General features: G+C 54.4%; 2 protein-coding genes and 5 long non-coding RNA genes across 7 annotated transcripts; 1 reads left to right on the top strand and 6 right to left on the bottom strand.

Moving 5' to 3' along the window:
- Positions 1 to 351: 351 nt before the first annotated feature.
- LOC139669221 (uncharacterized) lies at positions 352 to 3,085 on the bottom strand. Its single transcript, XR_011697204.1, has 3 exons — positions 2,794 to 3,085; positions 2,577 to 2,641; positions 352 to 2,410 (listed from the first exon to the last, which is right to left on the bottom strand). It is a non-coding gene; the product is annotated as an uncharacterized lncRNA (long non-coding RNA).
- Positions 3,086 to 3,990: 905 nt separating this feature from the next.
- Positions 3,991 to 4,769, bottom strand: LOC139669222 (uncharacterized). Its single transcript, XR_011697205.1, has 3 exons — positions 4,732 to 4,769; positions 4,515 to 4,579; positions 3,991 to 4,348 (listed from the first exon to the last, which is right to left on the bottom strand). It is a non-coding gene; the product is annotated as an uncharacterized lncRNA (long non-coding RNA).
- Positions 4,770 to 5,956: 1,187 nt separating this feature from the next.
- LOC139669223 (uncharacterized) lies at positions 5,957 to 6,994 on the bottom strand. Its single transcript, XR_011697206.1, has 3 exons — positions 6,673 to 6,994; positions 6,456 to 6,520; positions 5,957 to 6,289 (listed from the first exon to the last, which is right to left on the bottom strand). It is a non-coding gene; the product is annotated as an uncharacterized lncRNA (long non-coding RNA).
- A 2,511-nt stretch (positions 6,995 to 9,505) lies between these two features.
- On the top strand, positions 9,506 to 14,625 carry LOC139669191 (uncharacterized). The gene is made up of 5 exons (XM_071549638.1): positions 9,506 to 9,683; positions 10,285 to 10,688; positions 11,329 to 11,426; positions 11,637 to 11,722; positions 13,981 to 14,625. Exons 1-5 carry the CDS (start codon positions 9,506 to 9,508, stop codon positions 14,361 to 14,363), a joined length of 1,149 nt encoding a protein of 382 aa, XP_071405739.1. The 3' UTR covers positions 14,364 to 14,625.
- An 8,221-nt stretch (positions 14,626 to 22,846) lies between these two features.
- Positions 22,847 to 24,772, bottom strand: LOC139669224 (uncharacterized). The gene is made up of 3 exons (XR_011697207.1): positions 23,588 to 24,772; positions 23,371 to 23,435; positions 22,847 to 23,204 (listed from the first exon to the last, which is right to left on the bottom strand). It is a non-coding gene; the product is annotated as an uncharacterized lncRNA (long non-coding RNA).
- Positions 24,773 to 24,784: 12 nt separating this feature from the next.
- Positions 24,785 to 26,612, bottom strand: LOC139669225 (uncharacterized). Its single transcript, XR_011697208.1, has 3 exons — positions 25,526 to 26,612; positions 25,309 to 25,373; positions 24,785 to 25,142 (listed from the first exon to the last, which is right to left on the bottom strand). It is a non-coding gene; the product is annotated as an uncharacterized lncRNA (long non-coding RNA).
- Positions 26,613 to 46,537: 19,925 nt separating this feature from the next.
- On the bottom strand, positions 46,538 to 54,999 carry LOC139669192 (PAX3- and PAX7-binding protein 1-like). The gene is made up of 8 exons (XM_071549639.1): positions 54,818 to 54,999; positions 51,535 to 51,584; positions 49,956 to 50,101; positions 49,688 to 49,809; positions 49,034 to 49,110; positions 48,710 to 48,776; positions 48,313 to 48,459; positions 46,538 to 46,612 (listed from the first exon to the last, which is right to left on the bottom strand). Exons 1-8 carry the CDS (start codon positions 54,860 to 54,862, stop codon positions 46,538 to 46,540), a joined length of 729 nt encoding a protein of 242 aa, XP_071405740.1. The 5' UTR covers positions 54,863 to 54,999.
- Between the last annotated feature and the right edge of the window lie 13,414 nt (positions 55,000 to 68,413).

Genomic DNA, 68,413 nt, shown 5'->3' on the forward strand with positions numbered 1-68,413 from the left:
GCTTCCCGAGTTGCAGCCCCAACAACTCCTTCACCAGATGAGTTTATTGAAACAACTTTTCAGAGCAGGCATTTCTGAGCGTACTCCATCAATCCCAAGAGTTCAGAAAAAACACTGTCCGCTGTCCAAAGGAACTGTGCATGTTACAAAGGGGATGTTTTTACATCCTCATTTATACCACCCCACAAACATAAATGGCATTCCTTATGCAAATTGCTATAACTACCCTAAAAAAAGTAGGGCACACGTGGAAACAGCTCTTTACCCGAGGCTGCTACAGCTGCCCCATGCCTTGGACCCCAAGATCGAGTCACTAGTGTAAAGATGAACGAATCAACAGATTTTCTACAGTTTTCTTCTTTATTGACCTTGAAATTCTATGCTTTTTTGAAAACAATATTCTTACACGGTATTTAGTGGAGAGTGCAGCCTTTGACTATTTACTACAATATAAATGCTTCAAGATTCTTTTCGCCCTCATTGTTCTTGACATCTGTAGCCACGCTAATGTAAGGCATGACAGCAGAAAACCAACCAAAAAAACCTCAAAAAAGAACCCAGCAGAAAACCCTCTAAACCAAATCCCTACACAGAGTGGATTTAATCAACTAACAAAAGAAAAGAAGATCCAGAGTTCAGGGGGAAACCATTACTAGAAAATCGCAGGTATTTGGAAATTAGGAAGTGCTGCCATGAACACGTGCACCATCAGCACACGTTGTCATTGTAAAGAATTCAGCATTGAGTTTGGAGTTCCCTTTTGAAAAACAGTCTCCTGAGTTGATATTCTGAACGCAAACCACTTTTTACCTGCTCCACTTGGAGTGCAGCCCAGCTGCTTCTTAAAGGTCAGGTTCCATTCCAATGTGCGTACTCTTGAGCTCACAAAATTTTCACACAGTTGAATGTTTTACCAGTCCTTTGGAGCGAGATGATCATTTTATTGTCAAAATAAGTAACCTTGATGAAAGCCAATTGCAACAGTACATCTTTATACCCAGTGTGAAAGCAACGTGATGTTATAAATAATTGCATACAATGTATTACACAGAAGAAGTTATACACATTCCAGGTAACCATGGAGCAATTGACAGCAGTAGAGGACTACTGAGCATGGGCAAAAAGTATTTTTCAGAACAGGATTTGTGGAAACTTAAAGGAAAAAGTAGCCTCTGGAAAGATGACAATCTTTGCATAACATTTTTGTTTTAAATGAAGTCAATGATTTTTATTTTTCAGATGCTCCTTATAAGAACACAATTTCTATTTAAACAAACAAAGGCTCTAAACTTAAGACACTCTACATATGTACATAATTTACACATCAGGAATGGTTTTCTTATTTGCTTGAGTCTCTCAGTGCTCCACTTCTTCTCTGCAGAGCACAGCTGCACTCTGCCAGCCCCAGAGACCCGGGGACCGCCAGGAACTTACAGTGTCCTAGAGAAACCCCCAAGAAGCCCCAACATCCTCAGGGACCCAGTGACACAGAACAGGAGTCCAAGAGAAACCAAGGGACCAAGGCTACAGGTGGGCCACCGAGAGGCTTTGCTGCCTCCTCGGAAAGAAGGGCTGAGGCTAGCCTCTGCTCTCTGGCCAGCCTCGAAGCCCCTCCACAAGCCAGGCCAAGTCTGAGAGCATTGCCTTCTGCTGCTGTGCAGTACGGATGGCACCCCACAGCTTGCTACACAGAGCCCCTCTTTCCCTCCTGGGAAGCCTAAGCTACGCTACCTGCTTTTCTAGGGGGACCAAGGGACACGCTCGCTCTCTCACTCACACCGACAAAGACAAGACAGAGACACAAAGGGGCAACGTCCCAGGAGAGGGAGCAAGCTCTGAGCAGCAACCTGTGGCGAGCCATTCCTGACGCCCAGCAGCGGGAGAACACGGCCTCAGACTCGCGCTGGCCTGCCCAGACACCTCAAGCGCCTGACTACGCAGGGCGGCTTCAAAGCTGGACAATGAACACAGGCTGTGACATGCCCAGGCTACAGGGGGGTCACCGTGGCCAGCAGCCGCCACCAGGCTCAAGGTGCCAAGGCAAAGAAAAAAAAGCCCTGCTGCTTACACGGTGGGCTGCGGTCCGGAGAACTGCATTCGCCTATCAGGTGAGGCCAAGCGGACTCTCACCCTCCTTCCAAGGTCGCCCCCTCTCTACGGGCAGCCAAAGGAGAACCGTGGCAAAAGGCCAATAACACCGTACCCCGTTTACATGGAGAGTTGCCCAGCAAAAAGCCAACCAGAAGGTGCCCACCGCACTCCTACGTGTATGCCTGTCTCGGTGATGGCCGGGAGAGTTTGCCAGAAGAGCATTTCTTCTGCTCCCTCTTGACCTCGACGCTGCTGATCCTCTTCTGAACTCTTTTGCCTCGCCGTCCCGCGCTCCTGGCTCTGCTTTCTTCTCGGATGGCTTCCGTCAAGCAAAGAGAATAACACAGTTGAGTCCGAGAAGCTCCAACTCCTTCAAGTCAGTGAAACGGGCACCCAGAGCGAGCTCCCCAAGCCACCATCACCTGCCCACTCCCACCACACCCCCCCACGGCTCCACACAACGCTCCAACTTCCACTGGTGCCACCTCCGCGTTTTCCCACGTCAGCACTGCCGTCCGCACGATGCCGCCGCTCTCTTCTCCCATGGTTTCTGCAAAGGAAGGAGGACACAGGCAGGTGTGAGAAACACCAGCTCCTCCGTAGGAAGTAAACCGGGACCCTACATCCCCAGAGGGAGACCTCCAAGTCACTCCAAACCCACCCACAGAGCCCCCCACTGACACAAACCTCTCCAAACCTCACCTTGAGTGGTCACGGCGACGCCCCGTCTGCTGCTGGGAGCCAGGCCCTCTGGGCAAAGGAAGCTGGGCATACAAAGCACTGGCCAACGAGGCTTCACCTCTGACTACAGAGGGCTCGAGACGCTGCTAGTCTGCAAAGTGCCCGGGACTCCAGGGCACTGGCCCAGACTTACGGGCGGCCCTGGGCCCAAAGGCCTGCGGAGGCTCCTTCTCTCCGCCTCGAGGGCACCCAGACCCGCTCCCCGCTAACGGGGCGGTCGCCCCGCACAGCCTGCCAGCTGAGGGAGCACCGAGGCTCCCAGACCCGCACCCCGATTACGGGCAGGTGCACACCCAGGGAGCCACAGGACTCGGCTTCCCCCTGCACTAATAGCAATAAGATTCCAGTACCAGGAAAAACAGCTAACGGCCTAAGGCCTGGGGGCCTTCCTTCACGGACAGGGAGCTGCACACCTCCCGGCCCTGGACCTCGGAACGGCCAGGGCCAGGAATACCCACCTGATTACAGGGGCTCCCTCCAACCGCCCGCCGAGCACTGGGGTCGTACAAAGCCCCGCTTACAAGGCTGCCCCTTCTAGGCTCGGCACCCCCAACAATGCCCTCCACGGCCTAAGGTCGCGAGGACAGGGCCCCAGCCCTGAAGGCAGGGCGGGCACATGCTGGCACATCACCAGCAGCACTGGCACAGACCCAGGCCCTGGCTACAGGCGGGTCACCGAGAGGCTTTGCTGCCTCAACGGAAAGAAGGGCCGAGGCTGGGCCGTGTCTCCGTCTGTGGGTTTTGAGGGCACGCCCCGGTTGTTGCACACAGCCCCTCTTTCCCTCCTGGGAAGCCTAAGCTACGCTACCTGCTTTTCTAGGGGGACCAAGGGACACGCTCGCTCTCTCACTCACACCGACAAAGACAAGACAGAGACACAAAGGGGCAGCGTCCCAGGAGAGGGAGCAAGCTCTGAGCAGCAACCTGCGGCGAGCCGTCCCTACCTCCCACAAGCAGGAGACAACGGCCTCAGACTCGCCCTGGCCTGCACAGAGGCCTCAAGGGCCTGACTACGCTCAAGGGCTTCCCGGCTGGCCAAAGAACAGCGGCTGTGACGCGGCCCAGCTACAGGGGGTCACAGTGGCCAGCAGCCGTCAGCAGGCACAAAGGAGCCAAGGCAAAAAAAAAAGCCCTGCCCTGTTTACAGGGTGGGCTGGGGTCGGGAGACCTGCATTCTCCTATCGGGTGTGGCCAAGGGGACTCTCCCTCTTCCTTACAGGGTTGTCCCCCTCTTTCTGGGCAGCCAAAGGAGAACCGTGGCAAAAGGCCAACACTACCAAAGGAAAGACCCAGCCCTGTTTACGGGGGGGGGGGTCACCCAGCGCAAAGCCAGCGGGGGCACCGTGAAGGTGCCCGACGCACTCCTACGTGTATGCCTGACCCCGTGATGGCAAAGAGGTTCATTTGCCCAGAAGGCCTTTCTTGTGCTCCCTCTTGACCTCGACGCTGCTGATCCTCTTCTGAACTCTTTTGCCTCGCCGTCCCACGCTCCTGGCTCTGCTTTCTTCTCGGATGGCTTCCGTCAAGCAAAGAGAATAACACAGTTGAGTCCGAGAAGCTCCAACTCCTTCAAGTCAGTGAAACGGGCACCCAGAGCGAGCTCCCCAAGCCACCACCACCTGCCCGCTCCCACCACACCCCCCTACGGCTCCACACAACGCTCCAACTTCCACTGGTGCCACCTCCGCGTTTTCCCACATCAGCACTGCCGTCCGCACAATGCCGCCGCTCTCTTCTCCCATGGTTTCTGCAAAGGAAGGAGGACACAGGCAGGTGTGAGAAACACCAGCTCCTCCGTAGGAAGTAAACCGGGACCCTACATCTCCAGAGGGAGACCTCCAAGTCACTCCAAACCCACCCACAGAGCCCCCCACTGACACAAACCTCTCCAAACCTCACCTTGAGTGGTCACAGCGACGCCCCGTCTGCTGCTGGGAGCCAGGCCCTCTGGGCAAAGGAAGCTGGGCATACAAAGCACTGGCCAACGAGGCTGCACCTCTGACTACAGAGGGCTCGAGACTCTGCTAGTCTGCAAAGTGCCCAGGACTCCAGGGCACTGGCCCAGACTTACGGGCGGCCCTGGGCCCAAAGGCCTGCGGAGGCTCCTTCTCTCCGCCTCGAGGGCACCCAGACCCGCTCCCCGCTAACGGGGCGGTCGCCCCGCACAGCCTGCCAGCTGAGGGAGCACCGAGGCTGCCAGACCCGCACCCCGATTACGGTCGGGTGCACACCCAGGGAGCCACAGGACTCTGCTTCCCCCTGCACTAATAGCAATAAGATTCCAGTACCAGGAAAAACAGCTAACGGCCTAAGGCCTGGGGGCCTTCCTCCACGGACAGGGAGCTGCACACCTCCCGGCCCTGGACCTCGGAACGGCCAGGGCCAGGAATACCCACCTGATTACAGGGACTCCCTTCAACCGCCCGCCGAGCACTGGGGTCGTACAAAGCCCCGCTTACAAGGCTGCCCCTTCTAGGCTCAGCACCCCCAACAAAGCCCTCCACGGCCTAAGGTCGCGAGGACAGGGCCCCAGCCCTGAAGACAGGGCGGGCACATGCTGGCACATCACCAGCAGCACTGGCACAGACCCAGGCCCTGGCTACAGGCGGGTCACCGAGAGGCTTTGCTGCCTCAACGGAAAGAAGGGCCGAGGCTGGGCCGTGTCTCCGGCTGTGGGTTTTGAGGGCACGCCCCGGTTGTTGCACACAGCCCCTCTTTCCCTCCTGGGAAGCCTAAGCTACGCTACTTGCTTTTCTAGGGGGACCAAGGGACACGCTCGCTCTCTCACTCACACCGACAAAGACAAGACAGAGACACAAAGGGGCAACGTCCCAGGAGAGGGAGCAAGCTCTGAGCAGCAACCTGCGGCGAGCCATCCCTACCGCCCACAAGCAGGAGACAACGGCCTCAGACTCGCCCTGGCCTGCACAGAGGCCTCAAGGGCCTGACTACACTGAAGGGCTTCCCGGCTGGCCAAAGAACAGCGGCTGTGACGCGGCCCAGCTACAGGGGGTCACAGTGGCCAGCAGCCGTCAGCAGGCACAAAGGAGCCAAGGCAAAAAAAAAAGCCCTGCCCTGTTTACAGGGTGGGCAGGGGTCGGGTGACCTGCATTCTCCTATCGGGTGTGGCCAAGGGGACTCTCCCTCTTCCTTACAGGGTTGTCCCCCTCTTTCTGGGCAGCCAAAGGAGAACCGTGGCAAAAGGCCAACACTACCAAAGGAAAGACCCAGCCCTGTTTACGGGGGGGGGGGGGGTCACCCAGCGCAAAGCCAGCGGGGGCACCGTGAAGGTGCCCGACGCACTCCTACGTGTATGCCTGACCCCGTGATGGCAAAGAGGTTCATTTGCCCAGAAGGCCTTTCTTGTGCTCCCTCTTGACCTCGACGCTGCTGATCCTCTTCTGAACTCTTTTGCCTCGCCGTCCCGCGCTCCTGGCTCTGCTTTCTTCTCGGATGGCTTCCGTCAAGCAAAGAGAATAACACAGTTGAGTCCGAGAAGCTCCAACTCCTTCAAGTCAGTGAAACGGGCACCCAGAGCGAGCTCCCCAAGCCACCATCACCTGCCCGCTCCCACCACACCCCCCCACGGCTCCACACAACGCTCCAACTTCCACTGGTGCCACCTCCGCGTTTTCCCACGTCAGCACTGCCGTCCGCACGATGCCGCCGCTCTCTTCTCCCATGGTTTCTGCAAAGGAAGGAGGACACAGGCAGGTGTGAGAAACACCAGCTCCTCCGTAGGAAGTAAACCGGGACCCTACATCCCCAGAGGGAGACCTCCAAGTCACTCCAAACCCACCCACAGAGCCCCCCACTGACACAAACCTCTCCAAACCTCACCTTGAGTGGTCACGGCGACGCCCTGTCTGCTGCTGGGAGCCAGGCCCTCTGGGCAAAGGAAGCTGGGCATACAAAGCACTGGCCAACGAGGCTGCACCTCTGACTACAGAGGGCTCGAGACGCTGCTAGTCTGCAAAGTGCCCGGGACTCCAGGGCACTGGCCCAGACTTACGGGCGGCCCTGGGTCCAAAGGCCTGCGGAGGCTCCTTCTCTCCGCCTCGGGGGAACCCAGACACCCTCCCCCCTAACGGTGCTCCGTTGGCTGCCCGAAGAGAGAGGGCAACCCTGGAAAGAGGGTGAGACTCCCATTCTTCACCCCCGATGGGAAATGGAGCTCTCCCAACCCCAGCCCACCCTGAAAACAGGGCACGGCTTTCTTTATTGCCTTGCCACCTTTTGTGGCTGCTGGCGCCTGTCGTCCACTGTGACGCCCTGTAGCTGGGCCATGTCATGTGCTCTGCTCGTTGGCAGCTGTGAAGCCCCTCCACATTGCCAGGCCCTCGTGGCCTCTGCACAAGCCAGGCCGTGTCTAAGGCGGCCACCTGCTGCTGTGCAGTACGGATGGCACCCCACAGCTTCCTACAAAGAGCCCCTCTTTCCCTCCTGGGAAGCCTAAGCTACGCTACCTGCTTTTCTAGGGGGACCAAGGGACACGCTCGCTCTCTCACTCACACCGACAAAGACAAGACAGAAACACAAAGGGGCAACGTCCCAGGAGAGGGAGCAAGCTCTGAGCAGCAACCTGCGGCGAGCCATTCCTGACGCCCAGCAGCGGGAGAACACGGCCTCAGACTTGCCCTGGCCTGCCCAGACACTTCAAGCCCCTGACTACGCAGGGCGGCTTCAAGGCTGGACAACGAACACAGGCTGTGACATGCCCAGGCTACAGGGGGGTCACCGTGGCCAGCAGCCGCCACCAGGCACTAAGGCACCAAGGGAAACAAAGAAGCCCTGCTCCGCTGACACGGTGGCCTGCGGTCAGGATACCTCCATTTGCCCCTGGGATGTGGAGAAGGGCTCTCTCACTCTCCTTACAGTGTTTCCCGCTCTCCCTGGGCAGCCAAAGGAGAACCGTGGCAAAAGGCTAAAAACACCAAAGGAAAGACCCAGCCCTGTTTACGGGGGGGTCGCCCAGTGAAAGCCAGCGGGGCACCCTGAAGGTTCCTGCTGCACTTCAACATGTGTGTCTGTCCCGATGACGGCAGGGACAGTTGTTTGCCCAGAAGGCCTGTCTTGTGCTCCCTCTTGACCTCGATGCTGCTGATCCTCCTCTGCACTCTTTCCTCGATGTCCATCTCCATCTGTTTCTCGACAGCTTCTGCAAGATAAAGAGAAGAGGGTTAGCCCTGAGGTCCCTCTATTAACCTCTACTCCTGTACAAGGACTTAAGTCTTGGAGCAGTACTTGTTTTCATTATATATTGTCTCCTGAACCCACACCAAAATTTTAATGTGATTCATCCTCTTTTCTTTTGTTTTCCTCCCTTTTCAGCCTTCTAACCCGTTTGCTGCTTGAAAAATCTGTGGCTGGACTCGGCATGAAGTACTTATTACCATTCTTTTTCTCTTCTTACAGGAAAATTACGTCCAAGATCCTTTGTTAAACTTTGACTCCATGATTGGAAAGAACGTAAAACAGTATTCCTAATTTATGGAGTCATTCCCTAGGATGGTGAATTTTCTTTTCAGAAAAATCTGTCTCCTTCACCCCATCAGCAAGTTTAGTTTCTACAACTAAAAGAACTGCACACATCCAGAATGCTAGTTTAGCACAGCCTGCTTAAATGTCCATTCTTTCTCCTACCTAAATTGTCTTGCCAACTTGCAGATGCCTGCTATGAAAATGCTACCAATGTCTTCCCTGAAGTACTTCTGATTTTGTCTTTAAATAGGATGGCCCCACGCTTATATCCCTCCAAGATGTTTATTCTGTCCCTAATAGTTATGCCAGATTGCTCTGAAAAATGTTTATTTTGTCCCCCATAGGCACCCTCTTTTTTTGCTTTTCCCTCAGAATTGTCACGAAACACCCTGCTGCGCTCTGATGCTGTCGTCCAACACTCCCTAGTCTCTAACAACCCAAAATTAGCCCCAGGGCGACTCTACAAGCTTTTATCGGAGCTTTTCAAAGCACCTTTCGCCTGCCCTGCCTCAGGGCTGAGGGGAGCGGCGGGGAAAGGGCACAGCTACGGCACGGCCGAGCCTCCCCCACCGCCCTCACGGCACCTGTCGCTGTCCGTGTAGCCCTCACAGCCCCCCAGGAGCATGGGGGACACCCCTTCTCCCTCCCGGAGCGGCGGGGACCCGCCTGTGCCTCCCGGAGCGGCGGGCGGGACCCGCCTCTGCCCCCCGCCCCTGCCCCGAGCGGCGGGAGGGGTGGGGGCGGGAATCCGCGGCTCCCTCACGCACTCACCGGGGACGACTCTTAACACTTTACCTCGCCTTTTCCCCTCAAAACATGTCCCAGCTCTGCCCCCACGGTTCCCTTGGCTTTACATCGCTTTGAGGCTGTGCCATACCTGACCTCTCCCCTCAGTAACGCCACAGACACCTCACTGCTCTCCGACACGACCGCTCTGCGCCCCGTGCCCCCCGCATCGGCGTAAAATGGCGCCTCGCCTCTCCTTTCCTTGAGCCCCTCACGGTGGGCGGGGCAGCGCAGCTGAGGGGAGGGGCGGGAAAAGCCCCTGCTGGAGAGGCGGGAAATACGTGACGGGGGGGGGGGGGGGGCAGGATCCCGTGCCAGGAGGCGGAACGTACGTGCGAGAGAAGCGGCGCGGCCGTGACAGACCCACCCTGGCTGACCCAGTCCGGCTGGTGCCGCCCCTCAGACCATGGCGGGACCAGCAGAGCCCTCCAGGGCTGCTGCCCCCTCCGCGGCGACACGCGGGGCACCACGCAGGGTGCTGGAGTGCGCTGCAGTTCCCGGCCGTGTCCGCCAGGCGGCGTCGGCGAGGGAGAGGGGGCGGCCGAGGGCGGGATTCGAACCGGCGCTTCGGCAGAGGGAGCTCGGTCGCTACTGCGCACGCGCGGAGTACAGAGCGCCGTCGCTACTGCGCACGCGCGGAGTACGGAACTTCGTCGCTACTGCGCACGCGCGGAGTACAAGTCGCAGTCGCTACTGCGCACGCGCGGAGTACAGGCCGCAGTCGCTACTGCGCACGCGCCGAGTACAGAGCGCCGTCGCTACTGCGCACGCGCGGAGTACGGAACGTCGTCGCTACTGCGCACGCGCGGAGTACAGGTCGCAGTCGCTACTGCGCACGCGCGGAGTACAGGCCGCAGTCGCTACTGCGCACGCGCGGAGTACAGAGCGCCGTCGCTACTGCGCACGCGCGGAGTACGGAACTTCGTCGCTACTGCGCACGCGCGGAGTACAGGTCGCAGTCGCTACTGCGCATGCGCGGAGTACAGGCCGCAGTCGCTACTGCGCACGCGCGGAGTACGGAACTTTGTCCCTACTGCGCACGCGCGGAGTACGGAACTTTGTCGCTACTGCGCACGCGCGGAGTACAGAGCGCCGTCACTACTGCGCACGCGCGGAGTACAGCGCGCTGTCGCTACTGCGCATGCGCGGAGTACAGCGCGCTGTCGCTACTGCGCACGCGCGGAGTACGGCGCTTCGTCGCTACTGCGCACGCGCGGAGTACGGCGCTTCGTCGCTACTGCGCACGCGCGGAGTACCGAGCGGTGTCGCTACTGCGCATGCGCGGAGTACGGAACTTTGTCGCTACTGCGCACGCGCGGAGTACAGCGCGCTTCGTCGCTACTGCGCACGCGCGGAGTACCCAGCGCCGTCGCTACTGCGCAGGCGCGGAGTACGAAGCGCTGTCGGCAGTGCTGCGTCTCCTCCTCGATGCCACATCCCGTGTTCGTTCATGGCGCTGTTTTCCCGCACCTGCCGCAGCCGGTGCCGCGGGAGCGCGCGGGGAACATCCCGCCGCCGGTGCGGCTGCTGCAGAGGCGTTCCTGGAGCGCGGCGCCGGCACCATCGCCCGCAGCGCCGCCGCCAAGATCGTGAGTGCCGGGGCCGCGGGGCAGGGGCTGGGCTGGGCTGGGCCTCAGTGGCACTCCATGCACGGACAAATACTCTGCATGCAGCTCGGTGGGTGCTTTCCCGTCCTGGGGGTGAGGTGAATCCTGGGCTCCTGTGCTTTTGTCAGCCGAGATGGAAAATTCCTGCACTTGGTTTTGGCAAGTGGCAGTTTCCCAGAATTTTCTTGCCTTGTTTGCTTCCTGTGGAACATGCGGACCAGCAGAACTCTCAGGGCTTGTGTTCAGAACAGGCTTGAGGAGAGTGAGTGAGTGGAGTGAGTGAGTGGAGTGAGTGAGGGAGTGAGGGAGTGAGTGAGTGGACGGAGTGAGGGAGTGAGTGGAGTGGGTGAGTGAGTGAGGGAGTGAGGGAGTGAATGAGTGAGTGGAGTGAGTGGAGTGAGGGAGTGAGTGAGTGAGGGAGTGAGTGTAGTGAGTGGAGTGAGTGAGTGAGTGAGAAGGAGCCACAACGTGTCTTCCTTGTCCTGCACTGCAGGATCAGAATCCTGGTTTAGGTTAGGGATGCTTTTGCACTGGTGTGTGTCTTCGATGGTCAGAGCCAACTTTCTGCTGGGCCACTTAGGAAGAACAGTTGCCTAGAGCTTCATGTTTGCTTTCCTTGCAGCCTGGAGTGTTGGGGGGATTCCTGAAGCTGATTGCCTTGAAAGCCAGTGGTCCCCAAGGCTTTGACCTGCTAAACAGCATCATGGAGCATATGCCCCCGTGAGTATGAGCTCAAATTGCATTCAAAACTGACTTCTGTGGGCTTTGGTTCTGCAGTGTGCAGTCATGCCAAAGGTTAACACTTCAGGAGCAAAAATGTCACATTTATCAGTTAAAGAGATGGGAACAACTTTATCTGTGTTTTCTGTAAAGTGACAGCACCATTCAAAGCCCACTGTGAACTGAATAACTGTTCTTTTAAATTTCCAGTGAATCAGTTGACTGGTACAGGAAACAGGTCTTCATTCTGCTATTCCAAAGACTTCCAAGTTCCAAACCAACAAAACTTATCAAAAGTAAGTTCCTTGCTCTGAAAAGCTCCAGTGTGACACGAGTGGTTCAGAGTGTGCAGTTGCACAGATCAGGCATCCTGTACATGGGTGGGACTCTGGTGGCTCCAGGGACTTGCTCCAAAATGCTCTGGAGTCAAGGGGGCATAAAGGGCAGTGGCCACAGCAGGTGACACTCCATGAAAACTGAGGGAATGGAACTAAAGGACTTGTGTAGTTCTCCTCCTTTCCTGGTGTGTGTGATGTCGTTACTTGTCTGAAAGTGTCTCCATTTAATCTCCAGCTAATAGCAACACACTTGCCCTGTCACACAGCACAGCCATTCTGACCACTGCTCTCTGCAGTTTGTGTTCATGCTGGGAAACATTCCATGCTTTTGTGTCATTTTGGCCTTCATGGGAATAAAGTTCTGAGGAAGGGTTTACGTTCCTCTGTCAAAGCTGTGACACATTGTTGAAATCATCCCCAGGCAGATGGCCATGCTGATGAAATTCGTGATGTTATCTCTACACAGATCACACAAGGTCTGTTATTAATCCTTTAAAATCTGCTTGATGCCTCCTGTAGAGGAGCAAGAATTACAGGGTTCTTCCAATGGTGTTCCACCAACCAAATGGAAGTGGTGCTTCCAGCGTTCCACGTTTCAGTGTTGTGGTGCCGGAGAAGATGAGCAGTTTTTAGGCAAACTTTGGAGCAGCAACTTAATGCCCTTCAGTAAAAGGGAACATTTATGAAGGCTGCCCTTTCTGTTTCCTTCTTAGAATGCATTTTGCTGCTGACTCTAAAGCAATTCTCTTGTTTTCATCTGGAGTTTTACTTCATCCTTTTTCTCGTTGCTTTCTCCTCTTCATTAACCAGTATGGCACAGGAAATGGGGCATGAGCTCTGCAGGAAATACTTGGCAGCATACAGCCAAAGGGAGTGTGTTCTGTTGGCTTGGGTTGTATTTCAGGCTGCTGTGCAGTTTTTGCCTTTGAAGCAGGAAAGAGTTGTCTCTCTGGCTGAAATGGCAAAGGAGGTTTGGCGCTAATCTGACTGCCCGGGTGCCTCTCCTTTTGGGGTTCATTTCTGATTTTCTGCCCACAGTTCCTCACTGATAGTTCAAGTTACTGATCTCCTGAGCGGGTCATAAAAGGGAATCATTGCTGTCTCTGGTTTTTATCCTTTGTAACAAGTTTATATGTGTAAACATCTATGTAAGAGGGCAGCAATTGTTAAGAAACAAATTGTCTTGTGTTCTCTGTTTCCTGGTGCTTTGTGTGGTTTCTCCTTTTCTTTGGTCACCATAGGGTGATAAATCATTCTAAGACATTTTCTCTAAATGTCACACTAACAGGTTTGGAATGGTTTTGCAGAAAATGATGATTCCTGAAATCCAGAAAGAGTCTGGGACAAGTTGAAAAGCAGATCCGTGCTGTTGGCATCACCAAGACATTAACAGAATGTCCTCCCGTGATGGACACTGAGTACCCCAAGCTGTGGTAGGTGCCACACTTCTTCAGGGTCTGCTGGTGATGCTGTTGGAGGTCTGGAAAGTAGGAGCTTTCACCAGAATAGGCCCCTCCAATAAACTCCTTTGGCATTTCTTCAGGCCCACTGTTGTGGTGAGACTCAGCTTGAGGCTTTTCATACCTTTTCATCCTTCACTGCACAAAGGGAAGTGTGTTTTCAAAGCAAATGGCAGAGCTGGTTTGAGATGTGTTTGAGCCTGGATTTGGCTGAGTAGAGCTCCACTGAAGGGAATTAGGCTACTGTCAGCTTGCATTCCTTCTGGAAAGCTGGGCCCACTTTTGACTTGTAACTGTCATAGTCAGGAGGCCTGAGAATACTCACAACCTGACAGGCTGTAGTGTCTTAGCCTGAAAGTGGAATCTGGGGGAAAGCTCTGGAGATTGAAAGGCAGTCCAGCAGTCTGGGGGCTCAGGTAGCCCAAATTGAATGACAGTAACCGGATCCAGGACTAGAACTCTTTTTGAATGTACTTAGAGAAAAGCTGTAATCTGGAAAAGAATTGCTATTCTTGGGTTTGTATCACAGCAATTTGAGCTGCTAAAAAATGAGGGCATTGCTGATGCTGTTAATATGAGCAGCTGCATTGTGCCTGGAAAGGACCCAGACCCACAGTCCTAGTGCAGCTTCCCTGGGACAGGGACGGTGCCAGGAGTTAAGCAAGTCCCTGCAAAGGGGTTCCAGGTAATCTGAGCGTTCTTGTGAAGCACAGGCTGTCCTCACCTGTTCACTGTTCCCCTCCCCTCTCCCCCCAGGATTCCTTTGCTGCAGGCCCTCCCTCCTTGGCTTGTTTGAGCTGCCTGAGGATGACACGACCCCTGACAAGGAGCACTTCATTGACACAGAGGATACTCCAGGCTATCAGACTGCATTCTCCCAGCTGGCTTTTGCTGCGAAGGAAGAACATGATCCTGTGGGGCAAATGGTGAACAATCCCAGGATCCAGCTGGTTCACAGCGTGCCCAGGCAGGGTAGGTGGCTTGGGCTCTGCATCCCTGGGCTGCATTCAGCAGAGAAGAAATGCCTCTGTGAGAATGGTCTCTTGCTAAGGTTTGATAATCAGCAAAATGAAGTGTGTTGTAGGCAGAAGGCAAGATCTTGCTGTGTCTTCTTGTTCATTGGAACTTGGCTTTTGTAAGGTTTTCCTGGTAACCTCAGAAAGGCCTTATTTTTCACAGCACTTAGTTTAGCAATCAGCTCAAATATATGCTATTTAAAAGATGAAGATTTATCCCCTTGATGGCCTATAACTAATGGTTGTCTCCTGTTCAGTTGCATGGACGTGGGAGATTCAGGCAGCTCATATAAAATTAGACATTTTGAGTGCACAGCTAACTCTTACCCCAGATAGTGTTTGTTTTGTTCAAGATTTGGGTAAGTAAAGATTGTCTGAGAGATGAGCTGTTTCACCCTCAATAACTGCTGCTCTCAGAGTGTCTGAGCTTGTGCCCTGTGCATGAAGAGCCATGGCAGTGGCTGAGTGTCCCTGAGCCCTCTGCTGTGTCTGTGCTGCAGGTTCTGTGCATGCTGAGTGTCCCTGAGCCCTCTGCTGTGTCTGTGCTGCAGGTTCTGTGCATGCTGAGTGTCCCTGAGCCCTCTGCTGTGTCTGTGCTGCTCTGTCTGTGCCTGCTGAGTGTCCCTGAGCCCTCAGCTGTGCCTGTGCTGCAGGTTCTGTGCCTGCTGAGTGTCCCTGAGCCCTCAGCTGTGTCTGTGCTGCAGGTTCTGTGCCTGCAAACTCTCCAAAAAAGGAGAAAAATTAATGTAAGTACAAAAAAATCAATTTAAAAAATCAAAATTTAAAAAGATAAAGCTAACAAGTGTGACAAAAGAGCAACCAAAAATGACATAAAATAAAAAATAAAATAAGAGCTTTCGCTATTGGGCGACGGTGGGAGTGGAAGGCGCGTCTGCAGAGAAAGAGCCGCTCCCCGGCCCGTGCAGCGCCTTCGCCGCTCGGGTCCCGGCGGGCATTCGTGGTGGTGGGGGCTGGACTGCGGTGCAGTTCCCGGCCGTGTCCGCCAGGCGGCGCCGGCGAGGCAGACGGGGGGCGGCCGAGGGCGGGATTCGAACCGGCGTTTGGGGAGAGAGAGCCGCGTCCCAGGCGGGCGCCTTGACCGCTCGGCCAGCGGGGCGGAGGCGTGGCCAGCAAGGCGGGGGCGTGCCCGCCCTGCACGGCCCGTAATGGTAAAAACGGAATAAAAGAAATAAAATTAAAAATAAAATTAAAAATTTGAGGAAACCGACATGAAAAAGGAATGAGTCCCGGAAGCGTCGGTGGAACTCAGAAGGCTTTGCGGCGCCTCGTTTTATTTTGCAGGCTTTGTAATATAAAAAATACAGGAAAGTATGCAAACCAAATCCATAAAAAAAAGGAAGTCCCGGTAGATCCCGGGGGCTGTTTGGCGTCTCTGGTGTTCCTTCTCTGTCCACGAGTGTCCCAGAAGGCTTCCGGGAGATGGTGGGAGTCCCTGGGGGGTCTCCTGGGGGCGTTGGGGGTCCTTGGGGGTTCCTGTAGGACCATGGAGGTACCTGGAAGTCTCGGAGTGGGACGGGGGCGGTGGGGCGGGGAGCGTTTTAAGTCCCTGGGAGAATCGTGGCGGTCCCCGGGAGGTACTCGGGGTCTCCAGTTCTCCCGGGGCAGCCAGAGTCCAGCTGTGTTCTGCAGAGAAGAAATGGAGAGCTGGGGGAGGCCCGAGCAACTTGCAATGTTAAGCTGCCCCGAGGGGCTCCTTGGCTGGGCCCGCCGCCCGCAGCCCCCTCGTTCCCCGGAGCGCCGGGCCAGGGCCGCGCCGCGGAGGCTTCGGGCCCGCTCGGGCCGCGTGTGGCGGGGGGGGCGGAGGGGCGGGGGTCGTGCCGGGAGCGAGCAGAGAGGGCAGAGCGGCGAAGCCGGAGGCGGCACAGCCCCCAGCTAGCTCTGCCTTCCCGCCGGCAGAACGGCACCCACCGGCGGGCGCGCCTGTCAGTCTCGTCGGATCCAGCCCTCTGCTCGCTCCCCCTCCCCGCCGGCGGCGCGGCACCCCACCGGGGGGACTCTTAGATTTTTCATGTAGTTTTCGTCATATTTTTTGAATGTTAAAGGGCGCGAAGCGCGGTTCCGACCCCCCGTGGCCGCGCCCATCCCGCACCGGCTGGACACGCCCCACCGTGACCACGCCCCCGCCCCGCTGGCCGAGCGGTCAAGGCGCCCGCCTGGGACGCGGCTCTCTCTCCCCAAACGCCGGTTCGAATCCCGCCCTCGGCCGCCCCCCGTCTGCCTCGCCGGCGCCGCCTGGCGGACACGACCGAGAACTGCAGCTCAGCCGAGCGCCTTCGTTCCCCCCCCCCCGCATGCCGCCCGGGGCCCGAGCGGGAAGTCGGTGGATCGACGGGCGCGGGGGGAACGGCGCTTTTTCTACAGCCGCGGCTTCCACTCCCGCCGTCGGCCACCAACAAAACCTCCTATTTGATTTATTATTTTATGTTATTTGTATTGGTTTCTTCGTTATCATTTTTAGGTTGATTTCGGCTCTTCTCACCTGGTCTCCAGGTTCCCCTGCCAAAACTCCCACAAGCAGTGCCAGTCAGGAGCCGCCCGGCCTTTACCTCCCCCACACAGACTGTTTGCTGCCAGCACCAGCAGCTTTTTGGGCTGACATGTGGAAAGTCGGCCGGCACCCACGGAATTGCCTTTGCTCCCTTCCTAAAGGAACAAAGCTTCCCGAGTTGCAGCCCCAACAACTCCTTCACCAGATGAGTTTATTGAAACAACTTTTCAGAGCAGGCATTTCTGAGCGTACTCCATCAATCCCAAGAGTTCAGAAAAAACACTGTCCGCTGTCCAAAGGAACTGTGAATGTTACAAGTGAAATGTTTTTACCATCCTCATTTAAACCATCACATGAGCATAAATGGCATTCCTTATGCAAATTGCTATAACTACCCTAAAAAAAGTAGGGCACACGTGGAAACAGCTCTTTACCCGAGGCTGCTACAGCTGCCCCATGCCTTGGACCCCAAGATCGAGTCACTAGTGTAAAGATGAACGAATCAACAGATTTTCTACAGTTTTCTTCTTTATTGACCTTGAAATTCTATGCTTTTTTGAAAACAATATTCTTACACGGTATTTAGTGGAGAGTGCAGCCTTTGACTATTTACGACAATATAAATGCTTCAAGATTCTTTTCGCCCTCATTGTTCTTGACATCTGTAGCCACGCTAATGTAAGGCATGACAGCAGAAAACCAACCAAAAAAACCTCAAAAAAGAACCCAGCAGAAAACCCTCTAAACCAAATCCCTACACAGAGTGGATTTAATCAACTAACAAAAGAAAAGAAGATCCAGAGTTCAGGGGGAAACCATTACTAGAAAATCGCAGGTATTTGGAAATTAGGAAGTGCTGCCATGAACACGTGCACCATCAGCACACGTTGTCATTGTAAAGAATTCAGCATTGAGTTTGGAGTTCCCTTTTGAAAAACAGTCTCCTGAGTTGATATTCTGAACGCAAACCACTTTTTACCTGCTCCACTTGGAGTGCAGCCCAGCTGCTTCTTAAAGGTCAGGTTCCATTCCAATGTGCGTACTCTTGAGCTCACAAAATTTTCACACAGTTGAATGTTTTACCAGTCCTTTGGAGCGAGATGATCATTTTATTGTCAAAATAAGTAACCTTGATGAAAGCCAATTGCAACAGTACATCTTTATACCCAGTGTGAAAGCAACGTGATGTTATAAATAATTGCATACAATGTATTACACAGAAGAAGTTATACACATTCCAGGTAACCATGGAGCAATTGACAGCAGTAGAGGACTACTGAGCATGGGCACAAAGTATTTTTCAGAACAGGATTTGTGGAAACTTAAAGGAAAAAGTAGCCTCTGGAAAGATGACAATCTTTGCATAACATTTTTGTTTTAAATGAAGTCAATGATTTTTATTTTTCAGATGCTCCTTATAAGAACACAATTTCTATTTAAACAAACAAAGGCTCTAAACTCAAGACACTCTACATATGTACATAATTTACACATCAGGAATGGTTTTCTTATTTGCTTGAGTCTCTCAGTGCTCCACTTCTTCTCTGCAGAGCACAGCTGCACTCTGCCAGCCCCAGAGACCCGGGGACCGCCAGGAACTTACAGTGTCCTAGAGAAACCCCCAAGAAGCCCCAACATCCTCAGGGACCCAGTGACACAGAACAGGAGTCCAAGAGAAACCAAGGGACCAAGGCTACAGGTGGGCCACCGAGAGGCTTTGCTGCCTCCTCGGAAAGAAGGGCTGAGGCTAGCCTCTGCTCTCTGGCCAGCCTCGAAGCCCCTCCACAAGCCAGGCCAAGTCTGAGAGCATTGCCTTCTGCTGCTGTGCAGTACGGATGGCACCCCACAGCTTGCTACACAGAGCCCCTCTTTCCCTCCTGGGAAGCCTAAGCTACGCTACCTGCTTTTCTAGGGGGACCAAGGGACACGCTCGCTCTCTCACTCACACCGACAAAGACAAGACAGAGACACAAAGGGGCAACGTCCCAGGAGAGGGAGCAAGCTCTGAGCAGCAACCTGTGGCGAGCCATTCCTGACGCCCAGCAGCGGGAGAACACGGCCTCAGACTCGCGCTGGCCTGCCCAGACACCTCAAGCGCCTGACTACGCAGGGCGGCTTCAAAGCTGGACAATGAACACAGGCTGTGACATGCCCAGGCTACAGGGGGGTCACCGTGGCCAGCAGCCGCCACCAGGCTCAAGGTGCCAAGGCAAAGAAAAAAAAGCCCTGCTGCTTACACGGTGGGCTGCGGTCCGGAGAACTGCATTCGCCTATCAGGTGAGGCCAAGCGGACTCTCACCCTCCTTCCAAGGTCGCCCCCTCTCTACGGGCAGCCAAAGGAGAACCGTGGCAAAAGGCCAATAACACCGTACCCCGTTTACATGGAGAGTTGCCCAGCAAAAAGCCAACCAGAAGGTGCCCACCGCACTCCTACGTGTATGCCTGTCTCGGTGATGGCCGGGAGAGTTTGCCAGAAGAGCATTTCTTCTGCTCCCTCTTGACCTCGACGCTGCTGATCCTCTTCTGAACTCTTTTGCCTCGCCGTCCCGCGCTCCTGGCTCTGCTTTCTTCTCGGATGGCTTCCGTCAAGCAAAGAGAATAACACAGTTGAGTCCGAGAAGCTCCAACTCCTTCAAGTCAGTGAAACGGGCACCCAGAGCGAGCTCCCCAAGCCACCATCACCTGCCCACTCCCACCACACCCCCCCACGGCTCCACACAACGCTCCAACTTCCACTGGTGCCACCTCCGCGTTTTCCCACGTCAGCACTGCCGTCCGCACGATGCCGCCGCTCTCTTCTGCCATGGTTTCTGCAAAGGAAGGAGGACACAGGCAGGTGTGAGAAACACCAGCTCCTCCGTAGGAAGTAAACCGGGACCCTACATCCCCAGAGGGAGACCTCCAAGTCACTCCAAACCCACCCACAGAGCCCCCCACTGACACAAACCTCTCCAAACCTCACCTTGAGTGGTCACGGCGACGCCCCGTCTGCTGCTGGGAGCCAGGCCCTCTGGGCAAAGGAAGCTGGGCATACAAAGCACTGGCCAACGAGGCTTCACCTCTGACTACAGAGGGCTCGAGACGCTGCTAGTCTGCAAAGTGCCCGGGACTCCAGGGCACTGGCCCAGACTTACGGGCGGCCCTGGGCCCAAAGGCCTGCGGAGGCTCCTTCTCTCCGCCTCGAGGGCACCCAGACCCGCTCCCCGCTAACGGGGCGGTCGCCCCGCACAGCCTGCCAGCTGAGGGAGCACCGAGGCTCCCAGACCCGCACCCCGATTACGGGCAGGTGCACACCCAGGGAGCCACAGGACTCGGCTTCCCCCTGCACTAATAGCAATAAGATTCCAGTACCAGGAAAAACAGCTAACGGCCTAAGGCCTGGGGGCCTTCCTTCACGGACAGGGAGCTGCACACCTCCCGGCCCTGGACCTCGGAACGGCCAGGGCCAGGAATACCCACCTGATTACAGGGGCTCCCTCCAACCGCCCGCCGAGCACTGGGGTCGTACAAAGCCCCGCTTACAAGGCTGCCCCTTCTAGGCTCGGCACCCCCAACAATGCCCTCCACGGCCTAAGGTCGCGAGGACAGGGCCCCAGCCCTGAAGGCAGGGCGGGCACATGCTGGCACATCACCAGCAGCACTGGCACAGACCCAGGCCCTGGCTACAGGCGGGTCACCGAGAGGCTTTGCTGCCTCCTCGGAAAGAAGGGCCGAGGCTGGGCCGTGTCTCCGTTTGTGGGTTTTGAGGGCACGCCCCGGTTGTTGCACACAGCCCCTCTTTCCCTCCTGGGAAGCCTAAGCTACGCTACCTGCTTTTCTAGGGGGACCAAGGGACACGCTCGCTCTCTCACTCACACCGACAAAGACAAGACAGAGACACAAAGGGGCAGCGTCCCAGGAGAGGGAGCAAGCTCTGAGCAGCAACCTGCGGCGAGCCGTCCCTACCGCCCACAAGCAGGAGACAACGGCCTCAGACTCGCCCTGGCCTGCACAGAGGCCTCAAGGGCCTGACTACGCTCAAGGGCTTCACGGCTGGCCAAAGAACAGCGGCTGTGACGCGGCCCAGCTACAGGGGGTCACAGTGGCCAGCAGCCGTCAGCAGGCACAAAGGAGCCAAGGCAAAAAAAAAAGCCCTGCCCTGTTTACAGGGTGGGCTGGGGTCGGCAGACCTGCATTCTCCTATCGGGTGTGGCCAAGGGGACTCTCCCTCTTCCTTACAGGGTTGTCCCCCTCTTTCTGGGCAGCCAAAGGAGAACCGTGGCAAAAGGCCAACACTACCAAAGGAAAGACCCAGCCCTGTTTACGGGGGGGGGGGTCACCCAGCGCAAAGCCAGCGGGGGCACCGTGAAGGTGCCCGACGCACTCCTACGTGTATGCCTGACCCCGTGATGGCAAAGAGGTTCATTTGCCCAGAAGGCCTTTCTTGTGCTCCCTCTTGACCTCGACGCTGCTGATCCTCTTCTGAACTCTTTTGCCTCGCCGTCCCGCGCTCCTGGCTCTGCTTTCTTCTCAGATGGCTTCCGTCAAGCAAAGAGAATAACACAGTTGAGTCCGAGAAGCTCCAACTCCTTCAAGTCAGTGAAACGGGCACCCAGAGCGAGTTCCCCAAGCCACCACCACCTGCCCGCTCCCACCACACCCCCCCACGGCTCCACACAACGCTCCAACTTCCACTGGTGCCACCTCCGCGTTTTCCCACGTCAGCACTGCCGTCCGCACGATGCCGCCGCTCTCTTCTCCCATGGTTTCTGCAAAGGAAGGAGGACACAGGCAGGTGTGAGAAACACCAGCTCCTCCGTAGGAAGTAAACCGGGACCCTACATCCCCAGAGGGAGACCTCCAAGTCACTCCAAACCCACCCACAGAGCCCCCCACTGACACAAACCTCTCCAAACCTCACCTTGAGTGGTCACGGCGACGCCCCGTCTGCTGCTGGGAGCCAGGCCCTCTGGGCAAAGGAAGCTGGGCATACAAAGCACTGGCCAACGAGGCTGCACCTCTGACTACAGAGGGCTCGAGACACTGCTAGTCTGCAAAGTGCCCGGGACTCCAGGGCACTGGCCCAGACTTACGGGCGGCCCTGGGCCCAAAGGCCTGCGGAGGCTCCTTCTCTCCGCCTCGAGGGCACCCAGACCCGCTCCCCGCTAACGGGGCGGTCGCCCCGCACAGCCTGCCAGCTGAGGGAGCACCGAGGCTCCCAGACCCGCACCCCGATTACGGGCGGGTGCACACCCAGGGAGCCACAGGACTCGGCTTCCCCCTGCACTAATAGCAATAAGATTCCAGTACCAGGAAAAACAGCTAACGGCCTAAGGCCTGGGGGCCTTCCTCCACGGACAGGGAGCTGCACACCTCCCGGCCCTGGACCTCGGAACGGCCAGGGCCAGGAATACCCACCTGATTACAGGGGCTCCCTCCAACCGCCCGCCGAGCACTGGGGTCGTACAAAGCCCCGCTTACAAGGCTGCCCCTTCTAGGCTCGGCACCCCCAACAATGCCCTCCACGGCCTAAGGTCGCGAGGACAGGGCCCCAGCCCTGAAGGCAGGGCGGGCACATGCTGGCACATCACCAGCAGCACTGGCACAGACCCAGGCCCTGGCTACAGGCGGGTCACCGAGAGGCTTTGCTGCCTCCTCGGAAAGAAGGGCCGAGGCTGGGCCGTGTCTCCGTTTGTGGGTTTTGAGGGCACGCCCCGGTTGTTGCACACAGCCCCTCTTTCCCTCCTGGGAAGCCTAAGCTACGCTACCTGCTTTTCTAGGGGGACCAAGGGACACGCTCGCTCTCTCACTCACACCGACAAAGACAAGACAGAGACACAAAGGGGCAGCGTCCCAGGAGAGGGAGCAAGCTCTGAGCAGCAACCTGCGGCGAGCCATCCCTACCGCCCACAAGCAGGAGACAACGGCCTCAGACTCGCCCTGGCCTGCACAGAGGCCTCAAGGGCCTGACTACGCTCAAGGGCTTCACGGCTGGCCAAAGAACAGCGGCTGTGACGCGGCCCAGCTACAGGGGGTCACAGTGGCCAGCAGCCGTCAGCAGGCACAAAGGAGCCAAGGCAAAAAAAAAAGCCCTGCCCTGTTTACAGGGTGGGCTGGGGTCGGGAGACCTGCATTCTCCTATCGGGTGTGGCCAAGGGGACTCTCCCTCTTCCTTACAGGGTTGTCCCCCTCTTTCTGGGCAGCCAAAGGAGAACCGTGGCAAAAGGCCAACACTACCAAAGGAAAGACCCAGCCCTGTTTACGGGGGGGGGGGTCACCCAGCGCAAAGCCAGCGGGGGCACCGTGAAGGTGCCCGACGCACTCCTACGTGTATGCCTGACCCCGTGATGGCAAAGAGGTTCATTTGCCCAGAAGGCCTTTCTTGTGCTCCCTCTTGACCTCGACGCTGCTGATCCTCTTCTGAACTCTTTTGCCTCGCCGTCCCACGCTCCTGGCTCTGCTTTCTTCTCGGATGGCTTCCGTCAAGCAAAGAGAATAACACAGTTGAGTCCGAGAAGCTCCAACTCCTTCAAGTCAGTGAAACGGGCACCCAGAGCGAGCTCCCCAAGCCACCATCACCTGCCCGCTCCCACCACACCCCCCCACGGCTCCACACAACGCTCCAACTTCCACTGGTGCCACCTCCGCGTTTTCCCACGTCAGCACTGCCGTCCGCACGATGCCGCCGCTCTCTTCTCCCATGGTTTCTGCAAAGGAAGGAGGACACAGGCAGGTGTGAGAAACACCAGCTCCTCCGTAGGAAGTAAACCGGGACCCTACATCTCCAGAGGGAGACCTCCAAGTCACTCCAAACCCACCCACAGAGCCCCCCACTGACACAAACCTCTCCAAACCTCACCTTGAGTGGTCACGGCGACGCCCCGTCTGCTGCTGGGAGCCAGGCCCTCTGGGCAAAGGAAGCTGGGCATACAAAGCACTGGCCAACGAGGCTGCACCTCTGACTACAGAGGGCTCGAGACACTGCTAGTCTGCAAAGTGCCCGGGACTCCAGGGCACTGGCCCAGACTTACGGGCGGCCCTGGGCCCAAAGGCCTGCGGAGGCTCCTTCTCTCCGCCTCGAGGGCACCCAGACCCGCTCCCCGCTAACGGGGCGGTCGCCCCGCACAGCCTGCCAGCTGAGGGAGCACCGAGGCTCCCAGACCCGCACCCCGATTACGGGCGGGTGCACACCCAGGGAGCCACAGGACTCGGCTTCCCCCTGCACTAATAGCAATAAGATTCCAGTACCAGGAAAAACAGCTAACGGCCTAAGGCCTGGGGGCCTTCCTCCACGGACAGGGAGCTGCACACCTCCCGGCCCTGGACCTCGGAACGGCCAGGGCCAGGAATACCCACCTGATTACAGGGGCTCCCTCCAACCGCCCGCCGAGCACTGGGGTCGTACAAAGCCCCGCTTACAAGGCTGCCCCTTCTAGGCTCGGCACCCCCAACAATGCCCTCCACGGCCTAAGGTCGCGAGGACAGGGCCCCAGCCCTGAAGGCAGGGCGGGCACATGCTGGCACATCACCAGCAGCACTGGCACAGACCCAGGCCCTGGCTACAGGCGGGTCACCGAGAGGCTTTGCTGCCTCCTCGGAAAGAAGGGCCGAGGCTGGGCCGTGTCTCCGTTTGTGGGTTTTGAGGGCACGCCCCGGTTGTTGCACACAGCCCCTCTTTCCCTCCTGGGAAGCCTAAGCTACGCTACCTGCTTTTCTAGGGGGACCAAGGGACACGCTCGCTCTCTCACTCACACCGACAAAGACAAGACAGAGACACAAAGGGGCAGCGTCCCAGGAGAGGGAGCAAGCTCTGAGCAGCAACCTGCGGCGAGCCATCCCTACCGCCCACAAGCAGGAGACAACGGCCTCAGACTCGCCCTGGCCTGCACAGAGGCCTCAAGGGCCTGACTACGCTCAAGGGCTTCACGGCTGGCCAAAGAACAGCGGCTGTGACGCGGCCCAGCTACAGGGGGTCACAGTGGCCAGCAGCCGTCAGCAGGCACAAAGGAGCCAAGGCAAAAAAAAAAGCCCTGCCCTGTTTACAGGGTGGGCTGGGGTCGGGAGACCTGCATTCTCCTATCGGGTGTGGCCAAGGGGACTCTCCCTCTTCCTTACAGGGTTGTCCCCCTCTTTCTGGGCAGCCAAAGGAGAACCGTGGCAAAAGGCCAACACTACCAAAGGAAAGACCCAGCCCTGTTTACGGGGGGGGGGGTCACCCAGCGCAAAGCCAGCGGGGGCACCGTGAAGGTGCCCGACGCACTCCTACGTGTATGCCTGACCCCGTGATGGCAAAGAGGTTCATTTGCCCAGAAGGCCTTTCTTGTGCTCCCTCTTGACCTCGACGCTGCTGATCCTCTTCTGAACTCTTTTGCCTCGCCGTCCCACGCTCCTGGCTCTGCTTTCTTCTCGGATGGCTTCCGTCAAGCAAAGAGAATAACACAGTTGAGTCCGAGAAGCTCCAACTCCTTCAAGTCAGTGAAACGGGCACCCAGAGCGAGCTCCCCAAGCCACCATCACCTGCCCGCTCCCACCACACCCCCCCACGGCTCCACACAACGCTCCAACTTCCACTGGTGCCACCTCCGCGTTTTCCCACGTCAGCACTGCCGTCCGCACGATGCCGCCGCTCTCTTCTCCCATGGTTTCTGCAAAGGAAGGAGGACACAGGCAGGTGTGAGAAACACCAGCTCCTCCGTAGGAAGTAAACCGGGACCCTACATCTCCAGAGGGAGACCTCCAAGTCACTCCAAACCCACCCACAGAGCCCCCCACTGACACAAACCTCTCCAAACCTCACCTTGAGTGGTCACGGCGACGCCCCGTCTGCTGCTGGGAGCCAGGCCCTCTGGGCAAAGGAAGCTGGGCATACAAAGCACTGGCCAACGAGGCTGCACCTCTGACTACAGAGGGCTCGAGACACTGCTAGTCTGCAAAGTGCCCGGGACTCCAGGGCACTGGCCCAGACTTACGGGCGGCCCTGGGCCCAAAGGCCTGCGGAGGCTCCTTCTCTCCGCCTCGAGGGCACCCAGACCCGCTCCCCGCTAACGGGGCGGTCGCCCCGCACAGCCTGCCAGCTGAGGGAGCACCGAGGCTCCCAGACCCGCACCCCGATTACGGGCGGGTGCACACCCAGGGAGCCACAGGACTCGGCTTCCCCCTGCACTAATAGCAATAAGATTCCAGTACCAGGAAAAACAGCTAACGGCCTAAGGCCTGGGGGCCTTCCTCCACGGACAGGGAGCTGCACACCTCCCGGCCCTGGACCTCGGAACGGCCAGGGCCAGGAATACCCACCTGATTACAGGGGCTCCCTCCAACCGCCCGCCGAGCACTGGGGTCGTACAAAGCCCCGCTTACAAGGCTGCCCCTTCTAGGCTCGGCACCCCCAACAATGCCCTCCACGGCCTAAGGTCGCGAGGACAGGGCCCCAGCCCTGAAGGCAGGGCGGGCACATGCTGGCACATCACCAGCAGCACTGGCACAGACCCAGGCCCTGGCTACAGGCGGGTCACCGAGAGGCTTTGCTGCCTCCTCGGAAAGAAGGGCCGAGGCTGGGCCGTGTCTCCGTTTGTGGGTTTTGAGGGCACGCCCCGGTTGTTGCACACAGCCCCTCTTTCCCTCCTGGGAAGCCTAAGCTACGCTACCTGCTTTTCTAGGGGGACCAAGGGACACGCTCGCTCTCTCACTCACACCGACAAAGACAAGACAGAGACACAAAGGGGCAGCGTCCCAGGAGAGGGAGCAAGCTCTGAGCAGCAACCTGCGGCGAGCCATCCCTACCGCCCACAAGCAGGAGACAACGGCCTCAGACTCGCCCTGGCCTGCACAGAGGCCTCAAGGGCCTGACTACGCTCAAGGGCTTCACGGCTGGCCAAAGAACAGCGGCTGTGACGCGGCCCAGCTACAGGGGGTCACAGTGGCCAGCAGCCGTCAGCAGGCACAAAGGAGCCAAGGCAAAAAAAAAAGCCCTGCCCTGTTTACAGGGTGGGCTGGGGTCGGGAGACCTGCATTCTCCTATCGGGTGTGGCCAAGGGGACTCTCCCTCTTCCTTACAGGGTTGTCCCCCTCTTTCTGGGCAGCCAAAGGAGAACCGTGGCAAAAGGCCAACACTACCAAAGGAAAGACCCAGCCCTGTTTACGGGGGGGGGGTCACCCAGCGCAAAGCCAGCGGGGGCACCGTGAAGGTGCCCGACGCACTCCTAAGTGTATGCCTGACCCCGTGATGGCAAAGAGGTTCATTTGCCCAGAAGGCCTTTCTTGTGCTCCCTCTTGACCTCGACGCTGCTGATCCTCTTCTGAACTCTTTTGCCTCGCCGTCCCACGCTCCTGGCTCTGCTTTCTTCTCGGATGGCTTCCGTCAAGCAAAGAGAATAACACAGTTGAGTCCGAGAAGCTCCAACTCCTTCAAGTCAGTGAAACGGGCACCCAGAGCGAGCTCCCCAAGCCACCATCACCTGCCCGCTCCCACCACACCCCCCCACGGCTCCACACAACGCTCCAACTTCCACTGGTGCCACCTCCGCGTTTTCCCACGTCAGCACTGCCGTCCGCACGATGCCGCCGCTCTCTTCTGCCATGGTTTCTGCAAAGGAAGGAGGACACAGGCAGGTGTGAGAAACACCAGCTCCTCCGTAGGAAGTAAACCGGGACCCTACATCTCCAGAGGGAGACCTCCAAGTCACTCCAAACCCACCCACAGAGCCCCCCACTGACACAAACCTCTCCAAACCTCACCTTGAGTGGTCACGGCGACGCCCCGTCTGCTGCTGGGAGCCAGGCCCTCTGGGCAAAGGAAGCTGGGCATACAAAGCACTGGCCAACGAGGCTGCACCTCTGACTACAGAGGGCTCGAGACACTGCTAGTCTGCAAAGTGCCCGGGACTCCAGGGCACTGGCCCAGACTTACGGGCGGCCCTGGGCCCAAAGGCCTGCGGAGGCTCCTTCTCTCCGCCTCGAGGGCACCCAGACCCGCTCCCCGCTAACGGGACGGTCGCCCCGCACAGCCTGCCAGCTGAGGGAGCACGAGGCTCCCAGACCCGCACCCCGATTACGGGCGGGTGCACACCCAGGGAGCCACAGGACTCGGCTTCCCCCTGCACTAATAGCAATAAGATTCCAGTACCAGGAAAAACAGCTAACGGCCTAAGGCCTGGGGGCCTTCCTCCACGGACAGGGAGCTGCACACCTCCCGGTCCTGGACCTCGGAACGGCCAGGGCCAGGAATACCCACCTGATTACAGGGACTCCCTTCAACCGCCCGCCGAGCACTGGGGTCGTACAAAGCCCCGCTTACAAGGCTGCCCCTTCTAGGCTCAGCACCCCCAACAAAGCCCTCCACGGCCTAATGTCGCGAGGACAGGGCCCCAGCCCTGAAGACAGGGCGGGCACATGCTGGCACATCACCAGCAGCACTGGCACAGACCCAGGCCCTGGCTACAGGCGGGTCACCGAGAGGCTTTGCTGCCTCAACGGAAAGAAGGGCCGAGGCTGGGCCGTGTCTCCGTCTGTGGGTTTTGAGGGCACGCCCCGGTTGTTGCACACAGCCCCTCTTTCCCTCCTGGGAAGCCTAAGCTACGCTACCTGCTTTTCTAGGGGGACCAAGGGACACGCTCGCTCTCTCACTCACACCGACAAAGACAAGACAGAGACACAAAGGGGCAACGTCCCAGGAGAGGGAGCAAGCTCTGAGCAGCAACCTGCGGCGAGCCATCCCTACCGCCCACAAGCAGGAGACAACGGCCTCAGACTCGCCCTGGCCTGCACAGAGGCCTCAAGGGCCTGACTACACTCAAGGGCTTCATGGCTGGCCAAAGAACAGCGGCTGTGACGCGGCCCAGCTACAGGGGGTCACAGTGGCCAGCAGCCGTCAGCAGGCACAAAGGAGCCAAGGCAAAAAAAAAAGCCCTGCCCTGTTTACAGGGTGGGCTGGGGTCGGGTGACCTGCATTCTCCTATCGGGTGTGGCCAAGGGGACTCTCCCTCTTCCTTACAGGGTTGTCCCCCTCTTTCTGGGCAGCCAAAGGAGAACCGTGGCAAAAGGCCAACACTACCAAAGGAAAGACCCAGCCCTGTTTACAGGGGGGGTAACCCAGCGCAAAGCCAGCGGGGGCACCGTGAAGGTGCCCGACGCACTCCTACGTGTATGCCTGACCCTGTGATGGCAAAGAGGTTCATTTGCCCAGAAGGCCTTTCTTGTGCTCCCTCTTGACCTCGACACTGCTGATCCTCTTCTGAACTCTTTTGCCTCGCCGTCCCGCGCTCCTGGCTCTGCTTTCTTCTCGGATGGCTTCCGTCAAGCAAAGAGAATAACACAGTTGAGTCCGAGAAGCTCCAACTCCTTCAAGTCAGTGAAACGGGCACCCAGAGCGAGCTCCCCAAGCCACCATCACCTGCCCGCTCCCACCACACCCCCCCACGGCTCCACACAACGCTCCAACTTCCACTGGTGCCACCTCCGCGTTTTCCCACGTCAGCACTGCCGTCCGCACAATGCCACCGCTCTCTTCTCCCATGGTTTCTGCAAAGGAAGGAGGACACAGGCAGGTGTGAGAAACACCAGCTCCTCCGTAGGAAGTAAACCGGGACCCTACATCTCCAGAGGGAGACCTCCAAGTCACTCCAAACCCACCCACAGAGCCCCCCACTGACACAAACCTCTCCAAACCTCACCTTGAGTGGTCACGGCGACGCCCCGTCTGCTGCTGGGAGCCAGGCCCTCTGGGCAAAGGAAGCTGGGCATACAAAGCACTGGCCAACGAGGCTGCACCTCTGACTACAGAGGGCTCGAGACGCTGCTAGTCTGCAAAGTGCCCGGGACTCCAGGGCACTGGCCCAGACTTACGGGCAGCCCTGAGCCCACAGGCCTGCGGAGGCTCCTTCTCTCCGACTCGGGGGCACCCAGACCCGCTCCCCCCTAACGGTGCTTTGTTGGCTGCTTGAAGAGAGAGGGCAACCCAGGAAGGAGGGTGAGAATCCCGTTCTTCACCCCCGATGGGAAATGGAGCTCTCCCAACCCCCGCCCACCCTGAAAACAGGGCACGGCTTTCTTTATTGCCTTGCCACCTTTTGTGGCTGCTGGCGCCTGTCGTCCACTGTGACGCCCTGTAGCTGGGCCATGTCATGTCCTCTGCTCGTTGGCAGCTGTTAAGCCCCTCCACATTGTCAGGTCCTCATGGCCTCTGCACAAGACAGGCCGTGACTAAGGCGGCCACCTGCTGCTGTGCAGTACGGATGGCACCCCACAGCTTCCTACACAGAGCCCCTCTTTCCCTCCTGGGAAGCCTAAGCTACGCTACCTGCTTTTCTAGGGGGACCAAGGGACACGCTCGCTCTCTCACTCACACCGACAAAGACAAGACAGAGACACAAAGGGGCAACATCCCAGGAGAGGGAGCAAGCTCTGAGCAGCAACCTGTGGCGAGCCATTCCTGACGCCCAGCAGCGGGAGAACACGGCCTCAGACTTGCCCTGGCCTGCCCAGACACTTCAAGCCCCTGACTACGCAGGGCGGCTTCAAGGCTGGACAATGAACACAGGCTGTGACATGCCCAGGCTACAGGGGGGTCACCGTGGCCAGCAGCCGCCACCAGACACTAAGGCACCAAGGGAAACAAAGAAGCCCTGCTTCGCTGACACGGTGGCCTGCAGTCAGGATACCTCCATTTGCCCCTGGGATGTGGAGAAGGGCTCTCTCACTCTCCTTACAGTGTTTCCCGCTCTCCCTGGGCAGCCAAAGGAGAACCGTGGCAAAAGGCCAAAAACACCAAAGGAAAGACCCAGCCCTGTTTACGGGGGGGTCGCCCAGTGAAAGCCAGCGGGGCACCCTGAAGGTTCCTGCTGCACTTCAACATGTGTGTCTGTCCCGATGACGGCAGGGACAGTTGTTTGCCCAGAAGGCCTGTCTTGTGCTCCCTCTTGACCTCGATGCTGCTGATCCTCCTCTGCACTCTTTCCTTGATGTCCATCTCCATCTGTTTCTTGACAGCTTCTGCAAGATAAAGAGAAGAGGGTTAGCCTTGAGGTCCCTCTATTAACCTCTACTCCTGTACAAGGACTTAAGTCTTGGAGCAGTACTTGTTTTCATTATATATTGTCTCCTGAACCCACACCAAAATTTTAATGTGATTCATCCTCTTTTCTTTTGTTTTCCTCCCTTTTCAGCCTTCTAACCCGTTTGCTGCTTGAAAAATCTGTGGCTGGACTCGGCATGAAGTACTTATTACCATTCTTTTTCTCTTCTTACAGGAAAATTACGTCCAAGATCCTTTGTTAAACTTTGACTCCATGATTGGAAAGAACGTAAAACAGTATTCCTAATTTATGGAGTCATTCCCTAGGATGGTGAATTTTTTTTTCAGAAAAATTTGTCTCCTTCACCCCATCAGCAAGTTTAGTTTCTACAACTAAAAGAACTGCACACATCCAGAATGCTAGTTTAGCACAGCCTGCTTAAATGTCCATTCTTTCTCCTACCTAAATTGTCTTGCCAACTTGCAGATGCCTGCTATGAAAATGCTACCAATGTCTTCCCTGAAGTACTTCTGATTTTGTCTTTAAATAGGATGGCCCCACGCTTATATCCCTCCAAGATGTTTATTCTGTCCCTAATAGTTATGCCAGATTGCTCTGAAAAATGTTTTTTTTGTCCCCCATAAGCACTCTCTTTTTTTTTTTACATGTCCTGTTTCAGGAAAAGCCCAGTAAGTCAATTTTTCTCTCAGAGATCTTCTTTCTGGCCTGACACTTTACATAATGATTTTCCTTTCAAATATCCCAAGTGTCCTTTTGCAGTTTTCTCAGCTTTATCAAACTCTGTGGCCGCTGAGTTACCTCATGAAGCCTCAGTTCAATAAGCTTTTCCCTCAGAATTGTCACGAAACACCCTGCTGCGCTCTGATGCTGTCGTCCAACACTCCCTAGTCTCCAACAGTCCAAAATGAGCCCCAGGGCGACTCTACAAGCTTTTATCGGAGCTTTTCAAAGCACCTTTCGCCTGCCCTGCCTCAGGGCTGAGGGGAGCGGTGGGGAAAGGGCACAGCTACGGCACGGCCGAGCCCCCCAACCGCCCTCACGGCACCTGTCGCTGTCCGTGTAGCCCTCACAGCCCCCCAGGAGCGTGGGGGACACCCAGTGTGCAAAAAGTAAGTGACATAAAAGCCAATGCTAAAGCAAAACAAGCTGCTAAAACCATGAAAAGCAAATAGCAGCCCTAGTTCCAGAAACAAACAAAAACCTGGTAAACAGATACTGTATCAAAAGTCAGATTTCAAAGAAAAATACAAAATTTATAATAGTAACAAAAAAGTTAATTAGTTACTACATAAAAAGTTAGTTTAGCACTTTGCAAAACTGAGCATGAAAAAAACACACTAAAAATTAAAAACCTGAGTAGTAAAGCCAAACCTGTTCACAACAATAAAACAAGTTACATTTCAATGGAAAACATCTTTGAGAAATAACCCAAATACTAGAACCAAAATACAACAAAGAGCAATAAACTGATGCCAAAGGGGTTTTCTGATTTTTCATTTTTATAGATTTTAGAAATATTTGTAACTGTAGCAAATGTAGTGTTCATACTTGTAACAGCTCATGTTCATTGTTTATACATCCCAACCCCTACCACAGATCAGTAGCTCAAATTCTTTTAGCTATTTAGGCTCTCTTCGAGGTACAAGAGCTGACAACTATCAGAAAGGTCTGCAAAACAAGACCAAACATAAATCAACAACCTTGAGTCTAAGAACACTGGAAAAACTCCAAAGCCCGAGGAAAAAGAACTGATGAAGAACAGGGGGTCCCAGTGACCCCAGTCCCCAAATCCTGGGGGATGGCACAGGGGTGGGACTGGGGCTGGACTGAGAGATGTGTAAACTGGGCATTGGGTGGGCAATATTATAAAAACCATGGAAATCAGTGTTCTAGGAAGAAGGGGGCAGCACGAAGATGTCATCATGTATTCCTAAAAGCCCCAAGCCTGGCCATTAAAGAATGTACCTTTTTATCTTATCCTACATTAACTGGGCTTCAAGTCCTGTTTCTGGGGGCACTCACGGCAGCAAAACAAAAGATGCCTATTAAGTAAAAGTCAGCAAATTGACTTTTAATTTCCTAACGGGGGGGGAGATTTCTGTTACCTTTTAGTTTTCACGGATCTCTTTCCTAAGTGACCAGAAACATTCCTGTGCAAAATTAACCAATCAAGAAAATTTATTAAAATTCTATTAAATAAAATAACATTATGTGTTAGCAAACTGTATTTATGTACCTTTAGTGATTGTGTATGTTAAGAATTTTTCAGGAGACCCACTACAAGAAAGATGAAATAGACTGTTTCAAATGTTGCTAACCCTGTTCCCAGCAGTCTGGATAAAAGAAAACCCTCCCTGAAAACTCCTAAGAAAAAAATAAACCTCAGAACCCGTAAGACCGACAACCCTCAAATTTCACTCGACACAAATTGCTGAACAAATTGCTGTTGTTCTGTTTTCAGAAAAGTTGAAAGTTTTCAGTGTCTGTCTTATTTTTAAAGAAAAGTTAAGAGTTTTGTGTGAAGTTATTGTTTTCTGTGTTGTTTTATTTGTTTTCAGAAAAGTCACTGAAAACCTGAAACATCTAAGACCATGTTGTTGAAGGCATTACCCAGCCAAAATGTGGCAGTGCCTAAAAATTACCTGTAAGCATTCCACACTAAATAAAACCTAAAGTTAAAATGTTTGTTTTGCAATTGTTTAATACATGTAAGGGTTTTATGCAATAGATGTGGTGGTATTTAAAACTGTAGTAAACACTCCAATAGAAAAATATAAACATTAGAAAAAACTGTTGCTGCTTGACACTGGAACTACAGTTTTTGTTAAAAGTACTAAATGTGTTCAAGTCACAGGTGTGCTACTGGTCAACCAGAAAAAACTTTCTTTTGAAATCCCGTAAGTAAGCAAATAGAGTACATCAGTTTTTTCTATTTACCAAATTTATACAGACCCTCATTGGGCAAAGATTTGTTAAAAATCTAGGAGCTGTAATCTAATTTAAACAAAGTAAAACTGAATTTAAGAAGAAAAGAAAGCTTTAAGTTTAGCTATAAACTGTGTAAAACCAAACCAGAATAAACAAAATATTGATCAAATTTAGATTAAGTGTATCGGGAGTCCGAGCTACCAACACACCAGGTAAGTCAAAACAAGCAAACCTCATCTAAATAGAAGTACAGCCAGAAACAAACCCAGTAATTGAAAACAAAAAGTATTAAATTTTAAAAATGTTCCTTTCTGCCTTTCCTTAGCAAAAAGTCAGAAAGTATTTGCATTAAAATAAAAAAAGCTTTAATATATTTGCTAAAAAGACAAAAACACCAAACAAACACACCACTCACAGCAGCGAACTTGAACAACATAACCTCAAAGATTTTAAAATGTAAACCAATAGCAGTGCCCACCAGGAGAAATCTGCGTCTGCAACTTTTGTGTAACTTATTAATAACCACTGAAAAGCAGGAAGAGTTTATTCTGTGGACTGCAAGTTTGCTAAATAAGTATTAAGTCTCTCACCAGGAAAAAGCAGCTGGTACAGAAGCAAGTGTTACACCTGAGATACAGAGTTTCTAGAAGACAACGCTCCCCAAGAACAGCAAAAGAAGAAGCCACTGCCAGACACCTGAACCACGAACAGTGAGAGATCTTTGAGCCTTTCTGGCCATGACAGGTCGGTGTGCCAGCAGTGCTGGAGCAGAAGGGTAACCCCTGACTGTCACTCTCTCAGTTCCTGAAATACCAAGCTATCCTGGCTAATTGCAAAACTGCTGTATAACCTACTAAAAGCTGCTAAAGACAACATGACCTGGACCCTGCAGCAAATGAGGCCTTTGAGCAGCTAAAGCCAGAACTCCCGAGGGCTCCGGCGTTGGGATTACCTGACCTGAGGAAGCCCCTTTGGCTGCTTTGGCATGAGCAGCAAAGACAGTCCTGGAGGCCCTGGCACAGCAGCTGGAGCCAGACAAAGAGCCAGCAGCCACTTCTCCAAGCAATTAGATGAAGTGAGCAAAAGCTGGCCCAGCTGCCTGAAAGCAAAGAGCAGCAGTGATCATAAACACAGACGAAGCCAGGAACTTTCATACCTATTCAAGTAACCAACATTGTCAACCAGCTTCATTCCTAGAAGGTGAACCCAGAGCTGAACCTTTTCTACCTGACTGCCTGGAGACCACGGAAGAAGTTTATTCCAGCCCTCCAGACCTTGAAGAAGAACCACTCCTAGAAGCAGAAAATTGGTTTTCTGCCAGTAGCAGCTTTGTGAAACAAGGGAATTGAATAAAATCCTCTGCCTCAGGAACTTCAGCCCAGAAGGAAAGACTGAGAGCACCTGAGCTCTGGAATTGGCAAAATCAACATCTGGACTGACTTTAAATATGTCTGTGGCATCGCACATGCTCACAGAGCAGGTAAAAAAAAGAGAGAAAAGACTTTTAACTGCACAAAGAAAATGTATTGAAGAAATTCTGCAATTGTTAGAAGCACCAAAACCCCCATCAGAAGTGGCCATTATGTACTGAAAAGACCACCAAAGAGGCAACAGTGTGCAAAAAGTAAGTGACATAAAAGCCAATGCTAAAGCAAAACAAGCTGCTAAAACCATGAAAAGCAAATAGCAGCCCTAGTTCCAGAAACAAACAAAAACCTGGTAAACAGATACTGTATCAAAAGTCAGATTTCAAAGAAAAATACAAAATTTATAATAGTAACAAAAAAGTTAATTAGTTACTACATAAAAAGTTAGTTTAGCACTTTGCAAAACTGAGCATGAAAAAAACACACTAAAAATTAAAAACCTGAGTAGTAAAGCCAAACCTGTTCACAACAATAAAACAAGTTACATTTCAATGGAAAACATCTTTGAGAAATAACCCAAATACTAGAACCAAAATACAACAAAGAGCAATAAACTGATGCCAAAGGGGTTTTCTGATTTTTCATTTTTATAGATTTTAGAAATATTTGTAACTGTAGCAAATGTAGTGTTCATACTTGTAACAGCTCATGTTCATTGTTTATACATCCCAACCCCTACCACAGATCAGTAGCTCAAATTCTTTTAGCTATTTAGGCTCTCTTCGAGGTACAAGAGCTGACAACTATCAGAAAGGTCTGCAAAACAAGACCAAACATAAATCAACAACCTTGAGTCTAAGAACACTGGAAAAACTCCAAAGCCCGAGGAAAAAGAACTGATGAAGAACAGGGGGTCCCAGTGACCCCAGTCCCCAAATCCTGGGGGATGGCACAGGGGTGGGACTGGGGCTGGACTGAGAGATGTGTAAACTGGGCATTGGGTGGGCAATATTATAAAAACCATGGAAATCAGTGTTCTAGGAAGAAGGGGGCAGCACGAAGATGTCATCATGTATTCCTAAAAGCCCCAAGCCTGGCCATTAAAGAATGTACCTTTTTATCTTATCCTACATTAACTGGGCTCCAAGTCCTGTTTCTGGGGGCACTCACGGCAGCAAAACAAAAGATGCCTATTAAGTAAAAGTCAGCAAATTGACTTTTAATTTCCTAACGGGGGGGGAGATTTCTGTTACCTTTTAGTTTTCACGGATCTCTTTCCTAAGTGACCAGAAACATTCCTGTGCAAAATTAACCAATCAAGAAAATTTATTAAAATTCTATTAAATAAAATAACATTATGTGTTAGCAAACTGTATTTATGTACCTTTAGTGATTGTGTATGTTAAGAATTTTTCAGGAGACCCACTACAAGAAAGATGAAATAGACTGTTTCAAATGTTGCTAACCCTGTTCCCAGCAGTCTGGATAAAAGAAAACCCTCCCTGAAAACTCCTAAGAAAAAAATAAACCTCAGAACCCGTAAGACCGACAACCCTCAAATTTCACTCGACACAAATTGCTTAACTTTTGGCAACTATTATGACTTTAACACAAACTTTTGTTTTGAAATAGCCACAGTCTAAAGACTTTATTCAGTATTTTAGCAGTGTATGTATTTTATGTGAGCTATAGCTGTGTACATGTTAGAATTTTGTGTGATTATACGTTGTGTCATGATACACCTGAATTGCAGAACTAGCACAGATATTCACCTGTTTAAAGAAATGCTGGGGCACTTAAGAAAACCTCAGCACATGCTAAAGCAAATTAAACATGATACTGAAAGCATTGAAACTGTCTCAACCAAAGTTAAACGAGTAAAAACCCACCACTGGTAAAGCATTTTTATAAGCTATTTGCCCACTGCCTCATAAGCTATTTAAGTCCCTGGTACCCCCAGTCATAACTACAGCAACAGCAATACTCTTGCTAGCACTGCTCAGTGTGTAGCTATAGTGCAAATAAAGCAATAAAGACAAAAATTGTAAGTGATACCAGCAATACACATGTATATCAAACCCCAATAGTACTGAAACTGAACAAAAGACTTTGTACACTTTGAAACACTTTGAAACACTGGGGGGACTGAAAGAGAAAAGAGACCAAAAGCCCCTAGTTTTGTGAAATTTCTATTTCTGCTCTGCAAAGTGTTGTTTGCACAGCAAGGCCACTGAACAGCATGAAGTCCTAGAGCCACCATGTTCAAGTACAAATTGTCAGGAGCCCAGTGTAGCAAGGTTAGGAGTCACATATTACACTGACCTAGACATTTCTATAGGATGAGGTGGTAAAGAGCCAGGATTTTGTAGAGTTACAGCCAAGGTTTTACGAGTTTTACAGACCCATGTTGTCATCGAACAAAGAAAGGCAAAAGTCCAGCAGTGATGAAGACGCGTCAAGACCACCCCGAGGGATGAAGTCAGGAGACCCCAACCCAAATTCGAAGCCAAAAGAAAGCTCTGCCCAAGACTCCGCCTAGTCATTAATATGGAAATTAGAAGGTGTTCACTATAGACTTAAGACTATAAAAAAGCTTATTTTCCATAAACAAGCTAGGCAAGTTTTTGCCCAGTATGAACTGCCTTGTCTCCAACGTTGTCAATAAATGCCTTTGCTGATAAAAGTAAAAATTTTCTCTTAGCAGTTATTTTTGTGACATTTTCGCTTATCTGGACTCATCGAGTACTTTTTTGGTTATAATTTTCTTTCATAAAAATCTTTTTTTACTCAACCTGTAGTTTTACTTTGTACAACGAAATCAACTACATGAATGCTAATTCAGCAGAGCCAAGTAACACCCTCTTTCTTTTTAATACTTTAATCTTCTTGCCTGCTCATAAGTTCTCTGCTACAAAAATGCTGCCTATGTGTTTCCTTAAAGTTCTTCTGATTTTCCCCCAAAAATGATCACCCCATGCTAACATCCCTCTAATGTGTTTATTTTGTCCCTGACATTTACCTCATATTTCTCCCAAAACTGATACCTGTAGATTAGCTCATGGTTTACCCTCTCAATAACCCCAGTCAAACAGCCTGCTTTAGTCTAATGCCGAAGTTCAAAACTTTTTACCCTTCCAACTGCACAACATCTACCCTGGGGAACCTTTCAGGGCACCTTTTTCTCACTGTGTCCCTCACACCCCTCAGGGACACAGGAGACGCCTGTTTACCCCTCAGGGTACCCTTTTTCCCCTCACAGATTCTTAGGGGTATGCAGGGGACACCCACCTCCCACTCAGGGACACGCACAGCGACCCGTGTTTCACCCCCCCAAAATGCTCCTCACTCAGCTTTTGTGTCCAACAGCCCACAATCTCCCCCAGACAGACTTCACAAGTTTTTATCCACCTTTTCAAAGCGCCTTTCACCTGCGGCCGCCTCAGGGACCTGTCTGAGGGCTGCGGGAACGGCGGCCCCCGCCCTGCCTGAGGCGGGAAAGGAGCGGGGCCGCCCTGCCTCCCTCAGGGCACCATCACGGACCCCCGGGGACCCCCCTGGCTCCTCAGGGACCCTTCAGGGCACCTTCTTCAAAACCCCTCAAGACATCTCATAATTCACCTCAAAATGTGCTCTATTCAGTTTTTCCCTCAAAGATCGTCAGTCTGTTCTTGGCGTTTTACCTCAATTTTCCCTCAAGACATCCTGTATTTGTAGCTGCGAAGTTCCCTCAGCTTTACCTGTACGAAGTTCTCTGTCTCCTCTGGTGTTCCCCAGCATCTCTACCGACAGACCCTCTGCCTCTGTGCCGTACTGCCTCTCACGCTGCTCCCGAACGCACTCTCCCTCCTGAAAATGCCAAAAATCCGACCTGAGGCGACTCCAAACCCTTTTTTTGAGCCCCTCACAGGTGGGCGGGACTGCGGGGCTGAGGGGAGCGGCGGGACCGCCCCCCGGGCGGGCGGGAAAATGGGACCAGCTACAACAGAGCGGCCCCGCCCGGCCCCGCGTCCCGCTGGGGGCTCCTGGGGCCTCTCGGTGACCACCAGGGGGCGCCTGCGACACACCGGACACCTGCCTGTCCCCTCAGGGACCCCCAGAGAGCCCGCAGTGACACACGGGGCACCCCTGTCTTCTCAGGGACACCCACAGAGCCCGCAGTGACACACGGGGCACCCCTGTCCCCTCAGGGACCCCCACAGAGCCCGCAGTGACACACGGGGCACCCCTGTCCCCTCAGGGACACCCACAGAGCCCTCAGTGACACAAGAGGCACCTGCCTTGTCCTTCGATCCACAGGGCACCCCTGCCCCTTCAGGGACCACCACAGAGCCGGTGGAACCCAGGGGACACCCCCTGTCCTGTCATGGACCCCCACAGAGCCCCGGGAACACACGGGGCACGCCCCCGCTCCTTTTAGTGTCCCACCCCTTACCCTGTGTCCCTTTTTTTTCCTCTCATTCCCTGTCCCCTCTGTCGCACTCCCCTGTCTCTCCTGTCCCCTCTATCACACTCGCTGTGCCCCTCCCTCTCCCTGTCTCCTTCCCAGTCCCTCCCCTGTCTCCTCTCACCCCGGCAGCTCCGGGCGCGGGGCCCAAACAGGAGACGCCTGTTTACCCCTCAGGGTACCCTTTTTCCCCTCACAGATTCTTAGGGGTATGCAGGGGACACCCACCTCCCACTCAGGGACACGCACAGCGACCCGTGTTTCACCCCCCCAAAATGCTCCTCACTCAGCTTTTGTGTCCAACAGCCCACAATCTCCCCCAGACAGACTTCACAAGTTTTTATCCACCTTTTCAAAGCGCCTTTCACCTGCGGCCGCCTCAGGGACCTGTCTGAGGGCTGCGGGAACGGCGGCCCCCGCCCTGCCTGAGGCGGGAAAGGAGCGGGGCCGCCCTGCCTCCCTCAGGGCACCATCACGGACCCCCGGGGACCCCCCTGGCTCCTCAGGGACCCTTCAGGGCACCTTCTTCAAAACCCCTCTGTTATTGTCAAGACATCTCATAATTCACCTCAAAATGTGCTCTATTCAGTTTTTCCCTCAAAGATCGTCAGTCTGTTCTTGGCGTTTTCCCTCAAGACATCCCGTATTTGAAGCTGCAAAGTTCCCTCAGCTTTACCTGTACGAAGTTCTCTGTCTCCTCTGGTGTTCCCCAGCATCTCTACCGACAGACCCTCTGCCTCTGTGCCGTACTGTTTCTCACGCTGCTCCCGAACGCACTCTCCCTCCTGAAAATGCCAAAAATCCGACCTGAGGCGACTCCAAACCCTTTTTTTGAGCCCCTCACGGGTGGGCGGGACTGCGGGGCTGAGGGGAGCGGCGGGACCGCCCCCCGGGCGGGCGGGAAAATGGGACCAGCTGCAACAGAGCGGCCCCGCCCGGCGCCGCGTCCCCCTGGGGACTCCTGCGGCCTCTCGGTGACCACCAGGGGGCGCCTGCGACACACCGGACACCTGCCTGTCCCCTCAGGGACCCCCACAGAGCCCGCAGTGACACACGGGGCATCCCTGTCCCCTCACGGACACCCACAGAGCCCGCAGTGACACACGGGGCACCCCTGTCCCCTCAGGGACCCCCACAGAGCCCTCAGTGACACACGGGGCACTCCTGTCCTTTCAGGGACCCCCACAGAGCCCGCAGTGACACACGGGGCATCCCTGTCCCCTCACGGACACCCACAGAGCCCGCAGTGACACACGGGGCACCCCTGTCCCCTCAGGGACCCCCACAGAGCCCTCAGTGACACACGGGGCACTCCTGTCCTTTCAGGGACCCCCACAGAGCCCGCAGTGACACAAGAGGCACCTGCCTTGTCCCTTCGATCCACAGGGCACCTCTGCTCCCTCAGGGACCCCCACAGAGCCGGTGGAACCCAGGGGGCACCCCATGTCCTGTCATGGACCCCCACAGAGCCCCAGTCCCACCGTGCGTTTTTCCCCACAGCCCCTTTAAGTGTCGTCCTCTCCCATGCACGAAGTCCCCACAGACTTCTCCACAGTGTTCCCCCCTCCCATACCAACCCGTGGGGTTCCCCCGCAGACACCCCCATGGGGTCTCCTCCGTACTCACCCGTGGAGTGTCCCCCATACGTTCCCATGGGGTTACCTCGCAAGTTTCCCCCTCATACCCACCAGTGGGGTCCCCGGGGTTGACCACGCACAGCACGGTGGGGCGGCAGCGGCCCCGCGCGTCCCGCAACTCCCTCCGGGGCACGGCCACATCCAGCGCCCAGCCTCGGGATTCATCCAGAGGGTACGGGATGGCCATGGCCCCTGCCAGCCCCGCGGTTGCCCCGAGGAGGGGAGGTCCGGCACCGGCACCCGGACCCCCCGTGGGCAGCGCCAAGCCGGGATCCGCAACCAAGGGGACCTTGGATCATATCTGCGAAAACCTCCTACCCCAACGGGACCCCAAAATTTGGGTGGCCCCCCACCACCCCATACTCAAACATTTTGATGCTCCCGTACTCCAGGTGGGTATCCCCCCACACCCTGTGCCCACATTTGGCTGCCCCTCGTACCCCGTACCCTACATTGGGTGCCCTCCGTACCCCAGGTGGGTGCCCCCCCGTGCCCGAAGTGGCTTCCCGGGGGCAGTACCATCCCCGTGTCCTTCTCCAGCCCCTACAGAAGCGATCGGGCACCAGGCACAGCTCCTGCAGGGGCACTGGGGGGCACTGCTGGGATCGGGGAGACGGGGGGAAAGGGGAGAACTGCTGGGATAGCGGGGCAAGGGGGGAACGGAACGGGGGGGCACCGGGGCTGGGGCAAAGTGGATGCTTTTTTTTCCAGAGGGTCCACACACACATCTGAGGGTCCCTGGAGAGCCCCCGGCACCAGAGAAGGCACACACACATTGTCCAGTGTCCAGGAAAGCCCCCTGTCCTCCGTGTCCCCTGTCCCCAGAGTGTCCAACACCAAAAGGGGTCCCTACTCCCCCACACTGTTCCGTGGCCCTGAGGTGACTTCTGTCCCCAGGATGACCCCTGTTCCCAGGAGTCCTCATATTCCAAGATCGCCTTAACCTCAGTACCCCGGTTTCCCCAGGACACCCCTCTCCCCGCAGGGCCGTGCATTACTCCACTCTTCCCTCGCCCAGGACATCCCTAGTCCCTTCCCAGGACATTTTCTTTTCCTCCATCTACTCCTTTCCCCTCTATTTACCTGTCCTTCCTGTCCCCCCGTTTTTCCTTTCCTTCCTTGTACCTCTGTCCTCTCTCCTCTCTGTCCCCCCTGCCCCCTAAGTTATCCACCCCTGTCCCATCCTATCCCCCCGTGTCCTCCCAGTCGCCTCTCTATCCTACCCCTTTGTCTCCCCCCATCCGTGTTTCGTCCTTCCCTTCCCCCCGTACCTTTTTCTACCCGTCTCTCCCCCTCTTCCCGCCTTTCATCCCCTGCACCTCCCGTACCGTGTTCCCCTCTATCACACTTTTCCGTCCCCCCGTCCTCTCTGTCCCACCAGCCACTCTCACCCCCTGTATCTCCTCTGTCCCCTCTATCGCACCCACTGCCCCTCTCTCTTCCCCTGTCCCCCCGTCCCGCCCCTGTCCCCGGTCCCGTCCCCTGTCCGCACTCACCGCGGTGCGGCTCCGGGCGCGGGGGAGGATGTGGATGCGGGGGAAGGCGCGGGACCCCCCGGCCAGGCGCTGGCAGCGCGAGCGCGGCACAGGGACCGACTGCCCGTGCAGCCGGGGGACAGTGGGATTGGGATAGTGGGGCTGGGACAATGGGGATGGGCTTGGGATAGGATGGAATGGGGTGGGGTGGGGTCGAATGAGATGGGGTGGGATGGGATTGGGATGGGATGGGGTCGAATGGGTGGGGTAGAAAGGGTTTGGATGGAAGGGAATTAGGTGGATTGGAATTGGATTCAGTTGGCTTGCTTGAATAAAGAGCTGATAAGAGAAGGCTGTTAACACCTCGTCAACACAGCAGGAGGGCAGAAACCTGGGTAAATGGGCAGTCCGAACAGCTTTTGTTTAAATTATCTTCTATAAAATTCTTATATTAGAAAAACTGTGTTAAACCAATAACTGTCTGTAATAGATATTTGAAACCACCTGTATAAAAATCACCCCATTTTTGTACACGGTAGACACGTACTTTGTTTAGGTATGAGCTCCCTGCGTGACTCTCCAGCCATGGGCAAGCTGTAATAAAATTTTGCTTTACCATTAATATCTAGATTTTCTTTAAATCACAGTCCCACCCGTGCGTTTTTCCCACAGCCCCTTTAAGTGTCGTCCTCTCCCATCCATGAAGTCCCCACAGACTTCTCCGCAGTGTTCCCCCCATACAAACCCGTGGGGTTCCCCCGCAGAGCCCCCATGGGGTCCCCTCCATACTCACCCATAAATTTTCTGGGGTACCCCGTGGGTCTGGGCACCCTGTAACTCAAATGGTCACTCCATAGTGCTGGGAACCCCATAACTCAAACAGGCACCCCACAACTCTCTCAGGCACCCCACAGGATGTGCTGGGGCACCCCAAGGGTCTGGGCACCCCATATATGGTTTGGGGTAACCCCAAAACTCTAATGGGCACCTCATAAATAATAAGACACCCCATGGGCATTCTGGGCACCTTAATGGTCTGGGCATCCTATAACTCCAGTGGGCACCCCATAGACTGTGCTGGGCATCCCACGGATCTGGGCATCCCACATATTGTTTGGGGGCACTCCACAGATCACCCAAAACCCAATCCTGGGACGCCCCCAAATCCAACACCCCCTTCATTAGGACCCACTTCCCGAACCGTGCCTGGGTGTCCCCAAACACCCCAAAAGTCACATCCCCACCCCGCAGGACCCTCCCCAAACCCCAGCTCTCCACAAGCCCTGCCCAGGGACACGGAGGTGACATTCCCAGGGCTATTCCCAGTGCTATTTGAGGATCGGGCACCCCCTGTCCTGTGAGAGACCCCCCCAGCGCCCGCAGTGACACACAGGGCCGACATCTCCCTCTCAGGGACCCCCACAAACCAACACAAACGTACCTCACTTCCAAACACGACTGGCTTGTATTTTACTGCATTTTCTTTGGACGACAGCTACTACTGAAATGTTATCCAGGGCTAACTCGGGTAAAGAATCCGTGTAAGTGTCTTAAATGCTTCTCAGCTTGCTGACTTTCTCATGTCTTCAAGAATACTTACTCTTTTACATACTGTGACTACTTATGTGTTAAATTATTTAAGAATAATATATGTGAACACTTCCTCTGCGACGACAGCTGTGTAAGGTAAAATGAAACAACACGTTTCCCAACTAGAAAATTTTAAAGTTTTATCCACCAGAAGATACTTTTGCAGACCTACCACTTTATTCGAAGTGCATTCAGTCCTGTCTTACGAAAATATCTCAAAAGCTTTAGGCTATTAGTCATACACAAGGAGACCTCTTTCCCCCATTCTGCCAGGACAAAGACAGGAGACACAACACTTCACAAGTTACACAGAACTATACAGAGAACTAGAGGTACCACGCCCAGGGACCAAGCGGCAAACGACTGTTTTTGTCTGGCTTTAATGCCTTCATCCCTCTTCTGACAAAAGACAGGGCTTTTTACCAAGAGTTTACGGTGTTTTGCTAAAACTCCAAAGGTGCTTAAGAACTTCTGAGATAAGACAATGAACAATGAACGCACGTTGAGGTCTTTGCCCAGTGCTTAAAAACTAACGAGTTCTTTTGTGAGCCTCTGTACACCTGGCACTCATCATCCCTGCCTCTCCTCCGGGCTATGAAACTTCCCAAAACCAAATGGAATGGCAGGAAAGCTCCGAAATTCCCCCAAAACTCTATTCCTACCTTGGTCTAGTTGCTTTAGCTTCAGCAAAATCCTGTTTCTGACATTTCCAAATAAAAATAAAGTCATTTTCTTCCTGGAGCCCACCTCCAAAATTCAAACGCGACCTTCAGAATAGAACATCCCCATGAATTGCTGCCACAAGCAGTGCCAGGCAGGAGCCGCCCGACCTTTACCTCCCCCACACAGACTGTTTGCTGCCAGCACCAGCAGCTTTTTGGGCTGACATGTGGAAAGTCGGCCGGCACCCACGGAATTGCCTTTGCTCCCTTCCTAAAGGAACAAAGCTTCCCGAGTTGCAGCCCCAACAACTCCTTCACCAGATGAGTTTATTGAAACAACTTTTCAGAGCAGGCATTTCTGAGCGTACTCCATCAATCCCAAGAGTTCAGAAAAAACACTGTCCGCTGTCCAAAGGAACTGTGAATGTTACAAGTGAAATGTTTTTACCATCCTCATTTAAACCATCACATGAGCATAAATGGCATTCCTTATGCAAATTGCAACAGTTCCCCTAAAAATAATTAGGGCACAAACGGAAATAGTTCTTAACCCAAGGCTGTTACAGCTGCCCCATGCCTTGGACCCCAAGACCAAGTCACTACTGTTCTGATATAAATCAACAGATTTTTTAAAAAATGTTTTCTTGTTTCTTTACATTTACCTTTGATCCTTGTTTTTTTAAAAGAACATTCTTATATGGTATTTAGTGGGAAGTGTAACATTTGAATATTTACTAAAATATAAGTACTTCCAAGCTTTTTTCACCTTCATTCTTCTTGACATCTTTAGCCACACTAATCTGAAGAAGCAGGTTCCATGGATTACATTAGAAAACCAACCAACAAAACCCTGAAAACCACCACAACCCCCCCACCCCAAAATGGGACACAAAGTGGATTTGAGCAACTTACGTGTCTGGACTTCAGGAAGTGCTGCCGTCTACACGTGCACCATCAGCACAAGTTCTCATTCTTTGACTGTATTAAAATAATTCAGCATTGAGTTTGGAGTTCCCTTTTGAAAAACAGTCTTCTGAGTTGATATTCTGAATGCAAACCACTTTTTACCTGCTCCACTTGGAGTGCAGCCCAGCTGCTTCTTAAAGGTCAGGTTCCATTTCAATGTGTGCTCTTGAGCTCACAATTTTCACACAGTTGAATGTTTTACCAGTTCCTTTGACCAACAGTACGATCATTTTATTGTCAAAATAAGTAATTTTTAGCAAATGAAAAGCTTAATGCAACAATACATCTTTATACCCAGTGTGAAAGCAACATGATGTTATAAATAATTGCATACAGTGTATTACACAAAGTATATTATACACATGCCATGTAACCATGGAGCAATTAACAGCAGTACAGGACTACTGATCATGGGCACAAAGTATTCTTGTAAACAAGATTTTGAGAAACTTGGAGAAAAAGGTGGCTTCTGGAAAGATGAAAATCTTGGGATTCCATTTTTGTTTTAAATGAAGTCAATGATTTTTATTTTTCAGGGTGCTGTCTATAAGAATGCACTTCATATTAAAACAAAGATCAATACTATACAGTTTAAGAAACTTTACATATGTACATAAATTACACATCAGGAATGGTTTTAAAGCTCAAAATGAGTTGTGGGAAAAGTCTCTTTTCCCTCTATTAAAATCTTTACCTCTTTCACATTGTGATCATTTGCAACTGTCACGTCGTGATCCAGGGCTCGGGTACTCGCCAGGAGCTTTATGACCTGCTGGATGTGCTCCCTAAAAGGAGGGAGGAGAAGTCAGTAAAGGGGTAGAACAATCAATGACATGGATTAATATCCCAACAGAAGGCTACATCATGAAAGCCATATCATAAATATTCCTGCCTCAGATTTATTAGAGTTGCTTAATTAGGGCAACAGCAGCAGATTTGTTTCATGCTGGGAAAAGGCAGGACAGAAGACAGAAATTAAATTAGAACTTCCTATGAAAATAAGGCTAACTGCATGTTTCTCTCCCAATACAAACTTTTACCAAGTTTGTACTTACACCTGGTAAAAAAGGTTCTTTCAAACCTAGACACAGACTACCAAAAGAGAGAGTTCAAAAATTTCAATGAACTTCACACACAAATTGCTACACTGATACACAAGAGTATAACAAGACTGGAAGATTCTTTATTCCTGTGCTGTTGCCAAACCATTACAGGCCAGCAGTGATGTGTCTAATCTGAACTTCTAATTAAGCTGATTATGGGACTCAAGCAAAGTGACTCTTGGATCTAAGGCCAAAAAGTTCATCCAGCTGGTTGTGTAAATGAAATCAGAAGGTTTGTACAGTATAGGAAAGACAGTTTGCAATTCAGAAGCCATTATGCAGGAATCAGCAGGGCTCACAGGGTGAAATAGTCCACATGCAGTAGCTGCAAAATTTGGCAGAATAAAAGGTGGTTTTGTTTGGAAGGGACACCTTCCATAGCCCAGGTTGCTTCGAGCCCCATCCAACCTGACCTTGGACACTTAAAAGGATGGGGCAGCCACAGCTTCCCTGGGCAACCTGTGCCAGTGCCTCACCACCCTCACAGGGAAGAATGTCTTCCTAAAATCCAACCTAAATATCTCCTCTTGCAGTTTAGAACCATTGCCCCTTGAGTGGACATGATCTGCCCATATAAAAAGTCCCTCTCCTTCCATTTTACAAAGCCCCTTAAGAGTCTGTGACACTGAGCAGTGGTACAACAGGTATCATCAGTGTTTCAGTATTTCCAGTAGGTGCTGTGTCCAGACACTTTAAAAATATCCCCATGTACCACACGGTAACATTTTGGAAGTCTCCTTTTAGTTTCCAAAGACACTCCACAGGATGGAGACAGTTACTCATGTTTGCATGTACAGGCAAAATAAAACAAATGACAAGAACTGCAATTGCTTTAACTCAAGGTAATTACCTTGCATTTCTCTTCTCTACATCAGAGCAACCAATGCTGTGTCTGTAAATTGTATCAGCCAGGTGAGCAAGGTATCTACAGGAGTTTTCTAGCTGGGAAATAGTCCTGTCTCCTCTTAGATTACTGAACCACTGTTAGGAAAGCAAGCAATTACCCAGGCAGAACAGGAAAAGAAAGTTAAATACAATGTAAGAAAATTCTTACAAGCTATGTAACATGATTGGGGAAATCTGCCAGCTGAGATTGAGGTGACAAGACCCAACTGAGTGAAAAAATGAGAAAACTACCAAAAAAGTATCCGAAATCCAAGCAGTGTGACACTGAAACCCACAAAATACCTACACGAAATACAGGTATAAGCCAGAGAAGTTTCTTTCTTTAGTTTGTGTGTTAAAAAATACAAAATCTCTTTTTCACTGACACTACAACTTTGGAAATACCAAACCCGAGATTTTATAGGCAACTTCAAGTTTTAACCACATTTTCCTTTAATTGCAATCTGTGATTTTAAACATTGTTTGCTTTTACTTACACTTTGAGCCTTCTTCATGCTGTCCTCTCCATACTCTGAGTTTTGAAAAGCCATAAGAATGTGCCTGTTCAGCAGCCCATCTATGGACAGCTCCTGGAGAGTTTGATTTGAAAGGATCCCATACCACTGGAGAAAGTTTCCTAATAACTGAAAATAGGCATTTCAAGACTTACTGAAACCAGAAAGTTGATCAAACACATCAAACATTTAAAAATATTTAATATTTTAAAATATCTTGCAAACCTATTCAGAATACAGTCTCCCTCACAGTGCATTACCAAAGACTAAGGATCCTCATTTAGAGATTACAGCAGCTTCCATCTACCCTTTTCCACAAATTTGAGAAGTATTTTATTGCTACACTGTCTCAGACCATTTACCAGATGTATTTACTCACCTTACCAGAGGACCAAAACTGACGTTGGAAAAACAAATATGGACCCGAGTTCTTGTTTTCTAAGATGCTGCAAAGTAAAGAGATTTCTTAATGAGCAACCAAGACCACATCTCTGTCTGCAATTTGCTGGTTTCCAGCACACAATTCATTTCCATAAATACTCCCTTCCATCCTTCTTGTCTTTGCTAAATTCTACCAGGAGGATAACAAAAAGATGTCCTGTATCCAGGCACTGAACCACACTGGGAAAAACCCTGTTAACTGTGGACAGAAGGCAGCAACTTGCTAAGGAAAATCTAACACCATAGTTGAAAGTAAACTTACTTTTTTGGATAGAAGGGCATGAATACATCAGCATCTAGTGTTCTCCTCATTCTTAGCAATAATGCCTTCAAAAGCATCTGAAACAGATCATTTTATTTTTAGATGTCCAAGGCACTGCTTAGTAGTTAAAAATCGGAAATTGATTTTTAAAACAATAAAGAACATTTGTGAGCCCAACAGTAAGGGCACACATATTTAAGCACACATCCAGTCTTAAAGGAAGAAGCCTGTAATAATGAAAACATCTGAACTTTGACAGGTTCCATTAAAGCCTGAACTCTTAACATCAGTTGCTGCACTCACAGAAGGCAAAGTAAAACTACCCAATTTCCAGGCACTGCATTTGAAAAGATTGCAGAGATCTTAAGAAAGAAAACACAGTATTTGTAGCAGACCCTTAAAGCAAAACTGGAGACCAACAAGTCTTACATTTGGTGTATCTTTTTATCTCCAGTATCTATTTTGGGGAGGTTTCACTGAGTTCCTTCTCTTAATCTATCACCATACTTGACTGTTCACAACCAAGCTGCCGAGCATCAAATAAACTGAAAACTTCTCTTTCTTCCTCTGTTTTCCAGCATTAAGTATAGTAAAAATATATTCAAATTCCTTAACTTATGCAAAAAACCAACTTATGCAAAAAACCCAACTCACTTGTGTGTTTTTGTTTTCTGCATTCACCACTGAGGGGTATCCATCTACTGGTTTCTGTACAATTGCCACCACTCTACATGTCTGTGTGGTAGAAAAAGGATCCCAGATATTTTCTGAAATCACTGTAAGAGAGTAAAGAATTACCCCACCTTGAACATACTCAAATACAGGTATTGATCATTCATTTATTTACAAAACAGTAAAATCTGAAAGCACAAACAAGCACGAGATTCCACAACCCCTTCCCCACCATTTTCCAAACCTATACCTGTTAATTTAGGAAGAACAACTCGCTCTACAATGGTAGGCAACAGTGAAATATCAGCTTCATCTTTCACTTGCTCCTGCTCTTCACAGTCGTAAAACAGCAAAGGATTCAAACCACAACATTGTTTCAAAATCTCGACACTTGCCCTAATAAGAGAATTTGAGTTAGATACCTAAAAAGAGATTTGAGTCAACACATACAAGAAGCAACATGTATGCAAGGATCATACACTCACAAAACAAACTCTAAAACACTCAACCAGATGAACCAATTCACTCTCTTAGCCCACAGTCACCGATAGAATGAAAACCTAAAATAGCAGAAACCTGATTGTTTTCACAGTTGTTGCCCCACGGATTTTAACTTGTACTTACACCAAAAAGAAAACCCCAGAGATCAGGGTACAATGGGAATTACAGTTCAATTGTGCAGAACTACAAAATTATACTTTCTGGATTCAAAACATCTCTTTATGAGCACCTTGTATTTTTTCTAACTTAACAAAGTGCTTACCAGGACCAGCAACAGTCAGGAGGGAACACAGTTAGACTTGAGAATTCTGTACCATGTCTCTAACTAACCTGAGTTTTGTTTTGTCAGCCTGGAAACTCACTGAGAAATGACAAGGCAGAAGGGACAATGTGCAGAAACGGTTTTAAATTTAATGAGGATATATTTCAGATTTTCCCTGGTTTGATTAATGAAGTAAATCATAATAAATTAACAAATTAATTAAATACTCTGGATTCCCTCTGAAGAGGACTTACACTTCCCTCCCTCTCCAATCAGAGCAGAGGTGACAGAAAACTCCCTTTTAAAAAATTTCTCTTAGTAGTTAAGAAAACACTTCTGAAAAAAAAAAAAAACAAGAAGAGAGCAGGTGTCAAAAGGTACCTGAACTGTTTGTCCTGGTGGCAGCTCATGTAAGCACAACATGCAGGCTGCAGAACGAACATGGGCCAGGATACTGGGCTGCAGCAATGTCTGCTTTTCCCTCGCTCCCCACCTGGTAACTGGGTAATGCAGACTATGAGGGAGACTGGGATACTGCCAGCCAGAGTTCCACAGGGCATGAAGGTGCAGGGGTGTCAGAGACTGAAACGGTTAATGATTTATGCATTCTAAGAAACTTTGCGGGCTTTTGACTTTTGCATTATACCCCTGATGGGCAGTTGGGGCCATCCCTGCAGTGCTCGAGCCCTTTTAAGGTGCAGATAAAGGAATTACAGGAGCAATTAGGAAAAGAACTCCCACAGTCGACTGATGAACGTGAAGCAGTTCGGGGAAAAAGGAAATAAATCTGTTGCTTCACCATTACAAAATGAGGAAGAAAAAAATTAAAAGCTTGCAATGAAAAATTGTGAATTACATCAATTTGGAATACCCCAGACCGGTTGATGTTAACAAACCCCTGTATCCCTCTGAAGAACTAACAGAATTTAAGCAAGGCCATTCAGAGAACATAGTCAAAATACAGCAGTAAGGACCGTGAATCAGAAACGGAATAGCATCAATCACCCCCTGAGGGCAGCTGCCCCCAGCAGTCCAACACTGTGGTCCCCTCAGCCCCACCACAAACCTGTTTAACAGGTCCACAGTGGGCCAGATGTGTTCCTTTTTTACAGAAACCTGCCAGACGAAGAAATGAAACCACATAAAACTACATGAAACCGATAAAACTTTCTACAGCTGCTATGATTGGTTCTCATTGTCCTTTGAGAACATGAAGTAACAACAAGACTGAAAAGTTATGCTGGTTATTTTTCTTTTGGGTTGTTTGCATGTGCTTCGTCTTGAAAATGTTCTGATCCTAACAAATTTCAGTATGTAAAAACCTACCACAAACATTGTGTTTGTGTTCCCCTACTCCCAAAATTGCTTGTTTCATATGAACAACTTGCTAGTAAAATTGTGTAAGATACATGCAAGTTTATTTTGTCCTTTTGGAATATCTCAATTGAGAAACTCAACCAAATGTAACCTGGGAGTTAGTACAAGTATTTAGGCATATTTGGAATCAAACAAATATGCATTACATGCATTTGTCTTTGCCTTAAAAAACAATGCCTACCACATTTGGTTAAATTTAACAAATAGAACTAAATGTAGGCCTAAAGGAGAATATAAGAAAGCCTTTCACCAGCTCCCAAGTAACTCAATGCTTTCTGATAACTTCAAGCATTTGTCTCCCAAGTAACTCTATGTTTTAATGTATAATTTTGCAAGTATTTGTGTGTTTGTAACCTTATTAATGTCACGTGTGCATAATTTCCAGCATTTCTGTATGTTTGTAACTTTTTAATGTTCATTTGTGTTATTAATGTTAAGAAATTTAATTGTAACTACTGAAATCCTTTAATGCCCCTCCACTACCACTCACGGAGCAGAGAAATAAAATTGTTTTCCTTAAGGGGGGGAATCCCGTGCACGGGGGGCTTCCCTTCCTTTCCTTTCCTCTTCTGTCTCCCTGTCCACTATATAAAAATCACCGCCCCCAATGAAGCTTCACCGAGAACGACAAAGAAAAATTGTTATTGAATGCAGACATGGCTGGGTGCTGTCAGACTGACGGTTAATGATTTATGCATTCTAAGAAACTTTGCAGGCTTTTGACTTTTGCATTATACCCCTGATGGGCAGTTGGGGCCATCCCTTCCTGCAGGGCTGAAGAGGCAAGAGGAGCCCTTGCCCTGCCCTCCGGCGAATATGGGGGTTCGCAGAAAACAACCCCCTGCCTCGGAGGGAGGTGCAGAGGGCATGCTGAGGGTAGAAAATGGACTGGTGATTTGGGGAATTTGGGTTCTGTTCTTCGACCCCGCCGACCGCAGGACCGTTGAGATGCAACGCTGGATCCCCGGGCGGTGACTGTGTAACCTTTCCATTCTCACCTTCTCTCACCTCTTCTTTTCCCTGCTGTTCTGGACCCTTCTCCTGTCTTTCTTCCCCCTGTGCATCTTTTCCCCCCCACTAAGGTTATTTTCTATGTCACACTATACGGAATTGTTAAAATAAACACCGATCATATGGTGTCGTTTCACTTTAATCCACCCCAAAGGCAATGATTAAAAACAAACTCGGTTACCCCCGTCCCCTTCCCAGGAGCAGGTCGTGACAACATTATTATAAATAATAACAGCAACACTAAATATGAAGCAGTCAGGGGCACAGGTTTTGCCAAACAGATGAAGGTAATTCAGCTCTACGCTCAAAAGACAACAACAATTCACCATCCTACTGCATCTCATTGAAATAAAAACTGACAATGATTACTTGATTTTTCCCTCCTCCTCCCACCTCCATTTTAGAAAACCTTGTGGTGTCCCGTGGGCTGCTGGTTCTGAATCTGATGGTACCTTTGTCGTGCCAAAAGCAGTGAATTCCAAACATTATCTGGCCAAATAATGTCACAATAAATGAAATGCTCCAGTTGGACTGACCCATCAGCTCCTGCTTTTGCAGCTCACTGTGCAGACAAATACAGCAACAGCCTCCTCCTGAAACAGCAAAACTCTGTGAATGCCCCTAAGAAGCAGGAGATGACAGAAGTCACATCTTACAAGTTCAACGGACTGGAATGCCAGGTGAGGTACAGGGAGGCTGAGAAAGTTTCCAAGTGTAGAATCCTTAAAAACCAACTACCAGCAAAGCAAGGGTATGTTGTAGGAAAGCAACTGCAGCTGCTGCTAATTTAACAACCAGGCTCGTTAATTTGCTGTCAAATGGCTGGGATTGATTTATTTACTAGTGGAGCTAGGTAGGCCAAAAACCCTCCTTCAAACCGAACTGAAATTGTTACACAACTTCTTAATAATATGTTTTCCTGGTTATACAAAATCTGTCAGACTCAGGAGTGTGGCTTCCTCAGTGAACAATCAATGGCAACTAATTAGTCACACTAATCAATCACTTGGATGAACTAACTGGTTCACACTTCCCAGGTTTGTTCACAACACAGTCTTCACTTTACAGGACTGCAGACTGGTCTCTCCCAATTCCAGGGACACTGGACAATTAATATCTACCCCATTAACACCCAGAATGCTTTTCTATTCCCCTCCCACACCCACCGAGCTGGGCAAACAGCAGCTTAAACTGCTTGGTCATTCCGACAGGTTCTATATTTAGAAGCTACTGTGCTACTGTATTCAAGTCAGAAGACAACAGAGAAACAGCCCATGTACTGCCAACTGAATTCCACAGCTCCTGTGTGTGCCTAATATATATATATATATATATATATAAATACAGAAATGGGTAATATATTCAGGAGCTCCTACAATATTTACCACAAAGTAAGTAATCCAACCATTGTGAAAATCTTGAGAAAAAACTAATTATGTTTTTGAGTTGGACATACACATGAAAGAAGGATATTTTCAAGTCTGGGTGTCTCTGAACAGCCACTTTACTTTTACAACTCTTCTCCCTCAGAGCAGAGTAATACCAAGTGACGCCTGGCAGAAGGAAGTCTATAATAATACAGAAGACAAAAGTCTGTCACTGTGTACACAAAACATTCCAGAAACTAACAAGATCATAGTTCAGCCCTTATTTTTGCTAACCTGACATCCAACAAAAGTAAAAAGCAGCATCTGAGTAAACTTGAAATGCCAGAGTATCTACCAAAGTCCTCTAGACAGAAAATCTGCAAGTTTTTAGGCAATCTAAAGTCACTGACCTCGTACACTGTGAAGTTTCTGACAACCAGCTCAGCATGATGAGAAGTTCTTTTCAATCCTGGAATGACCAAACCTTTAGAAGAGTAGTATGTTCTCAGGGTTTGAAAACAGAGGAAAATGTGCTCTTTGGCAGGTACTACGAGACTCGTTTTTTTAAAGAGATGAATGTTTTTGCATCCTTACCTTTTCTCTGAAACACTCAAGCAAGTCTTGGACATTCCCTCGCATTTCCTGCAAAAACTTATGCTGTTCACCAGTACCCCCAAAGACTCTTCTAATCTTTCATTGCCTTGGCAGAGTCCTCTCGGCTTTGCTGACGTTTCTCACATTGCTGCCGATGAGCCTTGTGCATTTCTGTCATGGAGTCCAACCTGAAGGGCAATGGATGAACAGTAAATTTACACCCAAAAGCCTGTCTATTGCAGACCATTGAGATATTAAAGACAGTGCAAGTAGAGCCCATGTATGGGAGATACAGCAAAGACACTTTCTCCAACCTTCGTTTGTCACTTCCCCCCCCTCCATCGACAGCAGGGCCAATGGTTGAAATTCATTTGCCAGACTGTGCTGAGCGCATCGCACCGGCCCCTCCCACAGGTTGTCACACGAGTTGATGGCACACAGAACAGAGCGGACCCTGAAGAAAAGCTGCTGGAAAGGCTGCAGGGAGAGGGAAACTACAGCTCACACAAAGCACTTCTTCCTCTGCTAACGTGATTCACTGTCAGAGGCTGTAACACTGCAAGGGGCACAGACCAATTTCGAAGACATGTAAAGTGCAAGCTGTTGATTACAAATGATTTCTCATTGCAACTCTGTGGTTCATTCCCGACCTTTTGTGTACCTGACAAGCAGATTACAATGGGTAAATTAAAAAACCCCACACCAACAAAACCCTGTATACACTAAAAATTAAATTCTTCATCTACTGAAGGGGAAAACTCTGATTTGTAGTTTAAAAGAATGCAGCTTAATGTGCTGAACACCTCATTGGCCTTTCACTCCTTCACTATAAGACTGTGCAGTGTCCAGAAGATGCAACTCAGATCCCCGAGACCTCCAGGTACCTAAAGGGTCCTACAGGAACCCCCAAGGACCCCCAACACCCCCAGAGATCCAAAGGGACACACGGGAATCCCCAGGGAACAACAGGGACCCCAAGAAACACCCAGGGAACTCCAGGGTCTCCCAGTTCTCAGGAGACCCCCAGGCATCTACAGGGGCACCCAAGAAACCCCCAGGGAACACCATCACCTCCAGGGTCCCAAAGGGACACACAGGGGCCCCCAGGGAACAACAGGGACCCCAAGAACCCACAGAGACCCAGAGGGAACCCAGCACCCAGAGCAGTCCCACAGACCCCCAAGAATTAAAGGGACCCCAAAGATCTGTGGGGACCTTCAGCACCTCCAGGGACACCCAAGAGACCCCCAGGGACTCCCACCATCCCCAGGGACCCTCATGAGACACCCGTGGACCCACAAGGATGCCCAGAGTCCTCCAAAGACCCCTCAGGGACTCCTCACAAACTCGGGGACCCTCAGGCATCTCCTGAGAACCCAGAGATCCTTCAGGGTTCTACAGGGATTCCTGGCAATCAGGGGACCCCCAGGGAACTACAAACACCCTCATGGACCTCCAGGGACCCCCAAGGGACACCCAGGGCCTCCCAGGGATCTGCAGAACACCACCCCCCCCCCATGACCCCCTGGATCCCAAAGAGATACTCAAGGACCTCCAAGGACCCCAATGCTCCCCAACATCCAGGAATACCCAAGACCACCAGAGACCCCCGTGGGACACTCCTGAACCCACAAGGATCCCCAGGGACCCTCAACACTCACAGGGACTGCCAGAGACACCCCAGATATTTACAGGACTCGTGGCACTCAGGGGAGCTCCAGGGAACTACAGGGACATCCAGAACCACCAGACACACCCAGGCGTAAAGGAATCCCCAGAGACCTACGGGGACCCCAAAGGGAGCCCCAGAATAAAGGCTATCACCAGAGACACCCCCAGAGATGTTTGGGGACCCCCAGCACTCCCAGAAACACCCAGGGGACCCCAGGGATCCCAAACATGCCCAGGGACCCTCAGGGACACCCAGGGATCTACAGGGACTTCCCAGCTTCTCCAGGAACCCCCGAGACCTCCAGGGAACACCAACACCCCCAAGGACCCTCATGGGACACCCACAGACCCACAAGGAACCCCGGGGACCCCTCAGGGACTCCTCACAAACTCGGGGACCCTCAGAGATCTCCTGAGAACCCAGGGATCCTTCAGGGTTCTACAGGGATTCCGGGCAATCAGGGGACCCCCAGGGAAATACAAATACCTCAAGGGACCCTGAAGGCACACACAGAAGCCCCAGAGACCCCCGTAACTAAAAAGATCTTCAAATACCTACACGGACCCCAAAGGGAGCCCCAGAAGAAAAGGGATCGCCAGGGACACCCCCAGAGGTCTTTGGGGACCCCCAGCACTCCCAGGGACACCCAAGAGACCCCCCACGGAACTCCCACCATCCCCAGGGACCCTCACGGGACACCCCTGGACCCACAAGGACACCCAGAGTCCTCCAGGGACCCCCAGGAATCAGCAGAGAACCCTCTGAGACTACCAGGGTTCTAGGGGGTCCTGCAGGATGCACCGAGGACCCCAAACAACCCCCAGGGACCTAGAGGGCTATTTTGAAACACGGCAATAAAAGCTACTGTGTTGCCGGTTGATAAGGAGTCTCCTGAGTAAATATAAGACGGGAAACGCTTAAGGGAACATTTGCTGCAATGCTGTAAATAAAGAACTCCTCTGAATCACCGAAATCCACAGAAATTTGAGAGTATTTGATGCAGGAAGAATCACAGGGTACTGCGCAAAGTTCCCTGTTGCAGTGACTCGTTTCGGTCAGCAGATGTCACCCGCGAGTCGCGGCGCACGCGCACTACCTCGTGCTCACCACCAGGGGGCAGCAGCGGCGAGTCCGGCCCGCGCGGGGCGCGGAACCCGCGGGGACCCTTTCGCTAGTTTGGTTCTCTGGTTTTATTTCCTAATAATTCTATTTTCTGTTAATTCATAAAGATTTTATTTTCTATGAATTCTATTTATATTTTATTTTTCTCGTTTTTTCTTTTTATTGTATTTTTAATTGATTTTTAATTCCTAGAGTTTTATTTAGAATTCTGCTTTATCTTTTTTTTTTTTGTTCTGATTTCTTTTTTCTTTTTTCAGTTTCATTTTTAAGTTTTTTTTATTTGCTTTGTATTTAACGTGTTTTTCATCGCTTTTCTATTCTATTTTCACCATTTCTTTTTTATTGTACCCCCTCAAATTTCCAGCCTCTCCACCCTCCTGCAGGCAGAGGCCGATGGGCAGCAGCCCCTGCACAGGCTCCAGGGGGTGTTCAGTCCCTCAGGGCCAAGGCTGGAACAACAAGAAGGGGCGCTCCGGGTCAAAGGCTCGTTCCTGCTCCACCTGAGAGAGGGAAATGAGGGGTTCCTGTGGGTCCCTGGGGGATCTCTGAGAGTCTCTGGGGGTCTCTGGGGGTCTCTATGAGTCTCTGGGGGTGTCTGAGGGTCCCTGGGGGGTCTCTGGGAGTCTCTGGGGGTGTCTGGGGGTTTCTGGGGGGTCCCAGGAGATCCCCAGGGGAGTTCTTTGGGGGTCACAGGGGGGGTCTCTGGGGATCTGTGGGGGTCCCTAGGGGGTCCTTGGGGGTCCCTGGGGGGTCTCTGGGGGATCTCTGAGAGTCTCTGGGGGTCTCTGGAGGGTCTCTGGGGGTCCCTGGGGGTCTCTGGGGGTCTCTGGAGGGTCTCTGGGGGTCCCTGGAGGGGTCTGGGGGTCTCTGGGGATCTCTGGGGGTCTCTGGGGGCATCTGAGGGTCCCTGGCAGGTGTCTGGGGGTCTCTGGGGGTCCCTGGGGGGTCTCGGCGTGTGTCTGGGAGTCCCGGGAGGTCTCTGAGAGTCTCTGGGGGGTCTCTGGGGGTCCCTGGGGGTCCCTGCGGGTCTCTGGGGGTGTCTGGGGGTCCCTGGAGGGGTCTGGGCATCTCTGGGGATCTCTGGGGGTCTCTTGGGGCATCTGAGGGTTCCTGCGGGTGTCTGGAAGTCTCTGGGGGTCCCTCAGGGGTCTCTGCGGTTCCCTGAGGGGTCTCTGGGTGTTTCTGGGGGCCCCTGGGAGTCTCTGGGGGTGTCTGGGGGTCTGTGGGGGTCCTTGGGCGGTCCCTGGTGATCTATGGAGGGTCTCTGGGGGTCCCTGCGGGGTCTCGGCGGGTGTCTGGGAGTCCCTGGAGGTCTCTGAGAATCTCTGGGGGGTCTCTGGTGGTCCCTGGGGGGTCTCTGGGGCTTTCTGGTGGTCCCTGGGGGGTCCGTGGGGGTCTCTGGGGGTCTCTTGGAGTCTCTGGGGTCTCTGGAGGTCCCTGGCGGGTCTCTGAGGGTTTCTGGGAGTCTCTGGGGTGTCTGGGAGTCTCTGGGGGTCCCTGAGGGGTCTCTGCGGGTCCCTGAGGGATCTCTGGGAGTTTCTGGGGGCCCCTGGGAGTCTCTGGGGGTGTCTGGGGGTCTGCGGGGGCCTTGGGCGGTCCCTGGTGATCTATGGAGGGTCTCTGGGGGTCCCTGGGGGGTCTCGGCGGGTGTCTGGGAGTCCCTGGAGGTCTCTGAGAATCTCTGGGGGGTCTCTGGTGGTCCCTGGGGGTTCTCTGTGGGGTCTCTTGGGCTTTCTGGTGGTCCCTGGGGGGTCCGTGGGGGTCTCTGGGGGTGTCTGGGGGTCTGCGGGGGTCCTTGGGCGGTCCCTGGTGATCTATGGGGAGTCTCTGGGGGTCCCTGGGGAGTCCCAGTGGGCTCTCTGGGGGTCCCTGGGGGGTCTCTGAGAGTCTCTGGGGGTCTCTGGGGGGTCCCTGGGGGGGCCCTGGGGGTCCGTGGGGGCGTCTGGGAGTCCCTGGGGGGTGTCTGGAGGTCTAGGGGGGTCCCTGGGGTGTCTGGGGGTGTCTGGGGGTCTCTGACAGTCTCTGGGGGGGTCTCTGGGGGAAACTGGGGGTTCTCTGGGAGATCTCTGTAGCGTCCTGGGGGTCCCTGGGGGGTCCCTGGGTGTCCCTGGGAGTGTCTGGGAATCTCTGGGGTCTCTGGGGGTCCCTGTGGAGTCCCCGGGGGGGGTCCTCTGGGGGTCTCTGGGGTCCCCAAGAAGGTTGGCCGAGGGACGGCAATTCGGGCACCGGGGGTCCCCAAGGGGGTTGTCCGAGGGACGACATTTCGGGCGCCGGAAGTCCCCGAAGGGGGGGGTTGCCGAGGGGCGACACCTCGGGCGCCGGGGCTCCCCAAGGGGGTTCCCCGAGGGACGGCAATTCGGGCACCGGGGCTCCCCAAGGGGGTTCCCCGAGGGACGGCAATTCGGGCACCGGGGGTCCCCAAGGGGATTCCCCGAGGGGCGACACCTCGGGCGTCGGGGCTCCCCAAGGGGGTTCCCCGAGGGACGACATTTCGGGCACCGGGGATCTCTGTGGAGGTCTCTGGGGTGTCTCTGGAGCATCTCTGGTGGTCTCTGGGGTTCTCTGGAAGTCTCTGTGGGATCTATGGGGGTCTCTGGTGGATCTATGAGGGGTTCCTGTGGGTCTCTGGGGTCCTCTGGGGGTCCCAAGGTGGGTCCCTGGGGGTCTCTGGAGGTCCCTGAGGGTCTCGGAGGGGTTTCTCGTGATCTCTGGAGGGGTCTCTGGAGGTCCCTGGGGAGCATCTCGTGATCTCTGGGCGGTCTATGGGGGTCCCTGGGGGGTCCCTGAGGGTCTCTGGGGGTCTCTGGGAGTCTCTGGGGGTGTCTGAGGGTCCCTGGGGGGTCTCTGGGGATTTCTGGGGGGTCCGAGGGGATCCCCAGGGGAGTTCTTTGGGGGTCCCTGGGGGGTCTCTGGTGGATCTTTGAGAGGTTCCTGTGGGTCCCTGGGGGATCTCTGAGAGTCTCTGGGGGTCTCTGGGGGTCTCTATGAGTCTCTGGGGGTGTCTGAGGGTCCCTGGGGGGTCTTTGGGAGTCTCTGGGGGTGTCTGGGGGTTTCTGGGGGGTCCCAGGAGATCCCCAGGGGAGTGTTTTATGAGTCACAGGGGGGGTCTCTGGGGATCTGTGGGGGTCCCTAGGGTGTCCTTGGGGGTCTCTGGGGGTGTCTGGGGGTCTCTGGGGGCATCTGAGGGTCCCTGGCGGGTGTCTGGGCGTCTCTCGGGGTCCCTTGGGGGTCTCGGCGTGTGTCTGGGAGTCCCTGGAGGTCTCTGAGAGTCTCTGGGGGGTCTCTGGGGGTCCCTGGGGGTCCCTGCGGGTCTCTGGTGGTGTCTGGGGGTCCCTGGAGAGGTCTGGGCGTCTCTGGGGATCTCTGGGGGTCTCTGGGGGCATCTGAGGGTTCCTGCGGGTGTCTGGAAGTCTCTGGGGGTCCCTGAGGGGTCTCTGCGGGTCCCTGAGGGGTCTCTGGGTGTTTCTGGGGGCCCCTGGGAGTCTCTGGGGGTGTCTGGGGGTCTGTGGGGGTCCTTGGGTGGTCCCTGGTGATCTATGGAGGGTCTCTGGGGGTCCCTGGGGGGTCTCGGCGGGTGTCTGGGAGTCCCTGGAGGTCTCTGAGAATCTCTGGGGGGGTCTCTGGTGGTCCCTGGGGGGTCTCTGGGGGGTCTCTGGGGCTTTCTGGTGGTCCCTGGGGGGTCCATGGGGGTCTCTGGGGGTCTCTTGGTGTCTCTGGGATCTCTGGAGGTCCCTGGGGGGTCTCTGAGAGTTTCTGGGAGTCTCTGAGGTGTCTGGGAGTCTCTGGGGGTGTCTGGGGGTCTGTGGGGGTCCTTGGGCGGTCCCTGGTGATCTATGGAGGGTCTCTGGGGGTCCCTGCGGGGTCTCGGCGGGTGTCTGGGAGTCCCTGGAGGTCTCTGAGAATCTCTGGGGGGTCTCTGGTGGTCCCTGGGGGGTCTCTGGGGGGTCTCTGGGGCTTTCTGGTGGTCCCTGGGGGGTCCGTGGGGGTCTCTGGGGGTCTCTTGGAGTCTCTGGGGTCTCTGGAGGTCCCTGGGGGGTCTCTGAGGGTTTCTGGGAGTCTCTGGGTTGTCTGGGAGTCTCTGGGGGTCCCTGAGGGGTCTCTGCGGGTTCCCTGAGGGATCTCTGGGAGTTTCTGGGGGCCCCTGGGAGTCTCTGGGGGTGTCTGGGGGTCTGCGGGGGTCCTTGGGCGGTCCCTGGTGATCTATGGGGAGTCTCTGGGGGTCCCTGGGGAGTCCCAGTGGGCTCTCTGGGGGTCCCTGGGGGGTCTCTGAGAGTCTCTGGGGGTCTCTGTGGGGTCCCTGGGGGGGCCCTGTGGGTCCGTGGGGGCGTCTGGGAGTCCCTGGGGGGTGTCTGGAGGTCTAGGGGGGTCCCTGGGGTGTCTGGGGGTGTCTGGGGGTCTCTGACAGTCTCTGGGGGGGTCTCTGGGGGAAACTGGGGGTTCTCTGGGAGATCTCTGTAGCGTCCTGGGGATCCCTGGGGGGTCCCTGGGTGTCCCTGGGAGTGTCTGGGAATCTCTGGGGTCTCTGGGGGTCCCTGTGGAGTCCCTGGGGGGGTCCTCTGGGGGTCTCTGGGGTCCCCAAGAAGGTTGGCCGAGGGACGGCAATTCGGGCACCGGGGGTCCCCAAGGGGGTTGTCCGAGGGACGACATTTCGGGCACCGGGGGTCCCCAATTGGGGGGTTGCCAAGGGGCGACATTTCGGGCGCCGGAAGTCCCCGAAGGGGGGGGTTGCCGAGGGGCGACACCTCGGGCGCCGGGGCTCCCCAAGGGGGTTCCCCGAGGGGCGACACCTCGGGCGCCGGGGCTCCCCAAGGGGGTTCCCCGAGGGGCGACACCTCGGGCGCCGGGGCTCCCCAAGGGGGTTCCCCGAGGGGCGACACCTCGGGCGCCGGGGCTCCCCAAGGGGGTTCCCCGAGGGACGGCATTTCGGGCGTCGGGGCTCCCCAAGGGGGTTGCCGAGGGGCGACACCTCGGGCACCGGGGGACCCCAAATGGGGGGTTGCCAAGGGGCGACATTTCGGGCGCCGGAAGTCCCCGAAGGGGGGGGTTGCCGAGGGGCGACACCTCGGGCGCCGGGGCTCCCCAAGGGGGTTCCCCGAGGGACGGCATTTCGGGCGTCGGGGCTCCCCAAGGGGGTTCCCCGAGGGACGACATTTCGGGCACCGGGGATCTCTGTGGAGGTCTCTGGGGTGTCTCTGGAGCATCTCTGGTGGTCTCTGGGGTTCTCTGGAGGTCTCTGTGGGATCTATGGGGGTCTCTGATGGATCTATGAGGGGTTCCTGTGGGTCTCTGGGGTCCTCTGGGGGTCCCAAGGTGGGTCCCTGGGGGTCTCTGGAGGTCCCTGGAGGGTCTCTGTGGGGTCTCTGGGGCTTTCTGGTGGTCCCTGGGGGGTCCGTGGGGGTCTCTGGGGGTCTCTTGGAGTCTCTGGGGTCTCTGGAGGTCCCTGGCGGGTCTCTGAGGGTTTCTGGGAGTCTCTGGGGTGTCTGGGAGTCCCTGGGGGTCCCTGAGGGGTCTCTGCGGGTCCCTGAGGGGTCTCTGGGAGTTTCTGGGGGCCCCTGGGAGTCTCTGGGGGTGTCTGGGGGTCTGCGGGGGTCCTTGGGCGGTCCCTGGTGATCTATGGGGAGTCTCTGGGGGTCCCTGGGGAGTCCCAGTGGGCTCTCTGGGGGTCTCTGGGGGTCTCTGGGGGGTCCCTGGGGGTCCGTGGGGGCGTCTGGGAGTCCCTGGGGGGTGTCTGGAGGTCTAGGGGGGTCCCTGGGGTGTCTGGGGGTGTCTGGGGGTCTCTGACAGTCTCTGGGGGGGTCTCTGGGGGAAACTGGGGGTTCTCTGGAAGATCTCTGTAGCGTCCTGGGGGTCCCTGGGGGGTCCCTGGGTGTCCCTGGGAGTGTCTGGGAATCTCTGGGGTCTCTGGGGGTCCCTGTGGAGTCCCTGGGGGGGTCCTCTGGGGGTCTCTGGGGTCCCCAAGGAGGTTGGCCGAGGGACGGCAATTCGGGCACCGGGGGTCCCCAAGGGGGTTGTCCGAGGGACGACATTTCGGGCGCCGGAAGTCCCCGAAGGGGGGGGTTGCCGAGGGACGACAATTCGGGCACCAGGGGTCCCCAAGGGGGTTGTCCGAGGGACGACATTTCGGGCACCGGGGGTCCCCAAGGGGGTTCCCCGAGGGGCGACACCTCGGGCGCCGGGGCTCCCCAAGGGGGTTCCCCGAGGGACGACATTTCGGGCACCGGGGATCTCTGTGGAGGTCTCTGGGGTTTCTCCGGAGCATCTCTGGTGGTCTCTGGGGTTCTCTGGAGGTCTCTGTGGGATCTATGGGGGTCTCTGGTGGATCTATGAGGGGTTCCTGTGGGTCTCTGGGGTCCTCTGGGGGTCCCAAGGTGGGTCCCTGGGGGTCTCTGGAGGTCCCTGGGGGTCTCGGAGGGGTTTCTCGTGATCTCTGGAGGGGTCTCTGGAGGTCCCTGGGGAGCATCTCGTGATCTCTGGGCGGTCTATGGGGGTCCCTGGGGGGTCCCTGAGGGTCTCTGGGGGTCTCTGGGAGTCTCTGGGGTGTCTGAGGGTCCCTGGGGGGTCTCTGGGGATTTCTGGGGGGTCCGAGGGGATCCCCAGGGGAGTTCTTTGGGGGTCCCTGGGGGGTCTCTGGTGGATCTTTGAGAGGTTCCTGTGGGTCCCTGGGGGATCTCTGAGAGTCTCTGGGGGTCTCTGGGGGTCTCTATGAGTCTCTGGGGGTGTCTGAGGGTCCCTGGGGGGTCTCTGGGAGTCTCTGGGGGTGTCTGGGGGTTTCTGGGGGGTCCCAGGAGATCCCCAGGGGAGTGTTTTATGAGTCACAGGGGGGGTCTCTGGGGATCTGTGGGGGTCCCTAGGGTGTCCTTGGGGGTCCCTGGGGGGTCCCTGGGGGATCTCTGAGAATCTCTGGAGGTCCCTAGGGGGTCTCTGAGGGTTTCTGGGAGTCTCTGGGGTGTCTGGGAGTCTCTGGGGGTCCCTGAGGGGTCTCTGCGGGTCCCTGAGTGATCTCTGGGAGTTTCTGGGGGCCCCTGGGAGTCTCTGGGGGTGTCTGGGGGTCTGTGGGGGTCCTTGGGCGGTCCCTGGTGATCTATGGAGGGTCTCTGGGGGTCCCTGGGGGGTCTCGGCGGGTGTCTGGGAGTCCCTGGAGGTCTCTGAGAATCTCTGGGGGGTCTCTGGTGGTCCCTGGGGGGTCTCTGTGGGGTCTCTGGGGCTTTCTGGTGGTCCCTGGGGGGTCCGTGGGGGTCTCTGGGGGTCTCTTGGAGTCTCTGGGGTCTCTGGAGGTCCCTGGCGGGTCTCTGAGGGTTTCTGGGAGTCTCTGGGGTGTCTGGGAGTCTCTGGGGGTCCCTGAGGGGTCTCTGCGGGTCCCTGAGGGATCTCTGGGAGTTTCTGGGGGCCCCTGGGAGTCTCTGGGGGTGTCTGGGGGTCTGCGGGGGTCCTTGGGCGGTCCCTGGTGATCTATGGGGAGTCTCTGGGGGTCCCTGGGGAGTCCCAGTGGGCTCTCTGGGGGTCCCTGGGGGGTCTCTGAGAGTCTCTGGGGGTCTCTGTGGGGTCCCTGGGGGGGCCCTGTGGGTCCGTGGGGGCGTCTGGGAGTCCCTGGGGGGTGTCTGGAGGTCTAGGGGGGTCCCTGGGGTGTCTGGGGGTGTCTGGGGGTCTCTGACAGTCTCTGGGGGAAACTGGGGGTTCTCTGGGAGATCTCTGTAGCGTCCTGGGGATCCCTGGGGGGTCCCTGGGTGTCCCTGGGAGTGTCTGGGAATCTCTGGGGTCTCTGGGGGTCCCTGTGGAGTCCCTGGGGGGGTCCTCTGCGGGTCTCTGGGGTCCCCAAGGAGGTTGGCCGAGGGACGGCAATTCGGGCACCGGGGGTCCCCAAGGGGGTTGTCCGAGGGACGACATTTCGGGCACCGGGGGTCCCCAAATGGGGGGTTGCCAAGGGGCGACATTTCGGGCGCCGGAAGTCCCCGAAGGGGGGGGTTGCCGAGGGGCGACACCTCGGGCGCCGGGGCTCCCCAAGGGGGTTCCCCGAGGGGCGACACCTCGGGCGCCGGGGCTCCCCAAGGGGGTTCCCCGAGGGGCGACACCTCGGGCGCCGGGGCTCCCCAAGGGGGTTCCCCGAGGGGCGACACCTCGGGCGCCGGGGCTCCCCAAGGGGGTTCCCCGAGGGACGGCATTTCGGGCGTCGGGGCTCCCCAAGGGGGTTGCCGAGGGGCGACACCTCGGGCACCGGGGGACCCCAAATGGGGGGTTGCCAAGGGGCGACATTTCGGGCGCCGGAAGTCCCCGAAGGGGGGGGGTTGCCGAGGGGCGACACCTCGGGCGCCGGGGCTCCCCAAGGGGGTTCCCCGAGGGACGGCATTTCGGGCGTCGGGGCTCCCCAAGGGGGTTCCCCGAGGGACGACATTTCGGGCACCGGGGATCTCTCTGGGGGTCTCTGGGGTGTCTCTGGAGCATCTCTGGTGGTCTCTGGGGTTCTCTGGAGGTCTCTGTGGGATCTATGGGGGTCTCTGATGGATCTATGAGGGGTTCCTGTGGGTCTCTGGGGTCCTCTGGGGGTCCCAAGGTGGGTCCCTGGGGGTCTCTGGAGGTCCCTGGAGGGTCTCTGTGGGGTCTCTGGGGCTTTCTGGTGGTCCCTGGGGGGTCCGTGGGGGTCTCTGGGGGTCTCTTGGAGTCTCTGGGGTCTCTGGAGGTCCCTGGCGGGTCTCTGAGGGTTTCTGGGAGTCTCTGGGGTGTCTGGGAGTCTCTGGGGTTCCCTGAGGGGTCTCTGCGGGTCCCTGAGGGGTCTCTGGGAGTTTCTGGGGGCCCCTGGGAGTCTCTGGGGGTGTCTGGGGGTCTGCGGGGGTCCTTGGGCGGTCCCTGGTGATCTATGGGGAGTCTCTGGGGGTCCCTGGGGAGTCCCAGTGGGCTCTCTGGGGGTCCCTGGGGGGTCTCTGAGAGTCTCTGGGGGTCTCTGGGGGGTCCCTGGGGGTCCGTGGGGGCGTCTGGGAGTCCCTGGGGGGTGTCTGGAGGTCTAGGGGGGTCCCTGGGGTGTCTGGGGGTGTCTGGGGGTCTCTGACAGTCTCTGGGGGGGTCTCTGGGGGAAACTGGGGGTTCTCTGGAAGATCTCTGTAGCTTCCTGGGGGTCCCTGGGGGGTCCCTGGGTGTCCCTGGGAGTGTCTGGGAATCTCTGGGGTCTCTGGGGGTCCCTGTGGAGTCCCTGGGGGGGTCCTCTGGGGGTCTCTGGGGTCCCCAAGGAGGTTGGCCGAGGGACGGCAATTCGGGCACCGGGGGTCCCCAAGGGGGTTGTCCGAGGGGCGACACCTCGGGCGCCGGGGCTCCCCAAGGGGGTTCCCCGAGGGACGACATTTCGGGCACCGGGGATCTCTGTGGAGGTCTCTGGGGTTTCTCCGGAGCATCTCTGGTGGTCTCTGGGGTTCTCTGGAGGTCTCTGTGGGATCTATGGGGGTCTCTGGTGGATCTATGAGGGGTTCCTGTGGGTCTCTGGGGTCCTCTGGGGGTCCCAAGGTGGGTCCCTGGGGGTCTCTGGAGGTCCCTGGGGGTCTCGGAGGGGTTTCTCGTGATCTCTGGAGGGGTCTCTGGAGGTCCCTGGGGGTCTCGGAGGGGTTTCTCGTGATCTCTGGAGGGGTCTCTGGGAGTCCCTGGGGGGTCTCGGCGTGTGTCTGGGAGTCCCTGGAGGTCTCTGAGAGTCTCTGGGGGGTCTCTGGGGTTCCCTGGGGGTCCCTGCGGGTCTCTGGGGGTGTCTGGGGGTCCCTGGAGGGGTCTGGGGGTCTCTGGGGATCTCTGGGGGTCTCTGGGGGCATCTGAGGGTTCCTGGCGGGTGTCTGGGAGTCTCTGGGGGTGTCTGGGGGTCTGTGGGGGTCCTTGGGCGGTCCCTGGTGATCTATGGAGGGTCTCTGGGGGTCCCTGCGGGGTCTCGGCGGGTGTCTGGGAGTCCCTGGAGGTCTCTGAGAATCTCTGGGGGGTCTCTGGTGGTCCCTGGGGGGTCTCTGGGGGGTCTCTGGGGCTTTCTGGTGGTCCCTGGGGGGTCCGTGGGGGTCTCTGGGGGTCTCTTGGAGTCTCTGGGGTCTCTGGAGGTCCCTGGGGGGTCTCTGAGGGTTTCTGGGAGTCTCTGGGTTGTCTGGGAGTCTCTGGGGGTCCCTGAGGGGTCTCTGCGGGTCCCTGAGGGATCTCTGGGAGTTTCTGGGGGCCCCTGGGAGTCTCTGGGGGTGTCTGGGGGTCTGCGGGGGTCCTTGGGCGGTCCCTGGTGATCTATGGGGAGTCTCTGGGGGTCCCTGGGGAGTCCCAGTGGGCTCTCTGGGGGTCCCTGGGGGGTCTCTGAGAGTCTCTGGGGGTCTCTGTGGGGTCCCTGGGGGGGCCCTGTGGGTCCGTGGGGGCGTCTGGGAGTCCCTGGGGGGTGTCTGGAGGTCTAGGGGGGTCCCTGGGGTGTCTGGGGGTGTCTGGGGGTCTCTGACAGTCTCTGGGGGGGTCTCTGGGGGAAACTGGGGGTTCTCTGGGAGATCTCTGTAGCGTCCTGGGGATCCCTGGGGGGTCCCTGGGTGTCCCTGGGAGTGTCTGGGAATCTCTGGGGTCTCTGGGGGTCCCTGTGGAGTCCCTGGGGGGGTCCTCTGGGGGTCTCTGGGGTCCCCAAGAAGGTTGGCCGAGGGACGGCAATTCGGGCACCGGGGGTCCCCAAGGGGGTTGTCCGAGGGACGACATTTCGGGCACCGGGGGTCCCCAATTGGGGGGTTGCCAAGGGGCGACATTTCGGGCGCCGGAAGTCCCCGAAGGGGGGGGTTGCCGAGGGGCGACACCTCGGGCGCCGGGGCTCCCCAAGGGGG

The sequence above is a fragment of the Pithys albifrons genome, chromosome 3, assembly GCF_047495875.1.
Source record: "Pithys albifrons albifrons isolate INPA30051 chromosome 3, PitAlb_v1, whole genome shotgun sequence".
Classification (NCBI taxonomy): domain Eukaryota; kingdom Metazoa; phylum Chordata; class Aves; order Passeriformes; family Thamnophilidae; genus Pithys; species Pithys albifrons.

What these genes read in the sequence shown, in the direction of transcription:
- LOC139669191 (XM_071549638.1), top strand. Translation starts at nt 9,506, where the DNA reads ATGGCGGGACCAGCAGAGCCCTCCAGGGCTGCTGCCCCCTCCGCGGCG. An exon ending in GCAGCGCCGCCGCCAAGATC is followed by an intron (nt 10,689 to 11,328) that starts GTGAGTGCCGGG and finishes CTTTCCTTGCAG; the next exon opens with CCTGGAGTGTTGGGGGGATT. An exon ending in ACCAACAAAACTTATCAAAA is followed by an intron (nt 11,723 to 13,980) that starts GTAAGTTCCTTG and finishes CTCTCCCCCCAG; the next exon opens with GATTCCTTTGCTGCAGGCCC.
- LOC139669192 (XM_071549639.1), bottom strand. Translation starts at nt 54,862, where the DNA reads ATGCGAGGGAATGTCCAAGACTTGCTTGAGTGTTTCAGAGAAAAG. An exon ending in TTGAGTGTTTCAGAGAAAAG is followed by an intron (nt 51,585 to 54,817) that starts GTAAGGATGCAA and finishes TTCGTCTGGCAG; the next exon opens with GTTTCTGTAAAAAAGGAACA. An exon ending in ACTGTGGACCTGTTAAACAG is followed by an intron (nt 50,102 to 51,534) that starts GTTTGTGGTGGG and finishes TTCTCTTATTAG; the next exon opens with GGCAAGTGTCGAGATTTTGA.